General features: G+C 36.6%; 3 protein-coding genes and 1 pseudogene across 4 annotated transcripts; 1 reads left to right on the forward strand and 3 right to left on the reverse strand.

Moving 5' to 3' along the window:
- Positions 1–14,268: 14,268 nt before the first annotated feature.
- Positions 14,269–21,050, forward strand: LOC105046901 (probable dolichyl-diphosphooligosaccharide--protein glycosyltransferase subunit 3). 2 transcript variants are annotated; one of them, XM_073259425.1, is made up of 2 exons: positions 14,269–15,418; positions 20,820–21,050. In XM_073259425.1, exon 1 carries the CDS (start codon positions 14,371–14,373, stop codon positions 15,403–15,405), a length of 1,035 nt encoding a protein of 344 aa, XP_073115526.1. In that variant the 5' UTR covers positions 14,269–14,370; the 3' UTR covers positions 15,406–15,418; positions 20,820–21,050. The 2 variants fall into 2 exon arrangements, with proteins under 2 accessions (XP_073115526.1, XP_073115525.1); XM_073259424.1 differs by having other exon boundaries at positions 14,272–15,427.
- A 1,979-nt stretch (positions 21,051–23,029) lies between these two features.
- Positions 23,030–25,249, reverse strand: LOC140858775 (pentatricopeptide repeat-containing protein At3g49740-like). The gene is made up of 5 exons (XM_073260069.1): positions 24,932–25,249; positions 24,641–24,831; positions 24,422–24,581; positions 24,164–24,311; positions 23,030–23,871 (listed from the first exon to the last, which is right to left on the reverse strand). The coding sequence occupies exons 1-5, from the start codon at positions 25,247–25,249 to the stop codon at positions 23,030–23,032; spliced, it is 1,659 nt and encodes a 552-aa protein (XP_073116170.1).
- Positions 25,250–28,197: 2,948 nt separating this feature from the next.
- Positions 28,198–29,682, reverse strand: LOC140858776 (pentatricopeptide repeat-containing protein At4g21170-like). Its single transcript, XM_073260070.1, has 3 exons — positions 29,270–29,682; positions 28,593–29,187; positions 28,198–28,497 (listed from the first exon to the last, which is right to left on the reverse strand). The coding sequence occupies exons 1-3, from the start codon at positions 29,680–29,682 to the stop codon at positions 28,198–28,200; spliced, it is 1,308 nt and encodes a 435-aa protein (XP_073116171.1).
- Positions 29,683–32,878: 3,196 nt separating this feature from the next.
- Positions 32,879–34,318, reverse strand: LOC140858554 (thiamine thiazole synthase, chloroplastic-like; annotated as a pseudogene).
- Between the last annotated feature and the right edge of the window lie 18,785 nt (positions 34,319–53,103).

Consider the following 53,103-nt stretch of genomic DNA (forward strand, 5'->3'; position numbering starts at 1 on the left):
TGTTATCAAGGACAACAATATTTATCAAGCATAGGTCATGTGTGCCATATGAGTTGGTTGTCCTCTTAACCAAGGAGTGTGGAGACACTGGTATGGCATACAGATGAGATGTAAGGGTACATCTGCACTGAACGTGACCGACTCTGGAGCTATTTCTGCTGTCAAGATTTGCTCCGATGGGATATGGGTATAAATGTCCCTCCGACCTGAGACCGTCATGGTGACTTGCAAGCAACTCACTGTACTTAGGCACTGGACTACCTGAATTTCTAATTCAGTGACGGAAGGCTGCTGGGTGTAGTCAAGTACTTGACTTGTCTGTGCATGTGTCAAGATGGGATTGACCACTCCAGTTCAAGAGCTGTGTACAGTCGTGTTTCAATTTAGCAAAACCTTGGCTAGGGTAGTCCTAGTGAGGAGTCACAGGACTGATTGAGTTGAGCACGATTCGGATGATCTAATTAGGGTTGACAGTTTAACCCTAAGTCGTCCTAAACACAGGAGTCAAAAGGGATGAATTATACAGTAAACCATATTCACGTAGGTTCTGAATATTACGATTGTGACTATTCAACCTATCCGGATGTTGGATACTATTACTAGAATGGTCACTTCGATTAGTACAGGAATTGGTTCCTGTGCTACCGGTGTAGGTTCGAACCTGCGGGGTCACCACATATTAGAGGTTTCTATCTGATCTGATGGCTGGTGAAGAGTCCCACTGGATTGGGACTCTTCGACCAAGAGTCCAAATGCTCAGAGACTCTGTGATTGAGAATCAAGATTCTCAGATCACGAGTTCCATACATTTTGGGTACCGGGGTCAAGAGTCCCACTGGTTTGGGACTCTTCGATCAAGGTTTCATATCGATGGACTTTGGATGCCCGATTGCCCATCAAGTTTAGACTCAGTTTTTATGAGAGGTTTAATTAGTGATTGATCACTAATTAACTCAATTTTATTGAGTAATTATTTTGGATCAAATCTAATTGAATTGGATTCAGTTGGGTTTGATCCGATTAGGTTAAGTGTTGACCTAATCGCCAAGGTGGTTTGGTCCCTGATCTGATCAGAGATTGGGCTTAGTCAATTTTTGATTTGATTAGAATTTTATTAAGCCTAATTAAGCCTAATTAAGTTAGGTTTAACTTAGTCTAATTGTGTTTAACCTATTTTGATTAGGTTGGCTCAATTAGGTTGAAACCACTTGACCTCATCTCCCTGTGCCACCTCACTTATCTGCGCCATTTGAATTCACAAGAAACAACTTCTCATGAATTTTCTCCCACGCAGAAGCCTTCCCATGCCCTCCCTTGTGCGTCATTTATCTGGATAAAGATTGGTTTGTTGGCCATTCAAATTCAAAGGATGTTTGAATTTGAATGGGCAACTAATCCATGTGCCACCCACCTTATCTTGTGAGCCATTTAATCTACATGAGAAAGAGTTTCTCGTGTAAATTGACCTCGCACAAAGAACCCATGATTTCTCTCTTCTCTCGCCCAGAGTGGATAAGGATGGGTTGGTTTGCATTTGAATTCAAATTTAATTTGAATTCAAGTGAGCAACCACCTATCTTTATCCTCTCACGCGGATAAGACGCATCTTGCATTGTTTTAAAAGAGAAGAGAAGGTGGGGCGTGCGTAGAATTTTTTTGAGAGAGAATAGTGGGCGTGAGGAAGCCTTGTGCGTGAGTTGGAAGTTCAAAAACTTTCGAAAGAAAAGAAAAGAAACAAAAGTGGGCGCTGGGTTTTCAGTGAGTACTCTAGGGTTTCTGCTTGGGATTCGGGAAGTGAGAAGGTGAGCTACAAGTGTCGTGAGCCCACCAAACTTTAAGAAGAACTTCATCAACCTCTCAAGCACCTTTGTTGATAATTTGGAGCATCTAACGAGTCGACAAAAATCGATCGAAGGAGTTCGATCAGCATCGGCCGTCGAAAGGGTTCTGCGACGAACTAACATTCGTGAGGAGCCGATCAGATCGAGAGCTTCATGTGGACGATCCACAGAGGTCAGACATACTATGTGACTGTAGTATAATTATTAGATCCTCTCGACGGTGATTAGATTACGGTGATCGACTACCCACCAAAGGTAATGTGTTCTGAACACATAACAGTAAAATATTTACTGTAGAAGTTTAAATTTTAAATTTAAATGCATGCTATATATATCATATTTAGATCCTTATGTAGGGTTAATACATGTTAATTAATTAGATTAATTAATAATTTTTACTGTAAAATTATAATTTTGAAAAAATTTTAAAATTACCATTTTATCCTTGCATTGAAATTCACTTCACTCATAACTCAAACAGGCTTGATATAATCAAATCCAAACTAAAATAAATTGAATCTAATTCAATTAGATCTGATTTTAACTCCATTGCTCAATCAAATTGAGTCAATTAATAATCTAATTACTAATTAATCCTTTTACAACTCACTAATACTTAGCGAATTACTTTATTACAACTCTTGTATGAGATCAATCATCAATCATATAGATCATTAGATCCTTCTGTGATTCATAATCATAGATGAATCATCTGATTGGACAAACACCTCTTTTGTGTGTGACCTCAAAGATTCTATTCTGTTTGGTAGTGAGATATACTATGATTTCTATCATAATATCATCAAAACTTCTTTTAATGGATTGAAATGATTCCAACTCTACCCATCAAGTGTCATCGATCATCAAGACGACTCTTAATGAGTCTCACAATCCACTAGTAACACCTAACAATATGTAGTGATAACCCAGCAGAACGAAATATTAAATCTCTAGATATAGTTACTGTATAATTCGATCCTTCTATCATGAGTCCCGATAAGATGGAGGTCATGGATAACTTGTCAAACATCATCGCTTGTCATATGTAATATTCAATCGACTCGAGTCATAAGTGAAACCTTATAAAAAATTTTTCCATCATTCACCTTGCCATGGCCATGATCTTCTGAACTCAGTTTCATGAATAATATAGGACTACTTCTTATCTATCAAGATCGATAGATTCCATCTTGGTGCACATTCTACTCCTACAGTGAACCTACTACAGCCAACGTCCACTATAAGGACCCATACGACTAGAGACCATGCTTATGTGTAGTCAAACTACAGCAACTTCACTATGAGCAGTCGAAGCACCGTAAGTTTGAGGACTACTCACACCACTGTAGCATCGAATATGTCACTGATAAGTGGATAGATATCCATATGACTACTCGTATTGATCACACTCGGAATCATTATTCTCTAATAATCACCAACACTTTCACTTCTGTGTCTCCACATTATAAACTCAAGACTCATCTATCCAGATAAAAATGATCCATATACCAATCTAACTGGATCAATCATTATTCTCATGATGATCTATCGATCGGGAGTATTTAGAAATTAATCACCAATGACACATGTCCCAAATTCTCAATTTTTGAGAATATGTGTCATCATCCTATTAATTCCTTAGATGATTCATGGACACAAGACTCAACATGAATAAAAATTAATTTGATTTATTTTATTCAATTACAAAACTATGCCACTATAAAAGTTACATGTGTCGACCAACTTAGCTTTTAGGGCATACATCTAACAATCTCCTACTTGCACTAAAGTCAATTGGCCATCAACCTAAGCCTCATCTTCTCAAGATGAGCTTCGATCTTCTACTGGTACAATAGCTTAGTCAGTGGGTCTAGCATATTTTCCATAGCGTTTGACTCTTTGTAACTTGATGCTCGAGATATTCGCAAATCTGGTGGAATTATTGCTCTTTATGCTTAGACTTATGGTGAGATCTTGATTCCTTAGCTAAAGCTATGGCACCGATATTGTCACAATAGAGTTATATGATATCTCATGTCATCACTCCATGCTTCGCAACAAACTGCATAAACTAGAAAGCTGCCTTAGCACCCTTAGAAATGGCAATGAACTCTACTTTCATGGTGGAATTTTCAATGATCGGTTGTTTGAAACTCTTCCAATATACCGCACCACCATAACATAGGAATACACATGCTGATGTAGACCTTCTATCATTAATCTGTGTTTTTCTGAATCTTAAATTTTTCTCTTTCAATGATCAAAATATATCCTTAGTCCTTCTCAAGTACATAAGGATATTCTTCACAGATATCCAGTACTTTCAGTCTGAATTCGACTAGCATCTGCTCGTGATGCTCACAGTAAAAAATATATCAAGTCGAATACACTGCATAGTGTACATTAGGCTTCCTATGGTAGAAGCATAAAGGATCTAGCTCATGCACTCAATCTCTTCCGGTGTGTTAGGGCACATCATCTTGGAGAAATGAACTCTATGCCAGAAAGGAATAATTCATCTTTTTGGAGTTCTTCATGCTGAACCCCTTCAGCATGACTTTTATGTACATTTTCTCTGATAAATGAAACATCCTCTTAGGTCTATCTCTATAGACCTTTATTCCTAGAATACAGGATGCTTCTTCTAAGTCTTTCATGAAAAACTCCTTCGACAACTAGACCTTAACATAGATCTTCATAGGAACAACATTCCTAATTAGGAGGATGACATCTACATACTATATAAGAAATGTCAAACACTCCCACTGACCTATTTAAAGACTCATGGTTCCTCTTCATTCTTGATAAAATCAAATATTTTGATCATATCATGAAAATGATGATATTACCTCATAACAGTTTTAGGGATTATCTCTATATTTTCTATCTCCCACGAGGAATATTTCTTCTAGATCATCTTTAAGTATATCCATATACCTTTCAAAAGGATAGGAGATACAACTAGAGCTATGAGGTAGATGAGGTACACCATCTACTAGCTCAATGGGTTCTATAGGCTCTATGACTCATTATTGCTCTTAAGAGACTTTTTCTTCGAGCCATAATTGCCTCCCACTGTTTCCATTATAGATAAACTATTTTTTTGAAAGATAACGTGTCAGGTCATAATTACATTGTGATCCTCTAAAAAGCAAAATTAGTAGCCCAAAATCTTTTAGGATATCCTACGAGCTCTCATAGATCTAACCTCTATGTTGTCTTCCTATTGTCACTTGATATGGGTCGGACATCTTCGAATCTTGTGATGATCAAGACTCAGTTTCTTACTATGTTATATCTCATATGATGTGGTAAGAATGGATTTAGAGGGAATCCAATTCACAAAGTAATTAGTGGTAAGCTAAGCATGTCTCCTAAATGAATAACAAAAAGATCAGTGAAGTTCATTATGGATCAAACTATATCCAATAGGATCTGGCTTTTTCAGTCTGAAAATTCATTAAGTTAAGGCATTTAAGGTGGAATCCCTTATGAGACTATATTATTTTTTTTGAGATAATCAAGAAATTTCTTAGATTTCGATATGATCGAAATACTTTTAGAGTTTTTTCGGTTTGCTTCTCTACTTCATATATGAATTTTTTTAACATTTCAAAGACTTTAGATTAGTGTATCTCATATACATACCTGTACCATGGACAATCAGTGGTAAGGGTAATTAATTAGAGAAAATCTTCTCTGGCTGCCACATCAAATGAGCCACACATACATCAATATGCACCAGGGCAAGTATCGCAGTGGTCCCTTCCCCATGTCCCACAAAGGGTAGCTTGGCCATATTTCTTGAAGATAAGACTCACAAACTGTATATGACCTAGTAGTCATCAAGCCCAAAGGTCCATCCACTCTGGTCTGTAAATCATTTCTTCTCCTGTATGACCTAGCCTAAGGTACCACATATACTTGAGGTTAATCTCATCACTAGATCTCTCAGATCCAATGATACTAACTTTCTGCTCGGATACATTCACATCAACATGTAAATGACGGAGGCTGTTAATCATAAAGCCACGTCCAACCAATTTATTTCCAAAACAAATGGTACCATAGTTTTTATGAAAACTATCAAGCAGATCTGACATACCTTCTAAAGATATGTCCATTTTATTTTTCTTTAAGGGTTTTCAAATTTTCTTGACAGTTTCTCTATTTCATAATGAAAACTGTGCCCTTTGAACTCTTCAAGATCTCTAAGTGGTCACCAACATGTCTAATAACTCGATTAGGGTACAATTAATCCTGTTCATAAGGTAGTTTACTATAAACTATCCACACGAACTAGTAAGGAATTGTCGGATCAAATACATCTACAATTTTTTATAGATGGTCATGTCGAGCTTCTCAAGCTCATCTATGTCCTTGATCATTATCAAACAATGCTCATGGATAAACTACCTTTGATTCATCTTAGCATTAAAGAGCCTCTCAGATACTCTATAATGCACAGATGACTCTTCTCACCATACAACCCTTGTATGTGAATTAACATACCCAAGCAGTCTATGACCTGGTGTTGCAACTCATTTGACTTAGATGCCAATTTGTTACACCTGACCTTGTTACGATCATCCATTCAATTTTTAGCACTTTCCATTGGTCAGCGATTGGATGGTTTGGTAACACTAGAGTTTTTTGGTTCTTGACATAGCTAAGCTTCTCAGATCTCAAAACAACTTCAAGTTCCTGAGCCTGTCTTTATAATTAGGTCTGATTAGTCGATTGTTTTTTAAAAACAAAAATAGGGTTGGAGGCAAAGAAATTCTAGCAGAGAGAAAAAGATTCTAGTTAGATTTTTGAAATTAATTAATTAAATTTATTTTAAAATTTTTATTTTAAAAATAAACTACCTCCCACTATTTCTTCAAATTCTAACACTCCTCGAGTTAGAAAGCAGAAACTTCTTTGCTAGTTAGGATTCCTAGTGGATACTGTAGTCTCACTGATTGCCACACCACCTCATCTGATAAATCTTGATGAATGTGTTAACCAATAAGTGGATAACTCTTATCCAATACTTCTCAAATAAATTGCAGCAAACTTGATCTCTAAGTCCTGAGACCTCACTTACTAAATCTTGACCTCATTCCTTAGTTAAGTCAGATCCACTATTGAGCGCGAGTGAAGCCATCATTATATCGACCTTCACCTGATAGATCTTGGGCCCAACCCCATCTCCACCCTGCATATAGAGTGGTTATTTCTCTCCTGATGCAACTGAACCACTATATCTAGTCGAGAATAATCAATATCAGAGAGGGCATAGTACTCTACAATGGTGGAAGATCCCTCGACTTAATATTGTTGAGGGGGTTTTAATTTAGGTCTCTTCTACGTAGTCACATACATTTCATATAAATGACTGGTCTGATTTAGGTTAGCACATCTCATGTCTGACTAATCTGGTTTAAGTCAGTATATCTCATGTCTGATTAACCTAGTTTGAATCAGGACATCTTATATCTGATTAACTTGATTTAGGTCAGCGCATCTCATGTCTGATAAACCTAATTTAGCATGGGTGAACTCGAATCATTATGCAATCTTATTCAAGACTTAATCAATCAAGTTGGCTAGATGAGTGAGATCAATGGGAGGGTCACCGATGTTTGTCTTAGACACCAATTAGATTGATCAAGTAAACATAATCTTAATTAAAAATCATCGATCGAGATTTGTCTTAGACATCAATTGATCAATTAGAATTGAATAGATTAGCCTAGTGACTCAGACTCGTTTTACTGAGCCAATTCGATCTTGAGTTAATCAATTCACATCAAATATGAATCGATATGACTAACTACAACTAAACTCGATCTTGAGCCCCTTTGACCTAATTCTAATCAACTATTGATTTGGTTTGACCAGCTGCTCAAGAATCGAAAAGGGTTCTAATCTGATCTAATCAATAAATCCTAATTATAGTCTAATCACAAGACCTAATTGTTTGATCAATACCATCATGCACAAACTTAAAATTTAATTTTTAAAAATAAATTTTAAATTATGTTTAAGTGTATGAATTAATGGTTTATGATCCCGAAACATCTTTCAGGTCTAAATCTAGAATCATATATCACATATATGGTGTTTTAGATCTAAAATCTATAAAGTATATATCACATATATAATTTTTTAGATCTAAAACTAATATAGCACATATCTCATACATGCAAGATTAGATCTAAAAAGATGATTAAAACTATTTGAAAATACTTTTCAAAAATCGTTCAACATCTTAATTTCAGATCTAATATATTTGGTTAACTCATTATGAAAATAATTTCCAAAATCGATAAACTTTTTGTAATTCTTCCTCTTGATTCATATAGGCACCCCTTTCACCATAGTCCTCTATGATAGAATGGCCTTTATCATGGATCTCGAAGAATACTAGATTGCTAAGAATTTAATCTACACATATCACATATGCACCGATTTTATATATCTTATGTATAAAGAAAATCTAATACATCACATGTATCTAAATTAGATCTAATCTAATTATTAAATCTATTCTTCAGATCTAATGATCTAATTTTTAGATCTTAAAATTACGTGTGAATGATAACATATGGCTCTGATATCACTTGAAGGATGTCACACATCCAGGATCATGCATGCATAAATCAGAGCATGCAGATTTTTAACTTTTAAAGATATGAATGTAATAGAATCTAAATTAAATAATTTAATCTATCTAACATGTATGAAGTAGATCTAATCTACATGTAATAGGATCGATCACATGCTTTTAAGATGCTGAAAAATTAGATTTAAATGAAATCGAAAATCGAAGATCAGATCTCCATACCTTGTGCGAGTCGATGATCTCCATGGTTGATGATCGTGGTAATCGATGAGGTTCTCGTTGAGCCACACATGCATCCAGCCTCTACAGGTATCCATACGAAGCCTTCAATCTGATCAGAGGTCCGTTGCTTCACTGAAGTGCTAGCACCCTTGCAGAAGCTACCTCCTGATGGTTAATGTAGATTTTCTCCATCGTTTCTCTTAGACCCTCTCAGAGAATAAAAAAAAGAGGAGGAACAGAAAGAAAAGAAGAAACTCTTTCTTTATTTTTCTCTCCTCCTAAAACCCACGCCTGGATGCATAGCCCCATCCCATGGAACTAGTGCCATAACTTGACATACCCTAGAGAGGAGACACCTCTCTTCTCTCTCACGCAACAAAAGATGTCTGCCACCCCATGGAACCCATGTCCTCTTTTTCTTATTTTCTATGATGAAAATAGATCCTTTTTCACATGAAAAATGAAATCCCCACACCCTCTTAATTCCTTCTTATATGGCGTTAGTTGGTAGATTAAGATAAGGTCAAACCTTATCTTGATAAGTCATAGGGATGGCATCCAACTCTTGGATGCCTCCCTCTTTTGGGCTTCACGCTAATAAGAAGAGAGAGTGCACGAGATGAGATAGGGGTGTGGCTTCTTTCTTGATGGAAATCATGTTTTCATCGCACAAAATAAATACCTTTTTTGGTTTGGCGTCAAAGAAGGATAAGGTTAATCCTTATCTCATACGGATCCATATTAAATCAAAACCCCATTTGAATTTGATTTCATTCCTAATCCAAACCTCAAACCAAGAAAGGTTGGCATGTAAAGAAGACTGTGTGAGGGATGAGAACGTGAAAAACTTCACACAAAACTCAAGAGGAGGGGCGGTTAGTGTGATATGGCATGGAGGGTTTTGAGGTGCCTAGGGAGAGAGAGAGAGTCCTAGTTTATTTGGATTCTTTAGGTGGCTGATTTAAACCCTAATCAAATCCTAATCTAATTAAGAATTGATTGAGCTTAAAGAGAATGAAATCATAGTCCAACTAGGAAGTCAATTAAATCCTAATCTAATTAGAAAATTAATTGATTCAAGTCCTAATCAAATTAGAAATTAAGCTCTCTTATGATTGGGTTATCTCATAACTCAATCAGACTTGATATAATTAAATCCAAACCAAAACAAATTGAATCCAATTTAATTAAATCTGATTTTAACTTCATTGCTCAATCAAATTGAGCCAATTAGCAATCTAATTGCTAATTAATCCTCTTACAACTCACTAACACTTAGCGAATTACTTTATTACAACTCTTGTATTAGATCAATCATCAATCATATTGATAATTAGATCCTTCTGTGATTCATAATCACAGATCAACTATCTGATTAGATAAAGATCTCTTTTATATATGACTCCATAAGTTCTATTCTGTCTGATAGTGAGATATACTGTGATTTTCATCACAATCTCATCGAATTTTTTTTTTTGATGAGTTAGAATGATTTCAACTCTGCCCATCAAGTGTCATCGATCATCAAAATGACTTTTGATGAGTCTCACAATCTACTAGTGACACCTAGCAGTATGTAGTGACAACCATAGAATATTGAACCTCTATGTACGGTTATCATATAATTCAATCCTTTTATCGTGTGTTTCGATAAGATGGAGATCATAGATAACTAGTCAAACCTTATTGCTTATCATATATAATATTCAATCGACTCGAGTTTTTAAGTAAAATTTTATGAAAACTCTTTTCCATCATTCACTCTGCCATGATCATGGTCTTCTAAACTCAGTCTCATGAATAATATAGGACACTCCTTATCTATCAAAATCGATAAATCTTATCTAAGTTCATATTCTACTCCTATAATGAACCTACTACAACCAACGTCCACTACAAGGATTCATATGGTTAGAGACTATATTTATGTATAGTTAAACTACAGCAATCCCACTATGAGCAGTCGAGGTACCGCAGGTCTGAGAACTATTCATACCATTACAGCATCAAGTATGTCACTGACGAGTGAATAAACATCCATATGACTACTCGTATTGATCATGCTCAGTACTATTGTTCTCTAACAATTACCTGCATTCTCACTCCAGTATCTCTACACTATAGATTTGAGACTTGTCTATCTAAAGAAAAGTGATCCATGCACTAATCTAATCAGATCAATCACCATTCTCGTAATGATCCATTGATCAAAAATATTTAAAAATTAATTACCAATGACACATATCCCAAATTCTCAACTCTTAAGAATATGCATCATCATTTTATTAATTCTTTGAACAATTCATAGACACATGACTCAACATGAATAAAAATTAATTTGATTTATTTCATTTAATTACAAAACTATGCCACTAGAAAGGTTATATATGTCGGCCAACTTGACTTCTAGGGCATACATCTAATAGTTACGACATCTTATTACGTTTGCATGACATCTTGAACCTTCTTTGAACTATCGTCACAATGAAAAGTAATAACGAAGTCACAAAAAGTCATAGATGGACAGCAGGATGTCATAACCACATTCAAAAAGTCATATAGCAAAGTAGCCAGCAACATTGAAGCCTTCCTCTATCATCCTATGACTTTCTGAGCTATTATTATGACCTCTTGATGGTTGTTACGATGTCCTATTATATTTGCATAACATCCTGAAGCTTCTTTGACCTATCGTTTCAACGGAAAGTCATAAAGAAAGCCACAAAAAGTTCTAAACGAGTAACAGAATTTTATAAGCACTATCGAAAAGTTATATAGCAAAGCAGCCAGCAACACCAAAATCTTCCTCTATCTTCCTATGACTTTCTGATCTACTATTTGACCTCTTGACGGTTGTTACGATGTTCTATTACATTTGTATGAGATCCTAAAGCTTTTTTGATCGGTTATTTTGATGGAAAGTCATAAAGAAAGTCACAGAAAATCATAGATTGGCACTAGAATGTCATAACTTATACAACTATATGACTACCCAATAGTAGTTATGATATTCTATTGTTAGTCTGTGACTTTCCATGGCAATGACAACTCAAAGAAGCTTCAGGATGTCATGCAAACGTAATAGGACATCCTAACAGGCATCAAGAGGTTATAATAGTTGATCAGAAAATCATAGAAAAGTAAAGAAAAGTTTCAGTGTTGGTGGCTACTTTGCTATATGAATTTTCAATAGTAGTTATGACATCCTATTGCCCGTCTATGATTTTCTGTAGCTTTCTTTATGATTTTTTATCAAAACAATAAGTCAAAGAAGCTTCAGGATGTCATGCAAACGTAATAGGATGTCGTAACAATAGTCAGGAGGTCATAAGAGTAGATCAGAAAAGTCACAGAAAGATAGAGGAAGGCTTCGATGTTGCTGACTACTTTGCTACATGACTTTCCAATTACGATTATGACTTCCTATGACTTTCTTTATGACTTTCTATCGAAATGACCAGTCAAAGAAACTTCAAGATGTCATGCAAATGTAATAAGATGTTGCAACAGCTGTCGGGTGGTCATAATAGTAGATCAGGAAGTCACAATATGATAGAGGAAGGCTTTGGTGTTATTGGCTATTTTGCTATATGACTTTTTGAATGCGGTTATGACATTCTGTTGTCCATCTATGACTTCTTATGGCTTCGTTATTACTTTTTGTTGCGACGACAGGTCAAAGAAGGTTTAGGATGTCATGCAAATGTAATAGAATGTCGTAACGTAATAGGAGGTCATGATAGTTGATCAAGATATCACAGAAAAAGAGAAGAAGGCTTCGGTGTTGGTGGCTGCTTTGATATATGACTTCCTAATAGTAGTTATGACATCCTGTTGCCTGTCTATAACTTTCTATGGCTTCCTTTATGACTTTCCGTCGCAATGATAGGTCAAAAAAGGTTCAAGATGCTATGCAAACGTAATAGGACGTCATAACAACCATCAGGAGACCATGACAGTTGATCGAGATGTTACAGGAAAGCAAAGGAAGGCTTCGATGTTGTTGGCTACTTTGCTATATAACTTTTCAAATGCGGTTATGACATCCTATGGCTTCTTTTATGACTTTATGTTGCAACGACAACTCAAAGGAGGTTCAAAATGTCATACAAATATAATCGGACGTCGTAACAGCTATCAGAAGGTCATAATAGTTGATCAAGATATTACAAAAGAATACAGGAAGGCTTTGGTGCTGCTGGCTGCTTTACTATACGACTTTCTGATAGCGGTTATAACATCATGTTGTCCATCTATAACTTTTTGTGGCTTCCTTTATGACTTTTCGTCGCAACAACATGTCAAAAAAGATTTAGAATGCCATGCAAACATAATAAGACGTCGTAACAGTCATGCGGAGGTCATGATAGTTGATTAAGATGTCACAGAAAAGCAGAGAAAGACATCGATGTTGCTGACTGCTCTGCAATATGACTTTTCAAGCACGGTTATGACATCCTGTTGCCATTTATGACTTCCTATGGCTTTGTTATTACTTTCTATTGTAACGACAAGTCAAATAAAGTTTAGAAAGTCATAAAAACATAACAGAACATCAGAACAGCAAATAGGAGGCCATAAATATTGATTGAGATGTCGTAGGATGCAGCAGAACGCTTTCGTGTTGCTTGCTACTGGCCTGTATGACTTTCTAATAGTGGTTATGTCTTTTCAATAGCATTTTAATGATATAGGATGTCATCATTTTTATTTTTCATAGCACTAACCTAAAGAAAATAGTTCATTTCAGCTCACCTAATGCATTAATTTCGTTTAACTACTAAAGAAGCTGCTGTAATAAAGGAACTTCAAAGAAAAAAATGAAATCCAACGAAAAAGACAAACTTGATGGGTATGACATGTTGTTTTAAAAAAATTGATGCAGGTCAATGCTAGCAACAACCTCGAACGCATAATGCTCGCTGTAGGAGAAATCTTGGACGATTGAAAGCTCGGACAATAGGAGAACAAAATGAAGAAGAAGAGAGAATAAAAGCATTTGTAATGGCCATGCATGAGAAAAATAGAGGAAAAGAGGATGTTTTGGAGGGAAAGGGCATTTTTATCACTCTAAAATTTCAAAAATTTGATATGATATACATTAACTTCCTAGGATGTGCACCTCCACAAGATCTTGTCTTGTTAAATGCGGTGTGAGACAGCCTAGATGATGGTCATGGATGCATTTTGTTTATACTATGTAGATCAATCGACAGTCGCGGTGTGCTCCACATCATTTTTACTGCACCGTGTATAGTGCATAAAGAATTACTTAGGGAGTATTTGGTTCGCGATCGAAATCAGAATCAAAATGAAAATTGGAATAGTTTAGAATTAGAATTGAAATGATCAAATCCCGCGGAGCGTTTGATTTGTGATCGAAATTAAAATTATAATTAAAATTAAAATAAAAATTTGAATTCATAAATAAAATTAGAAATTAATTTTTATATAAATTAAATTATTTTTATTTTATCTCAAAATTAAAATCAAAATAAAACTCTTTCGATCGGAATAAAAATTTTTGTTTTCGTTCCGATGCCAAACTCCTGCTCTCTCCAACAAAGCACCCCATTAGTAGTATTTTTATTGGGTGGGAGACCGCGGCCCAGGTCAATGTAAAAATTGGATCGGAAGCACCAACCAATCCCCCACCCCATCAGTCTACCGAAACCCTCCAGAAGAACTCTGAGCCAGATGGATCCCCGAAACCCCCTCCTCCTCCTCTTCCTCGCTATCCCCGCCCTCATCTCCCTCTCCTTCGCCACCTCCCCCAGCGCCGACGACCTGGTGGCGGAGCTGGAGACCCTCCGGGCCCAGTCCCCTTCCGGCGTCATCCACCTCGACGACCGCGCTGTCTCCCGCTTCCTCACCTCCACCCCCGTCCCCCGCCCCTACTCCCTCATCATATTCTTCGATGCCTCCCAGCTCCGCTCCAAGCCCGACCTCCACCTCACCCAACTCCGCTCCGAGTTCGCCCTCGTCTCATCCTCCTTCACCGACCACCACGCCTCCTCACCCGCCGCCTCCCTTCGCGTCTTCTTCTGCGACATCGAGTTCCAAGAATCCCAGGCCTCCTTTTCCCTCTTCGGCGTCACCGCCCTCCCCCACGTCCGCTATGTCGGTCCCCACCACCACTCCCCCCGCGACTCCGAATCCATGGACCAGTCCGGCTTCTCTCGCCTCGCCGAGTCCATGGCCGAGTTCGTCGAGGCCAAGACCAAGCTCCCCGTCGGCCCCATCGTCCGCCCTCCCCCGATTTCCCCTCGACAAATCGCCTTCTTGGCCGTCGCCCTCCTGATCTCGGCGCCGTTCCTGATCAAGAGGATCCTCGAGGGGGACACGATGCTACACGACCGCCGGTTCTGGATGGCACTCGCCGTGTTCGTCTACTTCTTCAGCGTCGCCGGCACGATGCACAACATAATCCGCAAGATGCCGATGTTCTTGCAGGACCGCAACGATCCAGATCGGCTCATCTTCTTCTACCAGGGCTCGGGGATGCAGCTCGGTGCGGAGGGGTTCGCGGTGGGGTTTCTCTACACAATCGTCGGGCTGATCGTGGCGTTCGCGACACATGTGCTAGTGAGGCTGAGGAACACGACGGCGCAGAGGGGGGTCATGCTGGTGGTGATGCTGGTGGCTTTCTGGGCGGTGAAGAAGGTGATCCATTTGGATAATTGGAAGACCGGGTACAGCGTGCATGCCTTCTGGCCGACCAGCTGGAGGTGATGAAGATCTGGAGGTTTGAGAGGTTTGGATTTCTCCTTATAGCTCCAGAATACTAAGTTCATTTTGATTTGGGTTCTTTTCCTCTTCTTTTTTAATTTTGCTTGGAATGTTGCAAGCTTAGATCTAGGTCTTTTCTAATTTGCTTGGAATATTGCAAGTTTAGATTTAGGTCTTCACTAATGTGGTTATGAAGTCAATCACAACCTCATATCCTGAGGTTAGTATGAAAAATAATGATTCCATGCATCGTTCATAGTTGAAAGAATGTGAAAGGGTGATAATATCACATTACATGAGGTAGAAGAACTTAACCAATGTATTGCATCTTAAGATGAACTGTTACTAAAAGAGATTAGGCAATGCATATAATAACAATTTCGATGCTCAAAAATATATCTGTCTTGCCAAAACAAGATATAGATCATTCTATAGGAGTTATATTCTTGACCAGAGTAAAATCTGGATCGCTCAGATACCACTCTGATCGTGGTGGTGACACCCAAGTACTATGCACAGCAGATATTGGACAGGATTTTATCTTTCAAATAACAACTAAATGGACAAAGACATGAATATTTGTCATGTATAAATGCATAGATTTATACTATTGAGAGATCAAATCCCGAAGCTTGTAACATTGGTTCTCTTTGGTCTCAAATGAAGCGTGAGAGCTTGCTGAAGTCCTCCAAGAATTAGTAGCAATCCTTTTTGGTCCCTCCTTTGTTCTTCTTTTTTCATCTCTTAATGCTTGTCCTATTGCTCATTTTGGAGAGCTATATGTAGCCTTTTTATATAGGTATAACTAGCTGACTGCCCTTGTGAGTGAGAAAATTTGTTTGCATTGTACACAAGAAGTAAGGATAGGAAAAAAAGAGACATTCTTCTATTGTTGACTTGACTTCTCATCCATCTGATCGCATTGCCAAATGGCCAAGCATGTCATTTGACTAATCTAAGCCAAATATGAAGTATAGAAATACTTAGTATTATTATTAGGTTTACATTAAGGTGAAAAGTTTTTGTTTGCCTCTCATTGGAGCTGGAAGGCTTAGAAAGTAGATCAGTTGGTCCCTTGTCAGAAAAGGAGAATAGTGAATTGGAAGAGAGAAGAATCATAGTGAATTGGAAGTTCTCTTGGTCTGTTTGCACCAATTCAGTCCTCTAGAATTATGGATGTACTGATGTGGAAACTATTGAATTTTGGCAAATACTTGGTTTGCTCCAACTTTTCTTTTCTAAATTGTGGAGGACTGCTTTGTCTCTATTATAAAACACAATGGAAGATAGATGCATCAAAGAAAGTGAAAGGGTTCGTGTGGTTGGTCTTGAAAAACCGAATACATACCAGAGATATCATGGCTAGAAAGGGTTGGTTTATAAGCCATGGTTGTTCCTTATGAGGAGCCGCCCCGCCCCCCTTCTCCCCCCCCCCGCAAAAAAAAGAATCAGCTAACTATCTATCTGTTTGTTGCACTGTTACTAAGGGGTTTTGCTTTGATATTAAAAATTGCCTTGATGCCTTAAGAGAGGATGGCCGGGCTGCTTACAGTCATTGTGGACTTGTTGTCAATATAAGAAAATTCATTCCTCTTTTTGTCAAGCTTGGGACCAGCATCTACTGGCTATTTGTTTGAAACTTTCTTCAGAAGAAGGTGTCAATTGACTCTATGCACTTGAAGGCTTTGTCAAACTTTCAGCTGTGGTTCAATTTATGCTCAAATAAAAGGAAGATTGGGCATCTCTCTTTAGCAAGGAAGATTGATTAATCTTCTTCTTGTAATTTAACTTCTCCCTCCTTGTACCTTCTTCTATTTGTATTTTTTATTTCTTTTTAATAAATTGGGGGAAGGTTTTCCTTCCTCCTTTTTCATTGAAAAAGAAGACTAATATGAGCCGGCAATGAAGTATAGAAATATGTAATGTTACTATATTCGGTTTACACTAAGATAAAAATTAGCCAAATAGTCATCCTTATGTGCCAGTTTGTGTTGCAATTCAGTCTTACATCCCTTTATCCATGAAAGGTCCTGGGGGTGATAAATCACTGCCCAACCGTCCATGACCACTGTGATCATGGCCATAAAGACCTTGGATCAGATTACACACCAGTTACTTAATATTAATATATTAGCCAAGTCATTAGGATATCCAAATCCATTTTAAAACTCTTAAGCCTTCCATCTCGCCGAATGTCAATCAATCTTTAGAGATTGTCAAGACATCAGTGCTTAGAGACCTTGAATTTAATCTTCATCTGGTAAATAATTTGTCGATGATCAAGAATCCTAAGAGGTTGTATGTTAAAGAGGTTAGCTTTTTTCTTACCATGAAACTTTAAATTGTAGAGGCTTTGGCAAAATATTAATCATTCAATCCAACAAGAAAAGGATCTTCAATTTTCGCTGTTTTATGGTACTAAAGTTGGGATCGTTTATGATGGGCATACAATCACTCCATTGATCCATGACAAAGTTCCTGTGGTTAAGATCTTTCCGGTGGTTTTGCAGACAATGATTAATGGTGTACAGCAGATTTGATGACCATTGCCCAAATCTAATGAAAACTCTTTCCCTTTGCGACAAGTATTTTTAGCTGCCCAGGTTTTCTGTTCACTGAATTGCATCAGTTTGCTAGTTTTTTTTCAATTTTTATTTTTTAATTTGTATACTTATCTGCTTTTTCTCTTGTAGTTTTCTCCTTTTCACTTGCGAAAATTCTTAGCTCTGGATTCTTTTTTCCAACGGTAACTTTATTTCCCTGTTTGTCATATTCTAGTGATCGCAAACTAAACTAACATATCCACTAAAAGCTACCGCTAAATTGCTTTATTGAGAAGTTAGTTCTCAATTCTCATGTCACTATAAACACCAATAACTACATTCACTTTCACCAATTAGGCATCAATATAGGCAATCCATAGCTTGAATCTTATATGGTACTGAGCACCATATACTGATTTTAACATTTCTGCAATGACACTGTTCCATATATCTTAAATGCAAAGGTGGCTTCAATGTTGACTTGAATGTCAAGAACAAATTTTGTTGGTTTGAATCATTTCTTGTCATCATATCACTTTCTACAAGAATTTGAATGATATGATTTTATCATATGTTCCATTAACTCTTCTATTAAATATGGCGTACCAGTCTACAATGCATACTGACACTAGAGGTTTTTTAGTCCAATGGGAAATGTCTATGGACATATTCTATAACATGGATTTCAAATTTCAAAACAACTTTTCTTTAATAATTTATAGTTCATTGCTCTATTTTTTTTAATTATTACGTGAAATATCATGTTAGGGCCATGTTATATTTTATTTTTTTATAATATTTGAACAATTTAACCTCAAGAAATTTAATGTATATGTAAATATCTAGTACGGTTGATAAATCCTTCATTCTGTTTAATGAAAACACCCAGTGTGACTGTGGACATGGGGTTATGTGCCTCATGTGAAACTCAAATCTTATAGATACATGATTATGATTCAAGTTAGTTATTTGCTACAGAGACATGATTATATTCATTTTGAAACCAATCTTAAAACTAAATTACTATAGGGTCTCGTGGTAGTTAGAATGTTTAAATGTTGAGAACAGGATCAGATGCTTCACCTAAGTTGGAAGGATCCTGCAGCAAACAATAGCATTTGGTGATTCATTGACCTGTGCTCTGTCTAAATTATGTTAGTGATGTCTTACAGTGCTACAGTTAGAAGGTTCTTTCTCCATAACAATGAGGATTTTAAAAAAAATAAAAAATCTATCTGCATGAAGAATCTATGAGTGAAGTCATGCAGCATGCTTTCCGATTTAGTGAAAATTCAAGAAGAAAGCATGATGAAATGAGCTTTGATGGTCATAATTTGTAAGTTGAAGAGATAATTTTTCTGCTTTTTTCCTTCATCTTTACCTTGGAGGTTTTTGCAAGGGTTCAATCAAATGATAATATATCTGCATGTTTCCTTCGTTATTAGTGATATCCAAAAGGATGATTGGTAAAAGGATATATAATGAATCTGTTGATCCTTGAGAAGTCACTGGACTTGTGTAGCATTCTGGAAACATGTTATATAATTGGCCAGATCTAGCCAATTTCTTCCCTATTTTAGGTGTTGTTCCAGTTGCTACCTCTCTAAGATTGGATCTGCTTGTGCATCAAATTGGATCTGATTTTGCCGTGTTTTTTTCTTTCTTTCCTCTTAGCTATTTGCAGACTTATCATCAGGTCTTTCCCTTTTTGTGGTGGCTTAGTTAAGTCAATGCCATGCATCCTTCTTCATTTCGTAATCCTTCTTCTTTCCTGTGAGCAAGCTATGCTCTGATCCTGTTACCAATGATGACATATCTTCTCCTCAGCCATCTAGTCCATACCTGCATGGAGAACTGGAAACTTCATTCCTCTTGTGTATGTATAGAAACCTAGAATTCTTCTTGCTGCCACTTGTTCAGCATGAAAACAAGGAACATTCGATTCTCTTTCTTGTCATATAATGTATCTATTACCATATCGTTGCATTTCTGCAGGTAGAGAGACAACTTTGCTGGTCCTATTTGCAAATTAGTTTGGAGTCCAGCTGGTAGTTAGAATTATGTGCGAAGTAATATCACTGCCTGTAAAATTCTGCTGGTCCTATTTGCAGATTAGTTTGAAGTCTAGCTGGTAGTTAGAACTATGTGCTAAGTAATATCACTGCCTGTAAAATGCTAGGTAACATGTTTTCATGATATGTTCACTAACATGTCCTTTAACTTCATGTGCTGAGAGTTTGCACATACTAATGGTACAGTTCTCCTGTTCCATAGCAGCTGTGTATGAACACATATTCAGTTGGTGGACCAAGTACTTTTAAATTTGATGACCTATTCTCTTGTATGCTACAAATTTAATCAGTGATTGTTTTAAGTAATATCATTGCAGGATTGTTGTGTTATAGTTCTCACTCTTCCAACTTGTACTCTCAAGATAATTGCATGCTTATACAAGATACCTACATGTGTTAACCAATATTTCATTTTGATTCAAGAGTCGAACTTTCTTTGCTACGAAGAGACAAAATTTGAAATGTGATTCATGTGACACTCAAATTCTTACAATATTTTGCTGACCAATTGCTATGGTGCTTTGATTTTTGTAAATGATATTCAACGCAATAAATTGGTTAATGGTTTCCTATAGGACTTGTATGCTCATTTAGTAGGGAGGTTAAGGATGTATAGGTAATGGTATTGATGTGGGCAGTCCCTGAGTTGCGGGTGAAATCATTTTGTCTACATCAATCTGTAGTTTCATCCTCCAGATAGATGATACCACTTGGCTGTATTCTATTCATACAATTTTCAGGATTTCGACTAACTACTCTGTGAAATGTCTAAATTATCTTTTTTTTTTTTTTTCATATACAGGAATGCAGCTGTCAGTATATATACTGCCTCACTATCCAGCAGCTTTTGAGATGTAAGAACGGGACACGTCTTGGTGAAATTTTAATTGTAGGATTTTATGGTTTAAATGATAAACCCTATTACAGCTGTCTTATTTAGCACACCTTGTGGTGACATTTCAAGTGATGGATTTTGTAGTTTAAATAAGAAAACTTATCACAACTATATTATTTTAGCACATGTTTTGGTGAATTCCAAATTTGGGATTTGTAGTTTCAATGAGAAGGCCATATTACAACTGTCTTATTTTAGCATGCAATAACATATCTATTTTGACAGCAACATTTTTCCCTCTCAAATGAAGTCACCAATTGGTATAAATTGCCTTACATCTGAATATGAGCTGCCATAGATCATTGTATTTCTTTAAAAAACAAGGAAGGTTTTTGTTCTGATCATGTGATTGCTGATAAGGCGAAGGAAGAAGCATGGCCATGGGTGCCCCATATGATGTTTTCTACCAATATTAGAAACATGCAACAACGTGGTAGACAGGCATTTATGCAGCCCATTATGCAATCCATCGTTTGTGAATATTAACTATCTAATATTCTAGTATCGTTTGATGGCACTCAACTGCATCCAGGAAAGTTGGACATTGCAGGTTTTATACAATTTGTAGAATTTATATTTTGGAGCTGCAGTGCCCTCTTTTCTATAAATCTTTGAACTTCCCTACGTTCAAGTTATTTCCTTTGCACTGCATGGCAAATCTCACTCATGTTGCGAGGCATATGATCATTTATGTGGAGCATGTGCTGGACTCTTGTCGGCTGCCAACCTATTCAGGTTTCTTGCGCTACATTAGGCATTTATTTTTTTATTATTTTTTAGGAAATCAGGAGCTCGTGTATGAAGGCAAACGTGCCCTCGACCGGGAAGGGCATTACAGAAAAGTGAGTTGCATGAGGATATGCGAGGAAACTCTTTCTCGGCAATTATATTGTAGCTTTTAGCCATTCTTGGTTACATGCTATTTGTTTAACTAAACACCATCTGATCAGCCGACTCTTCTTTATGATCAATCCTTTTAACCGGAAAAGATGAAGTTATGTCTCTTTGGGCACATGGCTCCAACCAAGGTTGTAAAGGCATTGCTAAACCTCATGGACGGTACTGCTATGGTTCTTAAGAAGTCGACATTTCTGTTAACAGTTGGATTGGCATAGCAACTTTAAGCACCGTAAGAAAGCTTATATGAAAACAAATATTTATGAAAACAAAAGTTAGTACATAGAGTATGTTTGTTTCGCAAACAGTATTGGAATCGGAATCAGAATGGATTATAATGATTATATCTTTAACTAGTTTGATTCATGAACAAAATCGGAACGAGATTTGAATACTAGAAGAGAGTAGGAAGTGAGTTTGAAGGATTAGAGTACTCACATTCCTTTCTGGAATCAAAAGAGAAATGAGACCTTCCCCAACTAAATCTTTGGAAAGAAAGTTACTTATTTCCATTCTAAAGTCCAGCTTCCTCCAACCAAACATATCCCTGATATTCAGCAAACTAATATCATGTCTCAATGTTTCAAGTAACCCAGTTGAGAAAAGACCGAAATACCGAGCAGCTGTTGCTAAAGATGGACAAACCCATTAACAATGAAATTAAAGAACAAGAATGATTATATTAGAAGACGCAACTTGGTGTAGGGATCAGCTACCGTGCTGAACTGAGTAAGCTGCCAGGCTACTCCAGGGATCTTCACAAATCAGTTACAAAATCACTTCAAACTAAATGGAAAAAATGAAAGCACAATGCAATTGTGCTGAGATTTCGGGAGAAAAAAAAAGTTTATCCCCATATTCCCTGAAGTTAAAACAAAAGCTGTGATAGACATAGTATGCATTATCATAAGTCAGATACTAGCCATTTATCATCTTACATGTCATCATCCATGTTTCTAGCAATGAAACACATGATGTACCTCCATGTCATTCAGATAGTTCCTAATTATTGACAGATAATACTATTTTTTATGTGCACTGTGTCCTCTTTTCAATTCTTTATACCAAGAAATGAATGTTTGTTTCCTATATTAATTGATGTAATCATCAAAAAAACATCAAAACAAATTTTTTTCTGCATAAATTGGAGTATATAGTTAAATAATACAGAGACATAAGATGATACGAGAGTTAAACAAGGCAATGTATATTTCGCAGGCTCACCATGAGTCTGTTGTTGACTGAATATCTTCAATCCAGCTGCACCCTGGCTTTTTTGCCACTCCATTCCTTTGCATCCGGTCCCTTAGACTTGATGCTTCTTCCCACTTACCATCAGCAGCAATTATATTGGATAAGAGAACATATATTGTTGGATTCTCTGGTTCGGTTTCCAGAAGAAACTTAGCAGCAATTCTTCCCAGCCTTGCATTACCATGAGTGCTACAAGCGCTAAGCAATGCCCACCAGATGTGAGAATCAACTCTGCAAGGCATACTGTTTATTAGTCTTTCTGCCTCCTCTAGATACCCTGCTCGGCCTAAAAGATCAATAATACAAGAGTAGTGATCTACTCCAGGCTCTATCCCATAGTCTTGAACCATAGAAGTGAAGATAACACGGCCCTCTTCAACCAAACCAGCATGGCTACAAGCAGAAAGAACAGAAGTAAAGGTGGCATTATCAGGTATAATTCCTGATTTTTGCATCATTTTAAAGTAGTGAATGGCTTCATGTCCATCTCCATTCTGTGCATAAGCAGAAATTATGACATTCCAAGAAACAATATCTCTTTGCAACATCCCATCAAAAACTTTAGAACCGTAATCCAATTCCCCACACTTTCCATACATTGTAACAAGGGAGTTCATTAATAATGTGTCACACTTGGTAACATCTCTAAGAATGTAAGCATGAACCTCCTTTCCATGTTTACGAGCTGGCATGGTGGCACAAGTGCTTAACACAGTGCTCAAAGTGTAGGAATTTGGCATTAATCTTGACTTAATTAGGGCTGAAAATATTTCTAGGCTCCTTACTGGAAACCCACTCAGCACATATCCTGATATAATTGAATTCCAGGAGATTATATTCCTGGATGGCATCTCGTTAAAGACTGATAAGAACTTGCAATCTCTCCACATTTGGCATATGCTGATATTATGGCATTACAATCTTCAGTACTTGTGATGAAGCCATTCTTAATGACTAGTGCTTGAATCATCTTGACATCGGCTGCAATCCTCGAGCAAGCTAATAAGCTCCCGTAGGTGAACTCATCTGGCTCAATTCCAGCCTTCTGCATTTGATGATATACTCCAACAGCCGGCTCATAACATTCTCCTGACTATAACCTGTAATTAAAGCATTCCATGAAACAATATCCTTCTCATGGATCATCTCAAAAGCTTGTTCAGCACTGACTAGATCTCCACAGTTGGAATACATAGTTACCACAGCATTAGCTACTAAAACAGAATCTTCAAGACCCATTCTAATGACCTGAGCATGGACTTGAGTCCCGATTTCCCTCGACAAACAAGCACTTAAAACACTTGCGAAGGTCAATTCAGTTGGCAACAAAAACTTTCTTTCTTCATCTCTTTAAATACCATTAAAGCCTCCACATCTCTTCCCAACCTCACCAACCCTGCTATAAGAGCATTATAAGTGATCTCATCACGTACCATGGCTTCTCCAAACACCTCCCAAGCATCCATAACCAAACCGCAATCAAAATACATTGTTACGAGAGCATTGATCACTGAAACCCTGAGCTCCAAAATCCCAGTTTTTATAACCATCGAATGCAACTGCCTCCCCAGACTCACCAGCTCTGGCGAACCACACAACCCATGACGCTAGCAAAGGTGTACTTGTCAAGCCCGACACCCAATCGGTGCATTCTGAGAAACATTTTAAGAGCAAACTCTTCGTAGCCATGATGAACAAAGCCCGTTATCATGGCGTTCCACGCTGCGGTGTTTCTTTTGGGCATTCCATCGAACAGCTGGACAGCCTCCTGAAACGACCGGCCTTGGCGTATGCCGATATAAGAGTGGTATAAGAGTAGACGTCGGGGTTGGGAATGGCGCCGAACAGGTGGCGAGTGGGGTCGGGACCGTGGATGTTGGCGTAGAAGGAGAGAAGGGAGTTGGCGACGTGGGTGAAGGAGAGGAGGGCGGAGCGGAGGGCGAGGGAGTGGAGCTGGGCACCGCGGTGGCGGCGCGGAGGCGGGCGCAAGCGGCGAGGGCGGACGCGAGGGAGTAGTGGTCGGGGGAAATGTCGTAGGAGGCGTGGATATGGGAGAAGAGGCAGAGGGCTTGGGAGCAGCGGTGGGAGCGGGTGAGTTTGGAGAGGAGTGCGTTGAGGGTGATGAGGAGTTGGGTGGGATTTTGAGTTAGATTACTGGGAAGGGTAGCAAGCATTGGAATGAGCATGTTGGACACTTCATCAACTGAAAAAATTGTTAGGACAGAACTTCTTCCTGGAGCAATGTTATATGGACACCAAGGTTATCATCTGGACTAAAATATCACCTGGCATAGACTCTTAGTGAGAACCTTATTGAATATAATGAAAATATTGACCTTATAATAATATATTCATTTTATTTTGTTATCTTATTATGGATTATTAGTTATTAATTATTAATGTATCCGAGAATTTTCCAATATCTAGATTGGCATCTTTGCTTAGACGGCTATTTCTTGACTATGTTCATCAACACTAAGATACACCGATATTTCTTTCTATATCAGCATTATTCATCCATTGAATAATTGAGATATTTTTTTTTTTGGTAACAGAGATAAAATTTTTAGAAGAACGAGATAGGCACTAAAAAAAGAAGAATTATTCCAAAAACACCTCGGATCGCCAATGGGAATGTTATGATGTTAAAACTTCCTTTCATTAGTGAAATTTTTAAATTTCAGTATTTTGCTACTAAAGGAGAATGTTATGTTTTTATTTCTTTTACTCAACAATCTCAACTAATTTACATATGCTAGTATTGACTCATAGCTAAATGTATGATACCCAACTATAAACTGGAAAAGGTTGCTATATTGTAGGATCACTTGGAGCAACAATATTTACTTGGTACCCATTCACATAAGGATATCAGCGTGAGGCTGCTATCAATTATATTACTTTTAAGGCAACACCTAACAAATTGTAAAATGACAATTAATTTTATTCTATTTCTATGAAAAAAACTAAGGAAAAACTGAATATCTAGTATAATATTAGCATACAAACGAGTAATTTCTTTCCACAAATTAGTAAATTTGGTTTCCAGAAAAATATGAATGAATCCACTCTCATCCCTTGAAAATTGTATTTTGAATATGGAAAGATTCATCTAATAAACAAGTAGATAAAAGGATTTGTTTAAAAGTATTAAAAAAAGAAAACCATAACCACAGCTCTCTAGCCTTTTCCCACCTTGACTTTATAAATCCTCATTCATCAAAAATTCCTGTTTGGAACATCTCTGATGTCATTCTACAGAGAAAGTGCTTGCATTCGAGTGTGCAAATACTATGCATTTATTGACATATTTTTAAGACCATTATTAACCGGATGTCAACTCTGTCTTCTTCATCAGGACTTCCGGCTTGCTATAGCAGTGTTTTTAAAAAAAAATAGTAAATTTGAAATTTAATATCAAAGGGATACAATATAATGTTTCATAAATAAAGAAAAAAGAAAAATACGTATATTGTATAAGCTTGAAATTTGACATGTGCTTCAAACATTCTCACAGATATTCCTTTCTAGTAGAAATTGACATTAGAGTGAAGGTAAGCTATGACTTGTGAGATATATATATATATATATATATTTCTTCCCCTTAATCCAAGAGGAAAAACCATTTATAGTTATACTTTTAAATCTCATCCAGAAACATTTTAGCAAGAACTCCAGAACCTGTTAATCCTTGACGTGGTGTCATACTTGTAAGGCATAAGCCAACAAATTCTGCAGCAAATATTCAATTCTATGATTCGTAACTTGGTATTTCTAGCAGTTAGCAAGAGCTCTGTATCCTTGCTATTTTCACATGCTATCAGTTAGGACAGCCATAATTGTTCTTACCAGAGGGGAAAAAGGAATATTTGTAAACATCTATCCTATTGAACATTCCTTCATCAATATCTGTTGGCAGTAACTAGTATATCTATTTTGAGGTGTTGGATGACAGTGTAGTGGAATTTGCAGGTTGAACAAATACAGAGCACACGAATTTTGCATCATGGAACAGCTAGATTATGCTAAGAAAAAAAAAACAGAAGCATTATTTTTGACAAAAACATGTCAAAAGCATTTGATTTTCAGGTATAGTGACCCATGATACGACTGGATTCAAACCAGCTACTCAACTGAGGTAAGAGCTCAACATAGCAAGAGTATTCCAATTTGAGGTGAAAACAAGGCCAAAACTGTCTTCCACAAGTTCTCATGCCAAAATATTCATATCTTACATAATTTACAATTCAAGTGCTTTGCTGAATAGCTGGGATCATGTCCTGGCATTATTCATTCTAGTAAATTAAAGTTTTCATGATTTCTGGTGCAACAATCGACATAAACATTAAGTTTATGCCATCATTCTAGTTTCAGTTTTTTGGAAACTACTACATTGACAATTCTCATCCCAAGAGACCTGTAAAAGAGCAAAAAGTGCACTTTCTAATGTTTCTTGCAACTCTCATCCAAATTCCTCTAGTCCATGCCTCTGCTTTTAAATCCTTCAGCTTCATAGCACTCAACTGAGTATTTCAATCTACATTCAAACGGAGTTTCAAAGAAGGGAAAAAAAATGATATTCTAGGTGTGATGGACATTTCAGCCAGTAGCTATTCTCAGCTCAATCAGTTCAAGTATGAATAAGAATTCTTCTGTCAAGTATTTCTCAGAAGTCATGCCCAAGGCCATTCACATGAAAAACACACCCTTGTCCATTAAAATCCAATGCGCTACAGTTAAAAGAACCGTTTTTCCAGCAAATCAGTGTATTGTGAAATGCACCCCCCACTTGCACTTAATCCAACTTCGATCCAAATATCCCGAAAGAAACCAGCAAATGTGGAAAATCGTCTTGATCCTGAAACTCCCTTCTTACTTGATTTATGAATGGAAATTAATTACAAATTAATGAACTTTATTACACAAATCGAGAAATTAGATGCTTGTAGTGGCATCATAGGCTTAAGCCCCACCTTCAGCATCTCATCATGAAGATTCATGGCCTTCCTCATCTCCTTTTCACGACAAAGTGCGGTTATCATAATTACAAAACTATGACTACTTAACACATTTTCTCTCGCATATAGTCAAAAACTTGATGGTTTGTTCAATCCTCCTTCCCTCAAACAATGCTTTAAGAAGTAAGTGATAAGATTTTACATCGAAACATCCACCTAATTTCTTCATCTTCATGCAGTCCAATCACAGAATCAAGAAGCCCTTGCTGCAATAATGCTCCACAAAGTGCAACAACAAGAAGCATCAAGCGAAATACCCTTCTCAAGAGCAAGATCCAAAAGCTCACTAGCTTCTTTCCACCTACCTTACTACACTGAGCAGCTATGTACTTCGAAAGGTCAGCAACATTAGGCACAAAACCACCTCCTCCAATCACATCCCTGAGTACTCCATCGACGTCCTCCGATGGCTCTCCCTTACAAATCCCACTCAGGAACTCAACGCAGCATTTGGGATTCACTGAAACACCCTCTTTTGACATAACCTATACATTCTCATCGCTTCTTCCACTCTTCCTTCCTTGGATAATGCCCTCAGCATACACAAGTATAAATCCTTCTCCAATTTAATCTTTTTCTCCTGAGCTCTCTCAAAGAACATCTCTGCTGCATATGTCTTCCCCTGCACACAAAGCCTTCTGATAACCCAATCATAATCCAAGACCGGGACGGTCGGCAACAATTCTCTCACCACCATTTCTCTCAGCATCGAATCGATGACTCCAACATCCCCAAATTTACATCCACCATCAAGAATCGAGCTATAAGTACCAAAGCTCGGCCTCAGGTTCCCCTTATACATCTCATTCAATAGGCCAATGGCAGCTCCAAACTCCCTTCTCCTACAGTAACAGTCTATAACCAAATCATAAGCCGAGGAACCGCAATAACCCAAACGCAGCAACCCAACAACCCTCTCAAGCTTCCCTTCCTTGCAAAGAAGCTTAGCAAGAAGAGCCCACGTTTTAGAATCCGGCAAAGTCCCAGTCCTGACGACGGCAGCATAATAACACCACGCTGTTCGGATCCTATCGGCAGAGGACAATGCATCGAGCAGCGCATTGCAGCCGCTGGTCGACGCCTGACACCCCAAAACCCTAATTTTTCTAAAAATTTCCAAGCCATTCACAATGGATCCCAGATTAGCATAAGATTCAAGAACGAAACTGAGAACCCTAGATTGGGAACCTGAGAGGTGGAGGCGCGGAGAATGGACTCGAGCACCGCTGAAAAGGCTCCGATCGGAGAAGCGGATCGAGGAGGTGCTTCGCGGGATAGAGGATGTCGGAATCGACGAGGATTTGGACCATCTTGGAGAGGGATCGAAGGTCGGGGTGGAACCCTAGGTTGGATTTGGCCCAATTGAAGAAGCGGAGGGAGATCTCGGGCTGGGATTGGGTTCCGGTGAGGATTTGGAGGAAGAGATTGGAGGCGAGGGGGGTGGGGAGAGAGGGTTTGGATCGGAGGAGAGGGGTCCAGTCCTTGCGCTGGAGGAGGAGGGAGGAGATTTGGGAGGCGAGGGCTCGCTGGCGGAATTGGTTGCGCCATTTGAGGGAGGTCGGGAGAGTGGAGACGGCGGAGGTGAGGGGTCTGACGAGCATTTGACGCGGGAAAGATGTAGCTGCCTTCCATCGGAAAGCACAAGGAATGGTAACAATAAGATGGTTTCCAGTAGCCTTAACATTTTTTGTGAATTAACACGCTAGCTGTTATATAATTAATATTTTGTCAGAACATGATGTTTGATATGTTCATTGTTCATCTAATAATATCATTTTTATAATCAGATTATAAGACTGGCTTAAAAATATTTTTTTAAGAAGTTTTAAAGAAAAAACATCATTATATTTCATTATTAATTTTTGTTTTCTTATTATAATAACAGCTACAACTACTAATACATTATTTCCAAATATAATAGACCGAAGCTAAGTAAATAAGAGTTAGGGCATTGTTATTTGGGAAACAGAACATATAATGAGCAATGCTAGTTGTGAGAGGGTATTAACTTGGTGAAGCTTTACACATCTCTCAAAAATTTACTCTTAATAGATATTCATATTTTTATTGTATATATAATAATAAATCTAGAGACAACATATAAATTCTTATATTTTTTGAAAATTATGGTCATTCTTATGTGCATGATTGATAGAGTAGATTATGATTATCATCACTGGATGTTTGTGACTAATGACTGCCTCAAGATTTGCATGTGTTCTACTCTTTTAAATTTATGAACCGCTCTCATATAACAAAGAATAAATTAGTTGTTAGGAGAACTTAAAATATTTATCTTAATCAATCTATGAGCATTTTAATATCTCTCTTAAGGATCTATTAGCGAGTATTTAGAATGGTAGGGGTCTCTATGTGTCTATTTCTCACAATTATTAGTTGTCACCAATCCTAACCTCCACCTAAGAGAACTCCTTTTCATCTCCTTTTTATCTACAATTAGAGAACCCCGCCCATGGTGGTGTCCAGGCCTCCTTGTTTTATGTAAGTGGGTTGGGATCTGGGAAACGAGATGACATCGCACTGCACTCTGCAGAGGCTGTGCAGTGGTCGCACTTGAGACGTGACATGAAATAAGTTGGGACTGTAGATGATTTGGGTTCAGATTTAAAATTTTGATAGGATTTCAATCAAAAAAAAAAAAAGGAAAAGAATTGATAGGTATAGCAAGGTGAAAAGTGGCAGGCCTAATTTTTCTATACCCTCACTTTTTTCTTCTATGCTACACAAGACTGTAGAGAGATTTTTTAAATTTCTCCTTGTCCTTAGGAGGCAAAATTTGATGGAAGTATAAATTTTCAACCACTAAGATATTTTACTGATATACCAACAAGCAATTTTAATTGTTATACTACTACAATTTCAAGTGGGTGAAGCACTCATTGTCATTTTGATAATCCAATCTGATTGGTATTATTATATAGAAGAATGAATTTAAGTGCCTGGACTGTTAATGTAAATCGTAGGTAGGCTATAAGTGATTACATGAAGTAGGAAAAAATTTTTGTTTAAAGCTTAAAATGGGAACAAATAAAAGAAATCCCAGTAAAACATTCAAAGGATCGAATACCTCACAGATCTTTATATACTTCAAATTGCATAATTCATCCATCTATGTAGATTTCAAAGCAATCATTTTATGATCTGATGGTGGATTCATGCTAACTAGGTAGGGTGGAAGCCCAGCTGAGAATTAGATCGAGAAGTCCAAATCTCTTTTATCAAAACAAGACATAACAAAAGACTTTAACAAGTCAACAAACAGGCACCCTCAAAGTGATAGCATAGCCCAAGTACAGATAGAAACGCCCATAAAGACAAAATGCAATCATGGACTCTTTAATCACTGAGTGAGCTACCAACCTGGCCCAGTTAAAAGCTCTCTGAAGTCTAAATCAAGCTCCAAAATTGAACTTTGTCCAATCTTTTTTCTAAAATAAACTGGGCGTCACCTTGCTTGGTAAGTGCTCGATGTTGACTAGTAATATGGGTTTAGATTGCAGAATCTGGATTATTCGGTAGTTGAATTAATACGCCTTGTTGGATTGGCATGATAGCTTCCTTTGGGTCTGGCGGCCTAAGGGTGCTTACCGTCTTTTGGCAAGGATGCCCTGAGCTGGCAATCGAGCTTGTTTGGATGCTAAAATAAGTAACTCAGACGCCCAAATAGATAAACTCATTCATCCACTAAAACCTCTGATCTAGTGTCCAAAAAAAAATAGGAATTATTGATCACTTTGGAACGTGACTTGCACTATAAAAATTTTTGATACCGTGCTTTGCATCACTGCACCAATAATTAAAAATCTTGCTCATCTCACTTTTGACACACTCTTCGTGGTTGCCTGTTTCCGATTGATTCTCTACATAACTCATTAAGCATCCAAACATGTCGAGATATTAAAACATTTCCAAGCATTTCTTACCACAAGAAGATTTTGAAGTTGTAGCATGTTGAATAAGCTTTTAATTCGTATGATTGGGCATGATTTTCACTATATCAGTAAGAAATTACCAACCTATGCTTGTGGGTGTACTGATGCTAAGCATAATGGAGCTTGGATCTGATTCAGCTTGGTTTAAAATTAATTTTAAACTTTAGATCGTGATTAGTTTATTTAGTATTATGTTGAATTTGGTTGGAGCTTAATTTTGAAATAGGCTGAACATGAGTCTAATTTATCAACTAGATAGAATTGAAAATCAATTCGATAGCAAACCACTGCACAAGCTTGCATTATAATTGGATTCAAACTTGGTTTAACTTGCTGTGAAACAAGATTCAGGCCCAACTTTACATTTATTCAATTTGACAAAAGTATAACCATTCGAGCTTTCTTGAGCTAAGCTTGATCAAGTTTGATCAAGTTTTTAGATTTAACATAATCACATGATCCATCCAATATTTTCTAATATATATATATATATATTATAATAATATATATATATAATAATATAACTCCCTGATCGAATGTAAAAAATTTAAATTTTAACAAATAAATCATTATCAAAATATAAATATAAAATATTTTAAAATAATAAAATTATTTATTTATTAATAAAAAATTATTAAGAATTACATATCATACATATAGCAAATATTAAATTAAAATATATATTTTCAAAAATGAAAATATAATTATCTCAAATTCAAACTTCAAAGGAGACATTATAATTCACTCTATTTTCCATATGACTTCATTAAAAAATTAAAGTATTGGTAAAAATTTTTTAATAAGAAAGAAAGAAGCCGGATTTTACAATAATGAGAAAAGCATATCATCAAAAAAGAAAAGGCATATTATTAACATCCAATTAAGAAAAGGCATATCACTAACAACCAGCTGAGTAGCATATTATTAACAACAAGGAACCGGCAGCAAAGACCAGAACAGACGTTTACACTTCTTTGCACTCCTCAGATAACAAAACAAAACAACAGCCCACCATGCCATCCACAGCCCCACAACCTCTCCCTCACTCTCAGTGATATATTATTCCCTTCACATCATTTCTTCAGAACAAACTCCATCTAAGCATCCACCACATCTCCACCGTCCGATGAGGCCAACACTCCCGGATGCACCTGCTCCGTTCCGATGGTCCCGTCCAACGCGTTCGGCCTCCCCAGAGCCTTCAACGCCAGATGCGCCTTCTGCCCCGATATCATCATCGCCCCAAAAGTCGGTCCCTGCAACGCCCAAACATCCACTCTCACCTTCAGTAACCAAAAAAATCCAAAAACAAACGAACAAAGAGAAAATGATCAAATAGATGGATTTTTTTTTTTTTTTTTTACCATTCTTGGGGGCCGTCGATCTCGGCGACCTCCATGCCGGTAACGATCATCCCGGGGACGATCTCCCTGGTGAGGCGGACGATCGCGTCCTCCGCCGAGTTCATGTCGAGCGCCTTCATACCCGGGACCGAGTCGATCATCCCGATGTCCTTCAACCGCTTCACTCCCGTAGCTCCGAACGGGCCATCATGCCCGCAGGAGCTCACCACCACCTTGGACTCCATCACGTTCGGATCCATACACGACTGGGTGTCGTGGTTCATCGACACCAGAGCCCAGTTGGTGACCCACTCCGCCGACCCTCCCCTCCTTCACGATCAGGTCCTCCGCCGCCACCGCGTTGAAGAGCTTGACGTTGGGGCGGGCGAGGAGGCGGCTCATGATGGTGGAGGTGAACAGCGCCGCGTGCTTGATGACCACGTACGAGTCCTGCTCATCGTAGGGGACGCCGAGCTCGTCGAGGAAGAGTGGGCGGGCTTCCGGACCACCATGGCAGAGAAGAGCTGGCCGCCAAGCCAGGCGCCGCCGGGGGAGACGGACTGCTCCACGATGGCGACTTGGACGGAGGCGTCCTTCGAGAGCTCGTAAGCGCAGGAGAGCCCGCGGAGCCGGCCCCGATGACGACGACGTCGGTGTCGGCGTGGGTGATCATGTCCGTCATGTAGCGCCGGGTCATCTCGCGGGAGACGATCGACTCCTTGATGGGGTCGAAGCGGATGGAGTTGAGGTCGTACTTGGGGGGCGGCGGAGGCGGAGATGAAGAGGCTGCGTGAATTCGGGAGCGGCCGGCTGCAGCGCGGAGACGCGGGGGGAGGGCGAGGCCGTGGAAGGAGGAGTGGTGGTGGTGGTGGTCGAGGAGGGGTCTTGGGCTTGGAGGCTAGGGAGGAGGTAGCCATGGTCGCCATTTTTTTAAGGAGACTGAGGGTTTCGAAGCTTTTAGGAGGAGATCAGGGATGGGAGAAGAGAAGGCGATGGAGGGATTTAAGTAGAAGGCGAGGCGGTGGGAGGAAAAATCTGTGGGAGAAGGACACGTGTAGAAAGATAGGGGATGAGAGGCTGTGCATGATGGAGATTTTTTTTTGGATTTATTTGGATTTAATAATCGAATTGTTTGAGGTTAAAATGTATTGTATTAGATTAATTGTGCGAATTAAACTGTTCTTGTTTCGATTTAATTTATTAGCTAACTAATTTGGGAAGATATTTGTGAGGGGACCGTTTCTTGCGTTCCCTGTACCGTTTGATGGATGTAGTCACCGGACCTGTACGTGTACCTCCATCATTGCATTTTGCAATGAACCCTGCATGAATGCATATCTCCAGCATGGTCCATCAGCCCCTCCACATGTGAGGTGTAACAGAAGCCTGCTTGTTTCAATGAATCAAGCAAACATTCCATATTTTAATCATATTTTGTTTTTAAAAATAATATATGTATTAATTTTAGAGCTAATTTTAGCATAAAGTTAAACTACCTGAGTCAAATCTGAATTCCAGCATTTTTTAGCATATGTTCTCTGAGTTGGATTTCATTATATTTGATTGGGAATATTTGGCAGCCAATTCGCTAAATTGAATTGTTTATCTTTAAAATTGAATAAGTAAGATTAAGTTTATGAGCTTGTGGGATTACTGGATGGGAAGGCTCCTGTGCTACTTTTAAGTTGTTCGAATTGTTTCCGTTGTTACGAGGAAAATAAGTTAGCTAACTATATATAAAAATCACTAGAATCATCTGAATCAAATAATTAATAAGATACATAGAACTTGAAAAGATTTGTTAGTATTCATATAGCTTACATACATGAATAATATTCAAGCAGCTGATTTGCAGCCTCATGCATAGACTCATTTAGTGATATAAAGTTTGTACGGCTGTCTAACATTAATTTTAATATCATTCAATTTGAATGCAATTGACATTTTTGAGAAAATGAATGATAAATTACTTAAGAATTGCTAAAATAGTGAAGAATTACAAGAGTGCTCCACGCTAGAGAAGAAAATGAAAGTTAAAAGATAAAGAGGATATAGCATATCTATAAATTAAAATTTAAATAGATGACAGCCATCTTTCCCCAAATTTTCTTTTGCTTCCATCAAATTCTTAACTACTTGCTAAATTAAAGAATACATAGCTTCCCACATGATATTTTATTACAGCTTTATCATTTCCAATAATACCTTGCTTGAAAACTGCCAAATATGTGAATGTATTTTGAATAAGCGTGATAAAATATGGCTAATACTTGTTCATACACGCAATCCAATATGGAATAGATGGTTTAAGTGGGATGTTTCTTAGTCTCGAGTTGATTCTAAGATTATTCTATTCTAGGTTGAAACAAGGTGATAAAAGGATGGATTTTGGTTTAGCCCTTAACCTAACGTACCATATCCATTATAAATGGAAGGATTTGGATTTATCTCTTAACTTAATGTATCATCCATGCTGATATGGTAGGAATGAAATTGTCTACAGATGTGACATAATTGTAATCCTCTAATTTATTAAGACAATTAAGGTTACTAAGACAATAATGGTTAGATGGGACTAGAAATTTTGTGATGCATAATTGGATTTTAACAGCTTTTGTTCTTAGTTAATTTATAACTCTCATACATCCTAAATTTTGTTTATTCTGATTACGATGATATGAAGTTAAATTTGATTTTATTATTATTATTATTATTTCGTATCGCTTTGCTTTATTTTTTTTTTAATTATATGGAAAAATGATGAGTGGAAACTCATTTTCACCAAATCTGATCCCACCCCATCCATTGCCATCGGTATTTCTGATTCTACAAAAATTTCAAACTATAAATAAATTGTATCTCCTAATTAAGCATACTGGAAAATGAAAGTATGATGCTAGATGATGACATAACAGAAGCTACAAAGAGAGGCCATGCCATGAGCCAATATTGAGGAAGCCTGCTTTGAATTGGTCTCCTAGTCTACATAAAAGGCAGACTCCTAAAATCACCGGAGCATAACTTGGCCCCTCTCTACCTCTCCAGGATATTATCGCTTTCCATTCTTCTTTTTTTTTTTTTTTTTCTTTTTGGCCTTTTTTTTTTTTTAAAACCTTTCTGTCCTCCGGACGCCAAAGCACGGGCGGCCACGGTATAAAGACGAAAAAGGAGTGCTCACTTTGATGCTGAAGTCCATGGAAGCGGACAAAATACTTTTTACCCGGATTTTTTTTCCCGTGACGCTATCGCGGTTAAAAGGAACAGAGATATCTTTTATTTCAGGGTGAGGGAGTTAGGTGTAGGACTGGAACGGGATTCGGATTGATTTAAGCTTCACCGGGTTGGATCGATTGAATCAAATTTCAAGCTCAATTTGAAATACTTCAGATCAGATTTAAACTTAAATATACAATCCATTTATCTTTGAATCAGGCTCGGGCTTATCTTTAACTTGACTCGAATCCGGCTCAAATCTCAACCTGACCAGTGGCCCAAAAAATCTTATTAATAGCCGGATTGTCCATTAAATTTGATTTATATGGTTCAATCCGGTCAATAGCCTAGAATCCAGTGGTTTTTTTATCTACTTCATACACGATCGCACTGCAGATAACAATTATCTGGATCTGGTGGACAGAGAGGGACTGAATCATGCCATGAAAAAAAAAAAAAAAAAATCGAAGAGTGAAGATGAGGCGATGTGTTGAGATCTGGAGGTGGTGGCTGCCCAACAACGATAGAGTAGCATTTTTATTTTAAAGTTAGAGTACCGAATCATGCCCAGATAGCGGAGGGTGAGAGAAACCAGTGAGGGGAGGAGGATGGAGTGGTGGCAGCGGTGGTGCCCGTGAAGCAAGCCCTTGTCGCCCTCACCGCTCGCATCAGGGCCCGGAAAGATGGTGAAATCCTTCTTTCTCTTTCTCTTCTACCTATGGAGACGCGGGAGCCGGGATGGGGGAATAGGAAAAGTGGCGTATGGCATCGATGTTTATGACATTGTGAAATCCGACGATCGGTATGGCTAGCATGCGGCAAAGCAGTGGTGGGATTTTGCTGCATATCCCCCAGCAAGAAAGGAAGGCAGTGGAGCTCTGGATCACCGACGCGCGGTCCTCCCGAGATGCCTTCTGCGAGAAGGGTTTGATCTAGGTGGTATGGAAGTTGAGAGAGAGAGAGAGAGAGAGGAGAGAGAGGGGAAGGAGAAGAAACAGAGGAGAGGGGGGTTTGGGCCGAGTCTTGATCTTAGGCTCGAGCTTGGACCGGTCTGATTGGATTCGGACCAAGCTCAGATCGGGTTTTGATCTTGAATTTTAAATATTTTTTGACCTAAATCCGATCCGAAGTCCGACAAAATATTTCGGACAAAACTCAGGTAGAGATGTAGTCCAATCCAGTCCGGTCATTTTCAGCCTTAGATGCTGAGGGCCACGATCATGGAAAAAAAGCTCCGATTTCGATCAATAAATCTATGAACTTAGCTTCATAATAATTACTTTGAAAAATAGATTAAGTCCGAGCCAAGATTTAAGCCTTCGTGTTCTATCATGGATAAAATATTTATCTAAAAATATATTATTTTTAAAAAATATTTTTTAAATAATATTTAGATAAAAATAATTTATCTATATTTTTTATATATAAAAAAATAATTTTAAAATCTATTATTCATATTCTTTTGTATTACTATTTTTCTAGACAAATTACTAAAATTTATCTATATTTTTTTTAATAGTTTTTATAGTTTTTATGTTGGGAGAAATAAATAAATAAGTTATTGAACATTGAATGATGAAGGTATTAAAAATAACAATGGAATATTTTAGAAATAACATTAAATGCCTACTTTATTTACTAGCTGGTGGGAAACTGATTTAGCCGCTCCTTAGGTGGATAAAATTTTAGATTTTTTTCATATATACCCTAAACATTTAAATTTGCGTGAATATCCTTTCAAAATTAATATTTGTATGTATACCTCATAAAATACTTATTTTGCATTTATTTTTTTTTATTTTTTTTTGCATATATATCTATATTATTTAATACCATTAAAAAATTAATGCTTTAAAATTTAAATGACTAAAATATGTTTATGGGTAGATATGCAAAGAAATTATAAAGATATATATATATATATATATAGTAATTTCATGAGGATATTCATACAAATTTGAATATTTAGAAGGATATATATACAAAAAATTTTAATTTAATTTTTATCTATTTCATCGACATGGATTCAGGCCCTCTTACTCTACTAGTAATATGTACATAATATAACAACACAATGACGATATTATATATTTTATATACTAATTACTATATTATATTTTATTTTATGTAAGATGGACGATTATATCCATCTTATAATAATATGATATACCTTATACACTTCACAAAAATATTTTCGATAAAAATTTTTAAAATAAAATATAATAAGATTATAAATTTTTATTGTTATATAATGTCTAAATCTACAACTATGTCCATTATGCAAATATACAAGCTATTCATCTAATATCAGATTTAGATATTTTTCTTAGATATTTTGATCTATCATTTGATAAAAAGATTATTTTATTTATGTAATTAATAAATTAAGTAAATTTATTATTTTAGTTGTATATGTTATTTTTTTATTAGAATAAGAAAGAATTAACAAACAAGAGAAATTATTTATTGTTAAAATTTTTTTGCATGTATACCCTTTCAAATATTTAAATTTACGTGAATACCCTTATAAAATTCTATTTGTATATATATTCTTATAAAAAATTTTTTGCACATCTATCCATAAGGATATTTTAGTCATTTTAATTTTAAACTGTTAATTTTAACGATGAAAAATGATATGGGTACATATACAAAAAAAAAATATTTTATAAGGGTACACATGTAGATATAAATTTTGAAAGGGTATTTATGCAAATTTGAATATTTGGAAAGGTATACATTTAAAAAATTCTAAAATTTTTCCTCCATTTTATGAGTACATGCTATTATGGAAAATAATTTATCTATCTTCAAAAGTATGAAAATATGGATAAGTTGGTTCATGAAAAGTCGATCAACTTTTTCATAATATTTATCCATAAAAAAAAAGTCTTGGAAGCTAAATATATGTGATTCATGGCATGCATTTTTGTTCTTTGTAATAGGAAAATGGGGTCAATTCTCTTTACAGCCTACAAAACTACAACCCTCACCATCAGTATCTACAATTTTCTCCTTTTTTTTTTCTGTGGCAAGTATCAGTATCCACAAATGAAAGATCTATGGGGTAATCTGTGTCGCGTCCGATCTTTGAGCTTGGTCACGAACATAATTTGAAACATGACTGCATGTTTGATTGCTTCTCCTGTTTTTATATACCGCAAACTTTTCATTCATTACAAAAATCGTTGCTTCTGATGACCACAAACTATATTTGTATTCTCAATTAGAACCAAACTGTCTCAACCTTGAGATAGGACACCAAGGCTTTCATGTCGATCTGTTATAAGCCTTTTTTTCTCAAAAATAATATTTTTTGAACCAAGAATCTTACATGGCTTGACATAAGCAAACTAACATCTACTTGTGAAGTGTGTGTTTGGGTATCTGTAGTTGGATGTAAGTGAAATTAAACTTTCACAGTTGAATCATTTCCGATGTGGGATGTGTTAGCAAAATAATACAAGTTGAAATGTATTTTTGGAGTCTTTTTACATTTTTATCTTAAGCCAAATTGATCTTAGGACAAACTACTACAACTGAAAAGGGTTATGACTTACGAGGGAGGCCAGTCAAGCTACACCAGGCTATCAGTGAGGTCCAAAATTCTACAGCTTGACCAATTGGCAAATTGGCATGAGTAGCGACTGTATACCTTGATTGCGTCTTGCCCCCAAGCACAACTAGCTAATAGATTTCTTCGCCGGGCAAAAAGCCAATCCCACCCTCGTCTCACTATCCCTTCTGCTCCCCCACTTCCTTCCTCCAAACAACCTTAAAATATAGTTGCACATGCATCACCGCTACCACAATAATCCTACTATATGCATTTCAAAATACTAGCATGCAAACAGACTCCAAATAGGAAAATGTGAATGGATTCTATTCAGCTATCCAAAATTTTTTCCTATTGCTAGTGTACCACTTGGTAGGAGAAGATCGATGCTTCTACCATAATTTCATCGCACTAATTACGAACCGCCGTATCCAGAGTTAGGGCTAAAAACGATAAGATAATGGTATATCCATATAGTATCCATATTTTTCAACAAATACAAATATAAATCGGAAATTAAATATATCTATATTTGTTATAAATAGATATAGATACGAATCGGATTAAACATATTTGTATTTGTTATAAATGATAAGATACTGTTGGAATAAATCGATAAAAAAAGATCCAAAAGAAATAATGCAAAAAAAGAAAAAAAGAGCACACCAAGATTTTATGTGGTTCGACAATGTGCCTATCTATGGATGAAGATGAGCAATTTCACTATCAAGATTACAATGGAAGAGAAACACTCATAAAATTCAAAATCTCCGTACACCCAAAATAATCTCTCTATCTCCCTTGGATTGAGAAAGAACAACAAGAGCCGCCACATACACAAAAGAAAAACCGCTGAAACCTCTCGTCCTCTTTTTTTTTAAGTTATTTTTATCGCATGAAACACTAAACCTGGGTGGCGAAAGAAAGAAAGAAAGAAGAGTCTTTTTTAGACTCATGACATGTGGCAGCCAAAGAGTCATTTTAGGACTCTTGTCTAAAGGTATTGATCGGTTGGGTGTTGATCGGATCAAAACCTAACAAATCTCTACCTTTTGACTTGGACAACACACATGCACTCCTCAAAGTAAAATACTTGCGAATATAAAGTAGTAGAAAATACTCATCTCTAACAAGATACCCTAAAGGGTATCATCAAGTGCTGTAGATACCAACTAAGTCTAAGCAATGCATGAACTTAGCAACTGAAAGAGGCTTCATCATCATGTCAACTAATTATTGGTAGTACCAATTTTCTTAACAGTCACTGTGCATTTTTCAATAACATCTCGAATGAAGTGAAACTTCACATCGATTTGTTTCGTCCTTTCATAGAATATCTGACATTTAGACAAATGAATAGTACTCTGACTATCTAAATACACAACCATCGACTTCTGACTACTAGAAGTAAACTCTTCAAATAAGCCTTGTAGCCATATAGCTTCCTCACACCCTCTGTATAGCAATATACTCCACCTCGATCGTAGACAAGGCCAAATGGGCTGCAATGAAGCTTTCCAATTGACTGCACATCCATCAATAGAGAAAACATAATCTGAAAATGATCTTCTCCTATCTAGATCATCTGTAAAATCCAAATCAATATATCCAACCACACTATCTTTACACCTCCCCAAACTCCAGATAAGTGCTAGTGGTACCTCGTAGATATCTCAGAATCCACTTAACAGCCTGCCAATGAGTCATACTAGGGTTGGTTATATATCTGCTAACCATACATGCTACATAGGAGATGTCTGACCGTGTACAAATAATAGCATAAATAATGCTCCCAATAGCACTGGAATAAGAAACATGTGACATGTATTCTAGTTCATCATCGGGACTGTGGTGACAATACGACTGAAAGTCTAAAGTGCGCCGCAAGGGGAGTGCTCACCGGCTTTGTATCTGTCATCCAAAATATGGAAGAATCTTTTCTATGTATTTCTCCTATGTCAAATGCAGTAGTCCTACTTTTCTGTCCCTCTTAATTTCTATTTCGAAGATCTTCTTAGCAGCACCTAGATCTTTCATTATAAACTCACCTTCCAGTAATGCCTTCAACTTATTTATCTTAACTATGTCGCTGGAAGCAATTAACATATTATTGATATAGAGCAACGAATATATGAAAGATCTATTAGCAAATTTTCTAAAGTACACACAACTGTCATGCTTGCTTCTGGAATAACCGTAACCTATCATAAAAGAGTTAAATCGCTTGTACCATTGCGAGGAGACTGCTTCAAGCTATAAACGATTTCTTTAACAAGCAAATACGGTCATCTTTTCCTTTAACAATGAATCTCTCTGGCTATTTATATAAATTTTCTCCTTAAATTCTCAATGTAGGAAGGTTGTCTTAACATCGAGTTGCTCAAGATACAGATCATGCATGGCTATCAATGATAAAAGAACATGACTAGAAGTATGCTTAACGATGGATGAGAAAATATCATTAAAGTCAATATCTTCTATCTGACTGTAGTCTTTAACAACTAAATGAGCTTTGTATCTTATATCTTCCATATCGAGGATTCTGTCCTTTTTTTGAAGACTCACTTACAGCCAACAATTTTCTTACCTGTAGGTGATTTTACCAACTCTCATGTGCGATTCTTATGAAGAGACTTCATCTTCTCATTCATCACCACTAACCACTCTGTAGAACTGATACTAGAAATAGCTTGATTGTATGTGGAAGGCTGGCCATCTTCTTTTGTATCATGTGCCACCAATAGAGTATAAGCAATCAAATCCTCATAGCCATATCTCTACGGTGGTTTGATTTATCTCCTCGTTCTACTTATAGTAATACTCTGCCTCTCAACTTGTGAGATTTTTCTAATTGAGATGTCTGATGACTGAAATTGTTCTGATTAAGAAGAATTCTACAACTGAATTGTACCATCGATCTCTACCTCCACCTACTCACTAGCACTTGAGGTTTTATCAGAAGAAACATGGTTCAGATATAACATAACATACTCATCAAATGTGACATCCCTGCTAATAAGCAACTTGGATGATTCAAAACACCACAGTCTATATCCCTTAACCCTCAATGCATAACCAATAAAAATACACTTTTAGCCCTAGGTTCTAACTTGCCTTCATTTACATGAGCATAAGCAGGACAGTCAAATATTCGCAAATTAGAATAATCAGAAGGGCTACTAGACCATGCCTCTTCTAGAGTTTTGCAATCAAGTGCCAAATGTGAAGATCGATTTACCAGATAACTTGCTGTAGAGATTGCCTCTACCCAAAAGATCTTCACCAAGCCAGCATTAGAGAGTATGCACCGAACTCTTTCCAAAAGAGTCCTATTCATCCATTCGGCTATCCCATTCCACTGTGGAGTATGCCTAACAATCTTATGTCGGATGATCCCTTTTTTTTGTAGAATTTTTCAAACTCTAATGAACAGAATTTCAAATCATTGCCGGTTCTCAATCTCTTGATCTTTTTTTTAGTTTGCTTCTCAATCATAGCCTTCCACTGTTTAAAATAACTGGACACCTCATCCTTATTTTTCAGAAAGAACACCCACACTTTACGAAAAAAATCATCAATAAAAATCAACATATATCTAGCACTACCATGAAGAGTATGAGAAGGTCCCCAAAGATCTGAATAAATATAGTCTAGAGTACTTTTTATCTGATAGACTGTTGTCTTAAAATTAACTCTTTTTTGTTTGTCAAGAATACAGTGCTTGTAGAAGTCCAACTTTTCAAAACTCTGACCACCAAGTAGACCTCTTTTAGTCAACTCTGTCATACCATCCTCACTCATATGGCCCAGTTGCATATGTCATAATCTGGTGCTATTTAAATTTGACATAGAGGAAGAAGTCACTGCTGCTAAATCTATCATCGTGGAACCTTGTAGAACATACAACGAGTCAGACAATTGAGCCTTCATTACTATAAGATTTTCTTTAGCGATCTTATCAATCTATCAGCTGAAGAATACTTGAAGCCCTTAGCATCAAGAGTGCCCAATGAGATCAGATTTTTTCTCATATCCAAAACATGCCGAACCTCCGATAAAGTCCTCACTACTCCATCAAACATTCTCACATGAACAGTGCCAATACCAATAACTATATACCTAGCATTATTTTTCATTATTACAACTCCATCTTGAATAGGCTTGTATGTCAAGGACTACTCTCTAAGAGTACAGATATGATAGGAGCACGCAAAATCCATAAGCCACTCATCTTGTTCATATATCTTATCTATAACTGTGAAGACAATATCACTACTATTTGATTCTCCTGCTGCCATATTTGCTTCTACCTCAGTATTAGTGCCTTTCTAACCTTGATGCTTGTCATCATTCTTCTTCCACTGTTCTTTATTTTTTAGCTTGAAACAATCAGCTTTTATGTGACCCTTCTTCTTACGATAACCACAAATCTGATTTCTATGCTTTGACTTTGATTTGGTTGTACCTCTATTGTTAGAACTCTTTTGTTGAGACCTCCCTCTAGCAACCAAATCTTCTCCTAAAGCTCCACCTATCTCATTACTTGTCTGCATGTCAATCCTTTCTTTTGAAAGTAGGGAGGACTTGACATCATCAAGACACAAATTATCTCATCCAAACAAGAAGGTCTCATGAAAATTCTTATAAGAGGGTGGTAAAGAACATAATAGTAAAAGAACATCATCCTCCTCTTTAATTTTAACATCTATCGAGCGGAGATCCATAATAATAGAACTAAATTCATCTAAATACGATTTAATAGAGATACTTTCCGTCATGTGCAATATGAAGAGATGTTGCTTTAAATACAACTTATTGGTGAGGGACTTTATCATGTAGAGAGACTCCAACTTAATTCATAGCCCTACAGCAATCTTTTCATCCAGGACCTCATGCAATACCTCATTGGATAAGCACAACGGTATTGCTATAAGAGCTTTCTCATCAATCTCTTCCTTCTGTTCTGGCGTCAATGAATTGGATATCTTTTTCTTTCCTAATAGTACCTTCTGCAATCCCTACTGCGTCAGTACAGCATGCATCTTGATTTGCCATAATGCAAAACTGTATCAAATTTTTGGATCTCGAACTTCATCATCATCTTAATCCGTCAAGAAAATAGAATAGCTCTGATACCAGTTTATTAGAATAAATCGATGAAAAATAGATCCAAAAAAAAAAATAATGCAAAAGAAAAAGAAAGGAAAGAGAACATCAAGATTTAATGTTGTTCGATAATGTACCTACATCCACGAGCGAAGATGAGCAATTTCACTATCAATATTATAATGGAGGAGAAGCACTCACAAAATTCAAAATCCCCATACACCCAAAATAATCTCTTTGTCTCTCTTGGATTGAGAAAGAACAACGGGAGCTGCCACACACACACTAAAAAAAATTATTGAACTGGTTCTCGTCCTCTTTTTTTTTAGGTTATTTTCGTCGCATGAAATGCTAAACCTAGGCGGCGAAAGAAAGAAAGAAAGAAAGAGTTCTTTTTGGACTCGTGACATGTGGCAGCCAAAGAGTCCTTTTAGGACTCTATTTAAAGGTATTGATCGGTTGGGTGTTGACTGGGTGAAAACCTAATAAATACAAATCAGATAACAAATATATCCATATTTATTTATTTGAACACGATATAAATTGGATACTATTTTAGATATTAATCAATTTTAAGAAAAATTCAATGATGAAAACTAGATATAATGATATGATCATAAGAATCAAAGATAACTATAATCATAATTCAAGATAACTATAATTTCATGCAAGAAAAATAATTATAATCTAATGCTCCATTAAAAGCAAAAAGTAGATCACAAAAATCTAAAATATTCAAAAATAGAGATCATATGTACATAGATAATATGTATCTTATATTGAGAATCCAAATAATCACCAACACTCTCTCTAGTTAACATGAATATATATTTGTCCATACTCATAATAAAAATATCTAAATATAAATAAAAAAATAAAAATTTAATTAAGATGCATCAATATTTTAAAATAATAATCATTCAAAAATATATATATATACATACTTTCTTACTAGAGCTCCTATATTTTGACTTCATCATAATAAGAATCATGATATTATTTTAAATTTATAGCTTTTAATATTAAAAGAGCAAAAATTTAAATGATAAATGATTCAAATAAGTAGTATAATCTTTATAAGATAAATGATATAAAAGTAAGGATTTAAATATATAATTAATATCAAAAATACAACCATCATTTATCATAGTTCATCTCATTTAAAGATAAACCTTAAGTATATCCCATAAACTCTAGTATCTTTAGAAAAGTTTCATAAACTGTGAAGTAGAATAGTATAATTTAGTTGAATAATATCATGCGATAATCTTCATTGCTCCAATCGGTAATCATCTTGAAATAAATATGATGATATTAGTATAAAAATAAAAATAATAATTATTTTTTAAAAACTAATCATAATATATGAATTAATGTTGATTTGTTTGAGTCTTCAATAGAGATAGAATTGTTAGATGTATGTCCTAGAAGTCAATATAGCTGACACATTGTAATAAATTTAGGACATAATTTTATACTTAATATATTAATATGATCAATAAAAGGATAATTTTTTTTCATTCAAGTGTGATGTGTCTTTGAATCGTCCATGAAATTAGTTTTGATACATATTCTCAAAGAATTGAGAATTAGAGACATATATTTAATTCTTAAATACTTTCGATCATAGGATCATCATGAGGATGGTGATAGATCTGAATAGACTGGCACGTAAATCACTTATTTCTAAATAGATGAGTCTCTGATCTACTGTGTAGAGACATAGGGTGATGAGTACGGATAGTTGCTAGAGAATAACTAGTACCGAGCATGGCTATACGAGAGATCACTTGAATTTTTATTCAATCTCAGTGATTATCTCGATGCTATAGTTATGTGATTGATTTTTTGACTTGAGATGCTACTGCTGCTCACAGTGAGACTGCTGAAGTTTGACTGATACATAAATATGGGTCTCAATGAGTCCTTATAGTGGATGTTGGTGATAGTTATTCCACTGTAGGAGTGGGGTGTGCATCAAGATAGGATCTATCAACCTTGATAGAGAGGAGTAGTCTTATGAGATTCGAAAGGTTAAGTCCAAGAATCTATAGTCATAGTAGTGTGATTGATGGAAAAGAGTTTCTACAGAAGTCACAGCTAGACTTGAGCTAATCGAATCTATCATATGACAGATGTTGAGGTTTGATGATTTATCTATGATCTGTCATTTAATCGAGACTCATGATAGATAACTATACTTAAAGGTTCATTTCAGTTCTACCGAGTTGTCACTACATACTGCTAGGTATCACTAATGGATTATGAGAGCTCATTAGGATCGCTCTGGATCGACAATCCTTGCTGAGTTAAAGTAGAATTATTTTGATCCATTGAAAAGAGTTTCAATGATGCAATGATAAAGATCATTGTATATCTCACTACCAGATAGAATTGAACCTATGGGATCACACAACAAAAAGATTAGGCCTAAAATAAGTAATTGAGCTTATGAAGTATCAATTGGGTTTAGAGAAATCCATTGGGTTAATGATAACCTTGCTAGCATATGGTTGGACCCAATTCTTCTTTCTATTGAGATTACTTATTTGATAAAATAATTTTAACTTAATTATCTGCTAATAATCTATATGAATAAGATTCATGAGACTCCAATTATCGGATGTCTAAGATTATGGATCATATTAATTAAGAGTGCAAGTTCTTAATTAATTTTTTTGATAGTTATTTTTGGGTGCCATCTTGATTTGATCAAGTTGTGTGTGTCCATTGATTAGAGGGCTTTTAGTTTTCTTATGGGACGTCTCTTGGGTATATTTTGGAGTGTTTAATTAGGGGTGTAAGGGCTCCAATTGCTAGCACCTAAAGGGTCTCCTAAAGTAATTTGGATAACTTAAGTTAATAGGAAATTCAATTCAAGTAGGATTTGTATTATGTGATTGAATATGATTCAATCTTTATGCCTATTTAAAGGGACCTCCCCTAAGATCTCTGAAGAATCCAAAAAATCAGCAAGCCCCACTCCTAGAAGATCCCCTAAGCCCTCTCTTCCTCTCCCTCTCCCTTCTCCTTTTGGGCATCCTACACGTCCCAACCTTTGGGACGTCCCAAAGCCCCACACACCCAAGGTGTTGGGCATCCCACAAATTATTGATTGTTGGTCTTTTGTAGCAGCACAAAGTAAGGAGAAAGCTTAGAGAAGAGGGAAGAAGAAGATCAAGAAGAAAGATCAAGTGTTGATCGCGATCCAGATTTCGTTCAGATTCAACAGGCTGAATTTTGGAGAATCAAAATTTAAATTAAAGATGACTATTTCAGGCTGATTTTGAGTGGATGCTCATAGAGGCTGGACACTTGTATGGCTAAGAGAGAACCTCTTCTCTTTCAGATCCAGATTCGAAAAAAAAGATTGTGAAATAGGTATGTGATTTGAACACAATCTGAATTTCAACATATATCAATTTCAACATATGAGATAGATCTATATAGTTTTATAATTTTATACATATATAATTTAGATTAAAAGTATTTTAATCTTATTTTTCACTGTAGTGTTTAGAAAATAAAATTTTTGAAACACATATGTATGCACCAAACCTCGAATTTCAATAGTGGTATCATAGTCAACGGATTTTCATATGCTGAATTTTGATATACATATTTTTGAAAAGATTTTAAAATCAAATTTTTTCTAGATACATGAGATATATAGATGAATCTTCTAATCTAAAATTTGATTTTAGATTTAATTTTAGAACATATAGTTGATATGTAATTACATGCATAGACCTGAATTTTGATCTAGAAAGAGTTCTAGTTTATATTCATGTGATACATAGATGTATGCATAAAATCTAAAATTTTTATATGATCTGAATTTTGATTGATATATGTGATATATGATTGTATATTTAGATCATAAATTTATTTTTAACCTGATCTATGATTAGTATATGAGATATATGATTTCATGCTAAGATCTAAAATTTTATTTAGATCTGATTTTACATGCATATATATGATATATGTTTGTTTGCTAAAATCTGAAAATTATTTTTATATTTAAAATTTACTTTCATACAATGAATTTAGATCTGAAATATGATTTTAGAATATGAAATTCATGTTTGTATATGAGGATTTTGGTCATGAAAAAATCTTAAATTAGGTCATGTAATAGGATTGCATTTAAGGTTTTTGATTTGAGTCATATGGGCCTTACTCGATTAAGTAATTGATCAAAGCAAGTCAAGTATTGATAAGGATCAAATCAATTAAGTTAATAATCATACAATTATTGTTGATCAAATCGATTGAATCCCATATATAGAATCGATTAACCTAAAGACCTAATTTGGCTCGTTGGTTTGAGCCTGATTCGCTAGAGTTAACCAATTCTGATCAGTCGACCTATTGGTGTCTAAGATAAGTTAATGAGATGTAGTTATTTAATTAGTTTCGTTAGCCGATCTGACTAATTTATTGGTGTCTTAGGAAGACAACGGGGAGACCCCTATCGATTTTCACTTACCTGGCCAATTTGGGAAGATTGGATCTTGAATTAGGTCACTTAGCAATCTGGTTTAGCCCATACTAGTTAGATCGATCATATGATGGCTGATTAGATGAGATCTAAATCTAAACCTCTCCACAAATATTAAGTCCATAGGTCTTCCACCATTGTAGATGTGCAGGCGTGCTATCCGGCGTTGATTATTCTCAACTGGTTACAGTGGTTCAGTTGCATCGAAAATACACAACTACTCTATTAGTAAGACTTGCTCCAGGATAAAGATAAAATTAGACCCAATAACTATTAGGTGAGGGACCTAATGATGGCCTTGCACCTGCTTGTGAATGATGGGTCGGACTTAACTAAGAAGGATGGGCAATAACTGTTACGTGAGCTCATATGACTTAGAGATCAAGTTACTGGCAACAATGCTTAGTGAAGCATTTGGGCAAAGAGTTGTCTACGCATCAGTGTGCATATTACCAATAACTGTTAGGTGAGGTGCATGTCATTGATGGGACTGCAACACCCACTAGGAATCTTTTTTTGTGTTAGAATTTTTATTTTCTTTTTCAGAGAGTGGAGGGATCTGATAAATTAGTGGGAGCTATTGTTTGTATCTTAAAGTTCTTAGAAGCAAATATAAACATTAAGTATAAAAGTTTAACTTGAATCTCTACTTTCGCAGTTAAACCACAATATCAGCCTCAACCTTCTAGCCTGCATCCTTGAAATCAATCGTTTGTTCGGTACCAATTACAAAGACCGACTCAGAAACCTCAAGATTGTCCTGACTTCGAAAAAATTAAGTCATGTCTCGATCAGAATTTCGTAGTGCTACCAAACCATCCTACTGCTAAGCAAAGAGCTGCTTTTGAGAAGTGGATGGATGAAGACAGTCGAGTCAAGTGCTATGTGCTGATATCCCATGTCAAACGAGTTACAAAGTCAGCACGAGTATATGTCCATTGCCTGGGCCTGAAGCGAAAATTTAGTAACAGGGGCAAAATGGTAAATTTTAAAACTTTTTTCAAAATTACTATTTTACAGCAAAATTATTAATTAATCTCATTAATTAATATTAATTAACCCTACACTAGGATCTAAATATGATACAACAGCATGCATTTAAATTTGAAATTCAAATTTGAATCAGTAAACGTTTACAGTACTGTGTTCAGAACACATCACCTTTTGCGGGTAGTCGATCACCGCAATCTGATCACCGTCGGAGGGCTCTGATCATCACGTCACAGCCACCCAACTGTCTGGCCTCTGCGGATCGTCCACACAGAGCTCCCGTCTGATCAGCTCCTCACGAATGCTAGTTCGTGATTTCACCTTTTTGATGGCAGATGTTGATCGAACTCCTTCGATCGATGTGTGTCGACTTTTCGAATGCTCTGGATTGTCTGCACAGTTACTTGAGAGGCTGATGGATCTCTCTCTGAAATTTGGTGGACTCACGATACTCGTGGCACACCAATCTCACTTCCCGAACCCTAGGTAGAAACCCTAGGGTACACACCAAAAAACCCTGCGCCCCAATTTTCTCTCTTTCTTTCTTTTTTCTCTCGGAAGGTTTTGGACCTTCACCTTGCGCAGAAGCCTTCCTCACGTCCCAAAGTTTCTCTCCTAATTTTTCTACGCACGTCCCACCTTTCTCCTCTTTTTAAACAACATCAAACGTGTCTTATCCGCGTGAGAGGATAAAGACAAGAGGTTACACATTTGAATTCAAATCAAATTTAAATTCAAACGAAAACCAACTTATCCCTATCCTTTTGGGCGTGAGAAGAGAAGGGGCGTGGCTCTTTATGCTGGAAAAAAGTTTCATGAGAAACCTTTTCTCGTGTAAGTAATGTGGCGCACAAAATGGATAAGGATGAAAGGGCAAGTGATAAGTTATCCATTCAAATTCAAACATGCTTTGAATTTGAATGGCTAACTAATTATTTTATCCATCCATATGGTGCACAAATGAGGATGTGGGGAAGGGTTTTGCGTGAGAAAAATTTCACGAGAAGTTTCTTCTCGTGAATTCAAATGGGTGCAAGGAAGTTGGGTGACGCAGGGAATTTAAAACAAGGTGGTTTGATTCAAATTGAGCCAACCTAGTTTAAAATAGGTTGAGCACAATTAGACCAAATTAAACCCAATATAATTAGGCTTAATTAGGCTTAATAAAATTCTAATCAAATCAGGAATTAACTAAACCTAACCCCTGATCAAATCAGGGACTAAACCACCTTAGCGATTAGGTCAACATTTAACCTAATCGGGTCAATCCAAACTGAATCCAATTCAATTGGACTTGATCCAAAAATAATTACTCAATCAAATTGAGTTAATTAGTGATTAAATCACTAATTAAACCTCTCATAAATATTGAGTCCAAATTCGATGGGCAATCAGGCATCAGAGACCATCGATATGAAACCCTGATCAAAGAGTTCAAATTTCAAATTCAAAATTTGAAATTCAAAATTTTGACCCCGGTACCCAAAATGTGTGGAACTCATGATTAGAGAATCCTAATTCTCAATCATAGAGTCCCAGATAGATAAGACTCATAATCAGCCATCAGATCAGAAAGGAATCTCTAATGTGTGTGACCCCGCAGGTTCGAACCTAAGCCGGTAGCACAGGAACCAATTTCTGTACTAATCGAAGTGACCATCTAGCAATGGTACCCGACGACCGGATAGGTCGAATAATCACAATCGCAACATTCAGAACCTACGTGAATATGGTTACCGTATAATTCATCCCTTTTGACCCCTGTGTTTAGGATGACTCAGAGTTAAACTGTCAACCCTGATGATATCATCCGAATCGTGCTCAACTCAATTAGTCCTGTGACTCCTCACTAGGACTACCCTGGCCAAAGTTTTGCTAAATTGAAATACGACTGTACACAGCTCCTAAACTGGAGTGGTCAATCCCATCTTGACACACGCACCGACAAGTCAAGTACTTGACTACACCCAGCAACCTTCCGTCACTGAATTAGAAATTCAGGTAGTCCAGTGCCTAAGTGCAGTGAGTTGCTTGCAAGTCACCGTGGCGGTCTCAGGTCGGAGGGACATTTATACCATATCCCATCGGAGCAAATCTTGACAGCAGAAATAGCTCCGGAGTTGGTCACGTTCAGTGCAGATGTACATTACATCTCACCTGTATGCCATACCAGTGTCTCCACACTCTTTGGTTATGAGGACAACCAACCCATATGGCACACAACGACCTATGCTCGATAAATGTTGTCGTCCTTGGTAACAACGTATCATTTGGTCGCGAACATGTTTAAGGACTAAGCGACAAATCCTCCTTTGTCGAGTCTAAATAGTCCTAAGGACTTCACCACAACACAGGAG

Source organism: Elaeis guineensis, chromosome 6 (assembly GCF_000442705.2).
Source record: "Elaeis guineensis isolate ETL-2024a chromosome 6, EG11, whole genome shotgun sequence".
Classification (NCBI taxonomy): Eukaryota; Viridiplantae; Streptophyta; class Magnoliopsida; order Arecales; family Arecaceae; genus Elaeis; species Elaeis guineensis.

Excerpts from the sequence above, each read along its gene's own strand:
- LOC140858776 (XM_073260070.1), bottom strand. The coding sequence starts at position 29,682 with ATGCTCGTCAGACCCCTCACCTCCGCCGTCTCCACTCTCCCGACCTCC. Across the intron at positions 29,188-29,269 it reads TCCGCGCCTCCACCTCTCAG|AAAAATTAGGGTTTTGGGGT; the intron begins GTTCCCAATCTA and ends GGAAATTTTTAG. Across the intron at positions 28,498-28,592 it reads CATTATCCAAGGAAGGAAGA|GGAGAGCCATCGGAGGACGT; the intron begins GTGGAAGAAGCG and ends GGGATTTGTAAG.
- LOC140858775 (XM_073260069.1), bottom strand. The coding sequence starts at position 25,249 with ATGCTCATTCCAATGCTTGCTACCCTTCCCAGTAATCTAACTCAAAAT. Across the intron at positions 24,832-24,931 it reads CTTCTACGCCAACATCCACG|GAGGCTGTCCAGCTGTTCGA; the intron begins GTCCCGACCCCA and ends CGGTCGTTTCAG. Across the intron at positions 24,582-24,640 it reads TGTGTGGTTCGCCAGAGCTG|GGTTTCAGTGATCAATGCTC; the intron begins GTGAGTCTGGGG and ends TTTGGAGCTCAG.
- LOC105046901 (XM_073259425.1), top strand. The coding sequence starts at position 14,371 with ATGGATCCCCGAAACCCCCTCCTCCTCCTCTTCCTCGCTATCCCCGCC.